This window comes from Ahaetulla prasina, chromosome 5, assembly GCF_028640845.1.
Source record: "Ahaetulla prasina isolate Xishuangbanna chromosome 5, ASM2864084v1, whole genome shotgun sequence".
Lineage (NCBI taxonomy): Eukaryota > Metazoa > Chordata > Lepidosauria > Squamata > Colubridae > Ahaetulla > Ahaetulla prasina.
Window position 1 is genome coordinate 25,614,393 of NC_080543.1, and position 72,089 is coordinate 25,686,481.

At 39.5% G+C, this 72,089-nt stretch overlaps 1 protein-coding gene across 2 annotated transcripts; it reads left to right on the forward strand.

Moving 5' to 3' along the window:
• Positions 1 to 7,099: 7,099 nt before the first annotated feature.
• Positions 7,100 to 55,429, forward strand: FGF9 (fibroblast growth factor 9). Of its 2 annotated transcripts, none has more exons than XM_058185935.1 (3): positions 7,100 to 8,601; positions 27,165 to 27,268; positions 54,191 to 55,429. In XM_058185935.1, exons 1-3 carry the CDS (start codon positions 8,325 to 8,327, stop codon positions 54,434 to 54,436), a joined length of 627 nt encoding a protein of 208 aa, XP_058041918.1. In that variant the 5' UTR covers positions 7,100 to 8,324; the 3' UTR covers positions 54,437 to 55,429. The 2 variants fall into 2 exon arrangements, with proteins under 2 accessions (XP_058041918.1, XP_058041917.1); XM_058185934.1 differs by lacking the exon at positions 7,100 to 8,601 and adding an exon at positions 12,836 to 13,581.
• Positions 55,430 to 72,089: the final 16,660 nt, after the last annotated feature.

A 72,089-nucleotide genomic window follows, 5' to 3' on the forward strand; every position in this document is an offset into this window, starting at 1 on the left:
AATGAGATCCATAGCCCTAGCTGGCCCTTTTGTAGCTGCAAGGGCTTTGGTTGAACCATGCAGCAGACCTTCCAGAACAAGCCGATGCTCCCATTGAAACATAATTGGGTCCATTAATTGCCTGAGGTGGAACAATCTAATAATTTTCTGTAGTTCAGTGCTATGACACACTGAAACAAAAGCTAACTTTGTGAGTTTGGTTCACATAACATAGTCACTAAAATGTGGTTGTCCACTTGGTATGCGATGCAAGCGTATAGCGTAAACCGTGAACACAGATGGAAGTCAGTCTCTGGAATGAGAAGACATGGTTCTGTCAGTGGGTCTGGGGAACCCAGAGTGGGATGGAGCCCATTAAATGGCTGGTATGAACGTGTGTTATCACCGGGGTGTAGGGGTTAATGTTTTCTTATTTTTCTTATTATTTTCCTTTCTTTTATATTGTGCTTTTATGTCTTTGTAAGCCGCCTTGAGTCGCCATATGGAAGTTAGCGGCAATATAAATTTTCTAAATAAATGAATAAATTTGGATGTTCCTACTCATGAAAACATGAGGATGGTGATCTAATGAATGTTAAAAGCAGGTTTGCAGGCCAAAGTTTATAAAGTATGAGATGAATGTTTCAGATAAGGTGCATTTCTCTATGGGTCAAGAGCAGGATGAAATTAGCCACAAACCCAGGAAATCTTCACAGTTGAATGTGAACAAGGGATTCAGTTAGGGTTCAGCATCTGGCACAAATCCAAAAGTAAAACGATAAAAGATTTCAGATTTCATTCACTTATTAAATTTACTTATTAAATTTGCGTGCTGTCCAACACCCAACAACTCTGATTATTGCAGCCATGAATTTTTCTTGGCAGAATTATGGAGGTATCTTGCCGTTGCTGTCTTTGAAATGCTTTTTTCATCTTCATGGTTTAGATGACAGGCAGGCCTACAATTTCCAGGCAGTTCTTTATCCCAACGTATCTACTTTTTGATTCATTATGTGCCTCTATTTGTTGTTCACTTTTAGTGACCACATAGCTAGATCTTCTCCAGGCCCATCTGTTCCTTTCAGATCTTCCAAGAATGCATTCACTGCCACTATAATTGAGTCTATGCACCTTACTGTTGTCGTGTCCCTTTATTCTTTTCCTTCTAGTTTCTCAGCATTAGATCCTTCTCTAGAGAGCTGGGTTTTCATGATGTGTCTGAAGTAAATAATTTGAACTTGATCATTTGTTTTTCAAGTGAGAACTCTGGGCTGATTTGTTCAATGATCCATTTGTTTGTTTTCTTAATTGTCCATAATATTCTCAGGAATCTTGTCCAACAACAAAGTTCAAAAAACATTAATACTGTTCCTATCTTGCTTTTTCAAAACCCAACTTCCACTTCCATAGAGGTGTCTGTGGACTGGGGAGCAGGTGGGGGAGGTAGAAATGATGCAGTATATTGCATTTGTGCCCTGTGCATTGTAATGTCCACTGCATGTACAAAAGAGATTCAGACTGAATCGGTCCTAGTTTGATATAGTGTTTAAGGTGCTGGAGATCATAGTTCTAACGTTCCCTTAGATATGAAAGCTGGTTGGGTCATTTGGGCAAATTCCCAATCCACCTTATATGGTTATTGTGGGGAAAATAGGAGATAGGAGCCTTATATATGCCACTTTGAGCTATACCAGGGGTCTGCAAACTTGGCTCTTTTAAGACTTGTGGACTTCAACTCCCAGAGTTCCTCAGCCAGCTTTGCTAACCAAAAGGAATAAATGCAGGATTCTAACCAAAATTCAAGTTGTGAGATGGACAAGGACATATCCATAGGAAAGAGACTTCTATAAAGCTATGTGCATATTTAGTATGTTGCAAAATTAATGCCAGAAAAATTATAAAATTGTTAGACGATTCCTTTCTTCCTGTTACTTAATGCCCATAAAGTAGTTGAACAATTTTCTGTTTTTCTCCTTTGCTCTGAAATACCTTATTAAAAGAAACACACCTGGCACCAAACCTGTATTAGAATAGTACTCATGATGTATTTAAGCAGATGTATTTATACAAATCAAGGGAGAATCTGGAAAATGACACTTTTAATATTTACTAGACAACCTGTATCCTGTTGGGTCATCATTTTAGAGATATTTTCTTATCTAAACAAAGAAACAGATTGACCAAGGGCAGGCAAAAAAAGTGGCGGGAGCAGGAACAATTTCCAACTTCCTTCGGCTTCCCCATTGCGTTTCCTTGTAAGAACATGGCAGGGAGCATTGGAAATTTCCCTTCCCTTCCCTGACAACAAAGTTTTAGTTGTATATAGATTTATAAAATCTTTCTCCGAGCAGCCTTTTATTTTTATAAATCTTAAAAGAGTAGTATGCATTTAACATAATCAAAACAATTTATACAACAATAGACAGTAAAATAGAAAAGCAAAATTATTAACTGCAAGAGCCCTGTAACAATTTAGATAAGGGGATGATTTTTAGTCCATTACTACCCTTAGTCAAAGATAATTCCTATGAGTTTCAGTAGGATTTAATTTCAGGAAAGTAAATACCGGTAGTAGGATATGGATGTTGAGCAGAGAATGGACCATTCCAGATAACTCCAGAACATTTTCTTTCTTTCCAGGTGGAATTCTCTGGACCATGCCATTCCAAGGGGGCCTATTCCACAAGTAAATACTCTGAAAGGGGTGCCATATGACAGGTTCTGAGCATAACATTCTTAATGAAGCAACGTGAAGCCTGTGAGGCTTGGATCACCCTTCATAATAACTTGAACTACTACAGTTTTTAAGGGTTTGCTTCAGGGGTGAAATGTAAAATAGGTGACTACCAATTCTGTGGGCATGGCTTAGTGGAGGAGGTAATGTGACTGGGTGGGCGTGGCCAACTTTTTTTTTTACTTTTAAAAGCATTTTTTTCTACAACTTCAGCCGAAGAGGTTATAAAAAATGCTTTTAAAAGCCTGTGATGATCAGGCAACTCTGCTGGGATTGCCAGAGGGAAAAAAAGCTTTTAAAGGGTTCTGACAATCCCAGCGGAGTTGCCTGATCGCCAGAACCTTTTAAAAGCATTTTTTCTACAACCTCTTCGGCCGAAGAGGTTGTAAAAAAATGCTTTTAAAAGGTTCTGGCAATCAGGCAACTCAACTGGGATCGCCAGAGGAGCCTTTTAAAACCTTTTTTTTTTACAACCTCTTTGGCTGAAGAGGTTGTAGAAAAAATGCTTTTAAAGGATTCTGACGATCTGAGCTGAGCCACGCAATCTTCAGAGGCTTTTTTTTTTACTTTTAAAAGCATTTTTTCTACAACTTCAGCCGAAGAGGTTATAAAAAATGCTTTTAAAAGCCTGTGATGATCAGGCAACTCTGCTGGGATTGCCAGAGGGAAAAAAGCTTTTAAAGGGTTCTGACAATCCCAGCTGAGTTGCCTGATCGCCAGAACCTTTTAAAAGCATTTTTTCTACAACTTCAGCCGAAGAGGTTATAAAAAATGCTTTTAAAAGGTTCTGGCAATCAGGCAACTCAACTGGGATCGCCAGAGGAGCCTTTTAAAACCTTTTTTTTTTTAAAAACCTCTTTGGCTGAAGAGGTTGTAGAAAAAATGCTTTTAAAGGATTCTGACGATCTGAGCTGAGCCACGCAATCTTCAGAGGCTTTTTTTTTTACTTTTAAAAGCATCTTAGTGGCCGAAGAAAAAATGCTTTTAAAAGTAAAAAACCCACAAAACTCTGATGATCGCACAACTCGGCTGGGGCGGGGAGGCAGGGATTTTTGCTACTTGTTCTCCGAACCACCCGCCACCATGACTACCGGATCGGGTAATCCGGTCTGAACGGGGAGCATTTCACCCCGGTTTGCTTCTAGAAACTGCCAAAATACCTTCTCTCCCTCTAGAATAGTGTGGTCTGAAGTGAAACGGGTTTTTTCTGAATCAATGAATTTTGCACATTTCAAGAAGGAACTGTAATTGTATATCATGTATTGTTTTTAATTATGTCTTTATCGGTTTTTAAACACCTCCTTAGTCTGATATATTAAACGATTTAGATGTCTTCAGTGGGATTAAAAAAAAGAAGGAAAGTCAATATAAAGTGCCTAGTTTAACATGATTCTTGGAATCAGGATGGCAAAACAAGATCTCCTGGGCATAATCTTATGGAACAAAGCAGAAGAGAGATTTGATTAATTCCTACAGAATTACCTGATGCTCTGCCTTTGTTCAGGTGAACGCAACCGTAGAAATAACCGCAGGAAGCATCGTCAGTCCAACCCACTGCCTACAGGCAGGAAAATGAAGCAGTATCTTGACAGATGCCTATGTAGCCACTTCTTTCTAATTTCTGGTTATGGAGATTTCATTTGAAAGAGCATGTTGTTTTTCATAGTTAAAGCAGAACAGAGAGATACTGAAGCATGGGATTAAAAAGAAGAAATCTTCATTTTTCTGGATTTCTTTGAAAATGAAATAGACTGTACTTGAATTTAGAATTGTGGTTCCAAAGCACTCTATTAAAAACATGATTAAAGATACTGAATACAGAATTTCATGAAGAATTTGACTGAACTGCTACCTAAGAGTCAGACTAGCCAAAGTCTTAGAACTTTCCAATGGTTTCCCATTCCTGTCCTTGCTTAGCTTTTTGAGACCAGAGTAACCTTGCAGCATCTTGCAGTCCTCAAAAAACACAGTTGCAAGCTATTGTAGCTGAATTTGTTTCACAATAACATCACTGATGGGTTTTGAACATCATTCTTTGGATATTGTGTGGACACAATCATCATGCTGTATAGATTGTGGCTTAAAGTTAAGTATGAATACAATTAACTGAAATTTAATCAACAAACCCTTAGTTTAGCATGTCTTGTTGCATCTTAAAATGTATTATTTCATAAGCTTAGATGGAAAACATATTGCATTAGGCTGATGCGTATGTAATCCCAGTTTAAGAGGATGTTCATTTATATACATAGTTGTGCAGGGCAATGGTGATTTTATTTGGTATTTGTGAGGAACTGAAACAATAAATATACAGACAATGCCTCTCATATTTCAAGTTTCAAGTTAGTTTCAAGGCAACTTAAAATGTCTGACATCCATCTTGCTATCAAATTAAAGGTGGCATTCTGCTAATGCTTGGAGGACAATTCCATGCTGGCTGCAAATTACAGTCCTAGCAAAGTGTGATTTTTAAATTACATGGCTGAAAACTGTACCCTGACACGAAAAAGCAATCCTGTGGCTGAACTTTTTGATGTTTGATAAGGGGCACTTATGACATGAAGGAGGGTCTTCTTTACAATTGAACCCAGAATGTTTTCAAGAGTTCCAACTGTGTCTCTTGTATTGACCTTTTGCTCAAACCCATTTGGTTGCATTCAGGCATTCAACCAGCCATTTAAACACCACCACCATCCAGGTTCTATAGAGCACTGCATACCAGAACAATTAGACACAAGGACAGTTTCTCCCCCCCCCCCAATGCCATCACTCTGCTAAACAAATAATTCCCTCAACACTGTCAAACTATTTACTAAGTCTGCACTACTATTAATCTTCTCATCATTCCCATCACCCATCTCCTTCCACTTATGACTGTATGGCTGTAACTTTGTTGCTGGTATCCTTATGATTTATATTGACTGTTTCCTAATACGATTTGATTGCATATTTGTACCCTATGACTATCATTGTTGTACATTATGATTCTTGATGAACGTATCTTTTCTTTTATGTATACTGAGAATATATGCACCAAAGACAAATTCCTTGTGTGTCCAATCACACTTGGAGAATAGAATAGAATAGAATAGAATAGAATAGAATAGAATAGAATTTTGTATTGGCCAAGTGTGATTGGACACACAAGGAATTTGTCTTGGTGCATTTGCTCTCAGTGTACATAAAAGAAAAGATTAATAAAAAAAATCTATTCTATTCTATTCTATACCACGTGGAAAACTGTATCCCAGCCTTCCGGGCAGGGGGAAGATCTCACGGCGGGGTTTCCTCATTAGCTTTGCGCCCCGGCAAATAATAATAAAAAAAAAGACCGCGAGCACGTGGTGACTTCTCAAGGCCACCTCACCTCGCGGCGCCGGTGCGGCTGGGCAACGAGGCTTTTCCTCGCTTTCCCTCCCGCGTGGGTTTCTTCAGCAGCCTGCTGTATTGCTGCAGAAGCGACGGGAGCCCGCGTGAATTCGGAGCTGCTGGAGTGGGGATGGCTAAAGAGGCTAGAAAAATGACCCGAAGCAGAAGAGTTAGGGCAGAAGAACTTCAAAGACACTCAAAGGAGGACAACCCCACCTCAGGTGCCCTCAGAAAAACGCTCCCTCCGCTTTCGGGGGGAGATTCTTCTGAGGAAGCGTCCCTAAGTTTCTCAGCCTGATCACTTCAGATTCCCCCCCCCCCCGTGTTCTGGTGGTTGGACTTCCGGGTAGCAAAAAAAAAAAAAAAGGCCTCCGAGCCTCGTTAGGTCTCGCTGTTTTTTTTTTGGGAGGGGGAGCCCCAAAGGTCTGTTCCGTGCGCGAATTCTGGAGACGCCTGGAAGTTGCTTCCCAGGGAAGTTGTGAACGCGGACTTGCCGCTGGAAGGAAGGAAGGAAAATAAATAAATAAAAAGCGCCTGCGTTTGCAGAGCGCGCCCGTTTCTCCCACCATAAAAACTTCGTCCCAAGTAAACGCGTTTTAAGCTCAAGCTGCCAGCTTTTGGGTTTTAAAAATACCACTTAGCCTCCTGGGAAAACTGGAGCCGGGCTGAATGCAGAACATCAAGCTTTGATTTGGGGGCGGGGGCGGGGGGAAGGCTCTCCCTTTCACATCCTCGGCGAATTCAGGGACCAAACCACCTAACCAAAAGCAAAAATAAAAAGAACCTAAAAAAATCCCAACCAGATTTACTTTGATCTAAGGCCGTGCTGCTCTTCCTCCCTCCCTCTTTCTTCCTCTTCCCCTCCCCCCCACCCTTGTGTGAGCTCCTGACTCAATTGCGGCTTCAAAGTTTCTGGTCCGCATCGTTTTCTGCCCTACTGCATACCCACGGACCCAGGAGTGTCGCAGACCAGTAAAAAAAAAAAAGTGTGTGTGTGCGTGCGCGCGTGTTGGTCCTGGTGAGAGCGGCGATTCAATTGCCTGGAGCAGGCTGGGTGTGGGGGTAGCTTCTATTGCAGCAGGTAATGTTGAGCGCTAGGACCTGGGAGAGCCCCTCCGCCGCCCGCAAGCTGGACTACCTTAAACCCAGCCCAATGCCTCTTCCTGCGCCACTTTTCCCTGCGTGCTTGGATGGGAAGAGCTACAGACGAGAGCCGCAGCAGCTCGGGGGCTGGAGTACAACATCGCCCGGCCAGCTCTGCCGAAGCTACTACACCTGTTCCGAGGCAACTCGAGGAAAAGATCCCCCGCACTTGGACGGAGCTGCCTTTCCTCTTGCCTGGGGTGGTTCGAGGCTGGAACGTCGGCCGGGCTGAACCGAGGAGCATCAGCGTAGGATTCTGGATAATAGATCTGGACGTCCAAAAGTTTTTTAAAATATTATTATTTTAAGAAATCCCGTTCTCCTTTCGGGGGGAGGATTTACCTCGGCCAGCAAATGTGAATGTCCCCCCCTTATTCTTCTCCCCCCCTTTCCCCTCCTTTTTAGAATTCATGCTGATAGATGCAGTCTGGTATAGACTAAAAAGAGCGCATGTCTTTGGGGAAGCAGAACCCATAGAAAAAGAGCCTGGCGTCGGCCGGGCATCTGAGATGCCATATATCGATAATGTATGTCCCCACTGCCCTCTGTAACGCCTAAGGCGCCGAAGTTGCTATGGTCATTCCGCTCCTAAACCCAATGGAGAAACTACGGATTTTTATTCTTTTTACGGCTGAATGGGCAGAAGACCTCACCGCCTGCTAAGAGCCCCAGGAGCATAGACCTCGTCCGCTGTTTCTAGACCCAGAACTCGAGGGGGCTGAGAGCTATGTCCCGGTGCGGAGCGAGCGCGCTGCTTTTTTCAGACTGAGTGGTGATTTGACCTTGAACCCGAGGCCAGCCCAAACAGCGGGCTACTTTATTCTGGTGTCCTATTTTTATTTTTATTTTTATTTTGGAATCCGTGCGATTATTGATGGATTAAAACAGAAATCTTTTTCCTCCCTCCCCACCTTTCCTCAATGTAACTGCAAGTGGAAGGGGGAAGAACGGAGTGGAAACACATTCTTTTAATATATATATATATATATTAAAGGAAGAAAAAAATATATCTTTAGGTTGGGCACCAGCAATTACAATTTGCCTGCCAGGGGAAAAAAAGCGCTTACCTTCCCCCCTCCTCCTCCCCTCCCCGCTCCTGATGGCTCCTTTAGGTGAAGTTGGGAACTATCTCGGGGTCCAAGACGCGGGCCCCTTTGGGAACGTGCCCGTGTTGCCGGCGGACAGCCCGGTTTTGTTAAGCGACCACCTGGGGCAGTCCGAAGCAGGTGGACTCCCCCGGGGGCCTGCGGTAACGGACTTGGATCACTTAAAAGGCATCCTGAGGCGGAGGCAGCTCTATTGCAGGACTGGATTTCATTTAGAGATTTTCCCCAATGGTACGATCCAAGGAACCAGGCAAGACCACAGCAGATTTGGTAGGTATATGGGCGGTTAACCCCCTGGTGGTCATGGGAGGGCTATGCCAGAAGTCATCTTGACCCCTTTCCTGCGCAAGGTGGGTGGGTGGCTGGGGAAGCGGGAGTGGGCGCTGCTGGTGGATGGCACTGTGGTGAAACCTCAAGAATTTGCAGACCCCTTGCAGGTGTCCAAGTAAGAGCGGGTGGGGGAAGCAGTATAGCGTGGTAAAAACCACAGATGCGGCCGGCGCTCGCTCTCCTTCCTTTCCTGAGGAGTAAATGCAAGCGTTAATAACGGAGAGGGAAGGGTCCTCTCTCTCCGCAGAGGTGCTGCCCGTCTTTCAGTGACTCAGTTTCCAATCAGGGCAGAAATTCTCTTGCCTGTTTAGCCCGGGCGTCTCTTTTAAGTAAGCAGACGTGCAGAGAATTGGTCTTTTCACTTTCATAATTCTGTAAAGTATTTTCACGATCTATACCCCCCCCTTTCCTATATGTTCCCACCCACCTGCTTAAACTGCAGCAGAACGTCTCGAAGAGCCGTTTTCGGCCGTTTCGTCCCTGCTCTAGTTCTTCGCTGCTGAAGGGACACCCCCCCCTTTTTTTTTGAGAGAGAGAGAGAGGCTTTCCGCACACTGCCAGCCCCGCTGTCTGTCGATACCGGCATAATGAACCAAGACGTTTTGGTCCCGAAATAATTAGCCTTTCCTTATCTTGGCGTTTCTGTTGCACGGGTGGATGTCCGCAAGCTTAGATATCCCAGTGTCAAACGAAAGACCCGAGCTAGCTAGCAGCTGAACACAGACTTCGCTTAAAGTTTTTTTTTAAGCCCTCTCTCAAGAAATCTGTGACTCAGCATAGACAGCCGGCGAACTTGTTCAGCCTTCCCCAACTCGCTGGAATCGCAAATGCCTTTGTACCCAAAATTTGGGAATGATGGGAGTTGTAGTTCCTATCTCTTGTTGCAGGGAGGATGCCATGCCAGGCATTCAATGGGACCGTCCGCGCGTTTTGTTTTATATCGCTGGGTTTTAAGTCGAGGGTTTGATTTAATTGTACGAACTGAACTTTGGGAAATGGAGAGAATGAAGCAATCTCACTTTAGAGAGCCGGTGCTCCAAGTGCTGTTGGTAAGACTTGACTTGCGGGGAAATCCACCTGAGTGCACTTGGCCCAGATCATACAAGATAAAAAGTTCAGTGAGGATTTCCCTTCCCTTTCCCCGGTCATGCTTTGAAACCAGTTGTTAGTGAACAAAATCTCCATTTCGTGTCTTTTACTGCTTTCAAGAGCCATTTGGAAATGCCGCAGTTCTGTAACGAAAGGATGTCCTTCGATGGGGAAACTTGAACCAGATCTTGTTATAACCCCCCCCACCACCTTCTTTTATTCTTGCCTGAATTGTGTTTCCTTAGCTCCGAGGACACACACCCACTTTTCAGCCCCCCACCCCCACCCCGACGCAGTTTTCGAAGAGAATCGGACTTGCGAAGCTCCTAGGAACCCTTTTCCTTAATAAAAGGTGGTTTGAAGTGTAGACGCGGGGGCGTGCGTGTGACATTGAAAGGAATCTTAACAGGCGGTAGCAATTCCCGGAGGGAAGAAAGTTGGGCGATTTAAGCAGGAATTTGTTTTTTAAGCCTGCTCCGTCTTCCGCACGCCCCTTTTGCTCCGAAATGGCTTTTGCGTGGCCTTTCTGCAGCTGTTGAGATCTGGTGCAGGGTGTGAGCATGCATGGCTGTATGTATGTATGTATATATAATGTATGCATGCCCGCGCTCAAAGAGCGGGCTGGAGGCGTCGCGGTACATTTTTCGGGCGCGAGGCCGAAAGTCGGAAGCGGCGGTGTGTTGAAAGGCGAGGTCTGCAATCGGGTCTAAAGCTCAGCACCGGTCCGCGGGCTCAGCCGGCAGCAGGTGTACGGTGGCCGAGCTGAAGCTGCTGCTCCCTCGCGCATTTGCGCGGCGGCAACAGCAACAGCAGCTCGAAGATATTGCCGCGGGGTCCTAAACTCCTCGGTCTCTATTTCTCCACTCGCTTGAGGTGGCCCTGAATTGAATAGCCCCCTTTACAGGAGGACAGCTCTTTAAAAAAATAAAATAAAGAAACCATCCAAGGGGCACTGGCTATGCCAGTGGTTCATCATTTGCAGTTAAATTTAAGATCCTTCCTTTGATTTAAATGGCTATCCATCTCACCTGCTACAACTAGGGGCTCTTAAAAGTGGAGAAGACCTTTGTTGATTTTGAAGTCTAAGAAAAGTGAGAGTTAAGTATGCTTCCGATGGGAAGCATCCAGAAAATCCCAGCAGAGCAGATCAGATGGCTAAAGACGGTGGCAAATCACTTCTGCATTGTTATCGGGAAATGCTATGGGCTATCCAGGTAGAGTTGACTTTGACTCAAGGCAAATTTAATTAGGGGACTGTTTGTTACACAGAATGGGGAAATTATGCCAGCTAATATTCTGCTTTATAATTCAGAAATACTGGGTTGTTGTCTTTGCTTCTTTTAATGTAACAAAAATTCAGCTGTTTTTTTTCACCTGAAAAGAATAGCTTTGGAGTGGTGCAGAAGAAAATCTGGAAGATTATGTAAAGTTATAAGGGCTGGATGTGGTGATATCCTCTTTTCTAGCGAGATGTTTGCAGAGTTGTCAAAAAAAAAAAAAAGCCAAGGGGCTTCCACCACCATACGATCCAACCCCTTCCTTATCACAAAACACCCTGGAAAAAATGGTGGTGCTTAGATTGCAGTACATAGCTCTGAACACCACCCTGAATATTTTTTACACCCCCTGCCAAGCTCCTTGTTTTCTACTGGTATTGGAATTCAAAACCAGTAAGTTTGGGCTGGGTAATTGTGGTTGCAGAAGTCCAAAATGTATAGAAAGTGCCAGTGTGGTCAATGTCTATTAGTAATAAGGAATAAATATGGGTTTTGCTTCATCACAGCAAATCATGCAGTGAAAATTATATGGCTGCAAACCCCCTATGACGACCCATTTAGGGCAAATTCCACTGGATTCAGTACCTATTTACATATAACTTGTTGCTCTATCAGTAACTGAATATATCCAACTTCCTGAGTTGATAGGCCATATTTTCAGCATGCACATTGTGTGAAGCAAACCCACAGGTGCTATTTCTGAAGCTGTGCAGGCTGCAAGCTGACTTACAGTTATGTCCAGCTGTTGCAAAGGAATCCTGATTGTAGAGGAACTAGATTAACAGAGCGATAAACATGAAAGAAAGAAAAGCTGCGTGCACAATTCAGATTCCTGGAATGGCACCTGCAGAGCACAGGTGACTCCAAAAGAATAAAAACCACCTGTGGTATACATTATATGTTTTAGAGTGGGGAAAATCTAGGATTGAGCCTCCCTGAATATCCCTGGCAAGACATCAAGCTTTATATATCTTGACTTCTTTTATACCTAGTTTGGTTTCTAGATTGTACAGAGACCAGGGCAGTTATGCAGTTATATACAAGCTGTAGAATATGCTTTTTAAAAAGCTTGCCTTTTTATTAAGATCAGTAACAGGAATTCATTCAGTACCATAAAAATGGAGTTTGTAATTCCATCCCTAATTTATACTTGCACCCACTCTTCTCAAATTAGCTATAGCTGACAGGAGATTTCTATTCAATCCAGAAGAATACTGTTCTAGTATGTTTGGGGACTGCAGTTAGTAGTGCAACTAAGATATTCATAATAGCTTTTGAAAAACTCTTTCCCAGTGCCTTCCAGATGTGCAAATTCCAAATTTCCATCATATCTAGAAGACATTGGGTTTGGAAAAGCTGTACTACAGTCTATCAATGGTTGTATATAGTTTTCAGGTTATTTACCCATTTATTTAGGCTATCACCAGAAGTGTAAGTGCAAAAATTCAGGCTATTAGTGGTTACTAGCCAAGAAATATAGAAAACTCTGCCGTCTTCTATGATTTTTGCATTTGATTTAAAGTCCATTGTAGCTTCATGCCAAAGAATCTAACATATAGATTCACTATGGTGTTTACACCCTCCTTACATTAGTAAATGTGTTCAGCGATGTAAAAAAAAACCCTATGTGCCAGTTTTATCCTGCTATAAAGTTTACACCTTTTCTGCAACATTTTTAGTCTTGTGGACTTGAAAACCCTGTAACGCGATTCTGGGTGACCAAGCCCGTTTTTTTTTTTTTAAACCTGTCACTATACAAAAGTATCGCAGTCTCCCAAAATTTGCCCACCATGATCCCTAGAAGTGTGGTGGCAAGACGTGCCTATTGCGTTGGCCATACTCTCTACTACTACACGCATCCCTCGTGGTTTTCTCGTACTGCCCCTCCCCTTTCCGCAGTTAGCTGCTGGCAAAAGCAGGAGAGAGAGAGAGAGAGAGAGAGAGAAAGAAAATAAATTGACTAAACCGCAAAGTAACCATCCACGGTTTTAGTTGTCCAATAAATTCAGCCCGAGTAATTAAAGGCCGCGGAACCGAGACAAGAACGCACGCGCCATGGGGAGCCCGCGCGCTCTATCCAGTGAGCTCTGTCTACGCAATAGCGGGCAGGGGAAAACCCGGCAGCTGCGTGACAGGACGGCTCGCGCCTCCCGGACAAAGGTTGGCGGCTGGGCCAATTCTGACGTAGGGAAACCATGGGGCAAGGTTATGCCCAAGCGCCGTCCCGCGTGGGCGCGCATCTCCGTGAAGTGCGGAACGTCCTCTGGCGAGGTCCTTCAACCGCCTGGCAAGGCTGCAGTGCACCCACTAAAAAACGAGGGAGCTGGGCCACAGGAATCCGGGAAAGCCGCCAAGGGTGTGTGCGGGTGTGTGTGGCAAAGAAAGAAAGCACTAACTCTTGGAGCCCCCGCCCCACTGGTCGTCCGGAATTGTGCAGCGCAAAGACGGGAGCCTTGTTCTCACGGCTCCAAACGGCTTTCAGGGTCAATCAACCCCGGTTTTTTGGTTTTTTTGCAGTCCGTCCCGCAGGGACGTAAAAGCCCAACTACTGCAGGTGTGTGCTACCGTCCCCTCCCCTCCCATTCATTATTCCCCCACCTCGTGAGCGGACTAGGAAATCCAGTTGCAGAGAAATCTCTCGGAAAATGGAGAACGGGGACCCGCAGTCACACTTTTGGGGACAGTGTGCAGAGGGAGCCCTTCTCTTGCCCGGGCTTTCCGTTGCCCTCCCTGGTTTGAGGCCTTTGAAGATCAAGGTGTTGCCGGAGGGAGAGAGAGAGAGACGCGCGAGCCTCTTCCCTCGGAGGGCTGACCTCGCCTCGCGGCCCGCTTTTATTTCCCCTCGCTGCCTGCGACTGCTAAACAGAGCTTGCTGCTGATTCAGGAGCTATTTTTGGCTTTTCTCGCCCTTTCTTTTCCTTCCACCGTGCAACCGCAGAGCCGAAACTGAAATTCAGCCGCCAGGCTTGTTTTAGTTTGTGCTCCCATGTAGTAAACTGATGGTTAGTAGGTGTATGTATCTGCCTTCCTTGTTTATTGTTTCTTGTTTTCTCCCTGCCCCTAATGGGCTTGTACAAAAGATGCGGTTTGAAGCTTCCAGGTCTTGCCCCTTCAGATCCGCCTTGTTATTCTACTGTTCAGAAAGGAGTAGAAAATGTAATGATAGCAAAAATGTTCAGGACTTTTGTGGGGGGGGGGGGTAGGTAAAAGTTGTTTGACATTGGAACATCTGGTTGGGAAGCTGCCCTTCACACAATTGGAAAGATTTAAATGGAGATTGTGATGTTTATTTACCAGGGAAGAGGGTACTGAGGAGCCCTGGGCAGATCATGCCTTAAACAAGGGGTTACTTGGTGTAGGTGTATCCGGGATTATGGTTCTGCAGTTGGTTTTGTACAGCATGCTAGGCTAAGGTAGAGTTAGACAGTATGTGGTTTTGTATGGAAGCCAGGTGATTCTCTTAACATGTTGGGTGAAGCAGAACATCTGATTAAGCTATAATACGGATTATTATTTGGGCAAAGAATTTTTTCTTATGTGACCTCTTGAGAAGGGTCTAATGGTAAAAAAGATAGAAGAAAAGAACAGGACCATCAGCAGCAAGGTGTTATTGTGGTGATGAGTTCAATGTTGGAAAAGCAGGTTAGGGACAGATCCTCATGAAAATATATCTGTAGTCACTAAGTAACATCTTGATGGTCTGTAATCAGTCAAAGCTAATGTGACCTTAGGAAATGTGTTTAATTCAAATTTACATTTTAGTACATTGTGTAAATACAACCTGTGGGGCAAGTTAAGCAATACAGAATGCTTGGGGACCATCTATTCATTTATTAAGACAATTTCCCAAATAAGTCCCAACTTCCATAGTTTAATGGAAGTCCAGATCTATCCATTCAACTATATTCCATATCTGAAGGGCTTAATTAAACATGTAAAGGATATCTGACTAACTGACTCTTTAGACAGGAATTTAGCAGCTGAGGATGCAATTTATTCAAAAGAACAGAACCAATAGAAAGAGAGGAGAAGTTATGTTAGAAGTATCTATACCTGCTCAAAAATCTTCAAGAATCTTGAGGGGGGAAAAAGAAGCTTTGAAAATGGAATAGAATTCTAGGAGGTGATGTGACTGGATCCATGCAAGGATTTGGGGACATGGCTTATCATTTACTTCTTCAAAGGTATTTTTTCAACATGGTAATATCCCTGGAATTTTCAGTTGGTTTTTCATTGAGGCAAACCTTAAAACTTCTTGAATAGTAGTAGATAGACTGTTGGAATGCTATAGACATAATTTATCTTATTTTGACAATATATCTTCTGACATTCTAATTAGCAAGTTTTTGAAAAGTTGGTTGGAGTGCTTGGCATTTAATTAGATATGACCATTAAATAGCTAACTGTTAGGTTGTTCCATCTCCACCCCACAGCCCCATCCCAGGACTGTTTCATTGCTAGATTTGACGATGTGTTAGATTATGCAGGACCTATTGGGAATGTATGACTTCTGACAGAATTTGGGAATAATACCTATGAATGTGGCCTTATTGAGTGGTATAGTTTTTTTACCCATGAACTGTCAGGTAGATTGATTGGATAGGCACGCTAGCTGACAAAATTGGCGTCTCCTGAGAAATGCTGATCAATGGCAGAACTCAGTTTTGTAAGAGTTGTGCTTTTCTGGCAGTACAATAAGTAAGTTAGTAGAAACTGACATAACATTTGCTGATAAACTTGAAATATTAAATAAAAGTTGGCTGAATAGAATGAAATTTAGCAGAGAAAAATGTAAAATGATCTTAAGAAAAATAAATGACATCTACATGTATAAGATAGGAGTGTTCTGGCTTGGTAATGATTCTGTTGAAATAGGAATAATAGCTTATTGAGAACTAAATATAAGTCAATGTGATGTGGCTGCCAAAAGGACAAATGCAATTTTAAGGTGCAGAACTATAGCTTCTAAATTACACAAAATAATGGTCTAGTTTATTCTGCGTTCTGCTTACCATATTATAAAAATGATTCAGACAACAGGGAGAATTAGAAGTTAAATTCTCTGAAGACAGGTGGAAGGAACAGGAAATGTTTAGCCCTGAGAAAGGGCTATGGTAGGAGCATGTGGGAGCACTTGGTAAATACCTGAAAAGATATTGCCTAGAACAGTGTTGGCGAACCTTTGGCGTTCTTGCGTGCCGGCACACTTGCCGGATGTGGCACGTGAAACCTTCCCGCGGCAAATGCGCATCCTTGCCGGCTCCTCTTCTGCGTTCCTGTGCCTAAACACATGCTGGTCCACGCGTATGCGCAAGCCGGCACCCAAACACCCAACGAACAGCTGGCCTTTGCACATGCACGCGATGGCAACCCTGAAGGTTAGGTGCCAGCCTGTGCATGCGCGATGGACCACCACTCTTCTGGGGTCCGCCGCCCCAGTGCACATTTAGGCACAGAAACGCAGAAGAGGAGCTGGCGAGGCTGTGCATTCGCTGTGGGAAGGTTTCGCGTGCTGCTTCTGGCACGCGTGCCATAGGTTCTTTGAATTAGTGTTGACTCCTGGCAACTGCAGTCCCTGCAGTTTTCTTTCCAAGATTTTTCAAAAGTGGTTTGCCATTGGCTCCTTCCAGGGTTTAGAGCAAATTCAAATTCACGTGACGTATCGGGACTTTTTTCCCCTTCACTAAACTGGGCGTGGGCAGCATGTGATGTATCCAGCCCATGGGCCTGGAGTTTGACAGCCCTGGTTTAGAGTGTGCGACTGGCCTATGGTCACCCAATGGACTTCATGCCTAAGATGGGACTAGAAGTCAATTTCCCAGTTTCGAGCCTGATATCTTAACCTCTGTACCAAACTACGTAGCTCTTCAGATAACTCTTCATTCTGTTGTCTTTTCAGTACTTGAGTGCAGGTAGGCTGTCTTTAGGCCCAATAGTCCTTTTGGTATTTTTGGATCTCTCAAATAGCTGGAATACAGGATAGTTTATCTGTTACCCAAAATGGCTACCATAATGTCCTGGCTACTGACAACTTTTCCACTTACCTAAAGGATGCTTTTGCAATTGCTTTATCTTGCCTATTTAAGTCCCTCAAATACTTTCTACTATTCAAGTTAACTTTTTTTTTCCCCTGGGAAAGTGTGCATAGATACAAACTAAGCTGTGGGCCATGGCAAACTACCATTTTTAATTTTCCAAGTACAGGTAGTCCTGGATTTAATAACCATTCAGTTACTGACTGTTCAAAATTATAACAGCACTGAAATGAGTGACTTATGACCAGTTTTCATACTTACAACCATTCCCGTGATCAAAATTCAGGCACTTGGTAATTTGCATTGTCCTCGGATTGTATTATCACCATTTGTAATCTTCCCAGCCGGCTTCCAACAAGTAAAGTCACTGGGGAAAGCCAAATTCACTTAATAACTGCATGAAGCAACTGGTGATTTGCCTAACTGGCAAAAAAGGGCAAAACTCAGTTTTTGCTTAGCAACAGAAACAAAAACGTATTTTGCTTAGCAACAGAAATGCTGGGTTCAGCTGTGGTTCTAAGTTGAGGACTACCTGTATATCTTGCAAAGATCCCAAGGAATTGACATAAGATTTTATGCTATATCAGTTTTTGGCACCCATGACATTTATCAACAGACTATGTGTCAAACAGAGGTGGGTTTCAGCAGGTTCTGACCAGTTCTGGAGAACTGTTAGCGGAAATTTTGAGTAGTTCGGAGTACCGGTAGTAAAAATTCTGACTGGCCCCGCCCCCTTCTATTCTCTGCCTCCCAAGTCCCAGCTGATTGGGAGGAAATGGGGATTTTACAGTATCCTTCCCCTGGAGTGGGGTGAGAATAGAGATTTTACAGCAGGGGTCTCCAACTTTGGCAACTTTAAACTTGTGGACTTCAACTCCCAGAGTTCCTCAGCCAGCAAAGCTGGCTGAGGAGTTCTGGGAGTTGAAGTCCATAAGTCTTAAAGTTGCCAAAGTTGGAGACCACTGTTTTACAGTACCTTTCCCCTGCCATGCCCACCAAGCCACACCCACCAAGCCATGCCATGTCCACCAAGCCACACCCACAGAATCGGTAGTAAAAAAATTTGAAACCCACCTCTGGTGTCAAACTGCAGAAGTTGGGTATTCCCTCTGTATTACAAATTATTTCCTAACTTCTCATAATAAATGTATGAAACAGTAAACACTACATATGTTGCCCTGAGTTTGTTGAAGGAAAAAATGAGATGGAAATTAAATCACATGTCTTGATTCTTAGATGTTCTTGCAATATATAAGCTTTCCTGTCACATACACACCTGCCTGTTTTAATGATGGGCATTTTTAAAAAAATGAAACATTTGGCAGGTGTGTGGATTTTCCCTTTTCTATAGAGTTATAGATTCCTTAAATAAAAGATGCCTGTTAACTTTTATTATTTATGCTGTTCAGGAAGCAGAGCCAACACTTTGAAATGGGAAGGCATTTGGCAAATACATTTCCCATTACCTTCAGGGAGTTTTCTTCACATTCCTCTCCAGGCAAAAACAATTTCTGAATGGAAGATAATTAATCCTTTTAGATGGAAAGACAGTAAATTAAAAAACAAAGCAAAAACATACATGTTTCTGGGGAGAGTCTGAAGAGTCCCTGTTTTTCCCCCCCATTCTTCTGTAATCTGTGACCTTCCATGCATAGCTTGTGACTCCAGCTCACATTGGTGATGATGCAGCAGTCAGTTCTTTGCAAAGACCAGGAAAAGCTGCAGTTGTAACACAGTTCGTATTTTCAGAAAGACTGCAGATGAAATGCAGTAACTGCATATTCTACATTCAACTACATTGCCAGCTGTTTTATAGAATCTGATGGGACAATTGCAATGGGCAGGATATTTGCAGGTCAACAGATAGAAGATACCTGTATTATTAGGCTGGCCCTCAAACCTACATAGTCCTAGTGGCCTGATATATTAATTCCCTTGAAACTGGATGTTTTCATTAGTTCTGTGGGTGCATCTGGCTGATGCAAATATTGCTTTTGAATAAGTGAGGCAAAATGAATAGATTAAAGGGAAGCTAATTATGAATCTAGGGGATGCGGTGGCTCAGTGGCTAAGATTCTGAGCTTGTCGATGAGAAGTTCAGTAGTTCGACTCCTTAGTGCCGCGTAAGGGGGTGAACTCCCGTTACCTATCCCAGCTTCCCGTTAACTATCCCAGCTTCTGCCGTTACCTATCCCAGCTTCTGCCAACCTAGCAGTTCGAAAGCACGTAAAAAATGTAAATAGAAAAATAGGGACCACCTTTGGTGGGAAGGTAATAGCGTTCTGTGCGCCTCTGGTGTTTAGTCGTGCCAGCCACATGACCACAGAGACATCTTAGGACATCTTAGCGCTGGCTTTTTGGCTTTGAAATGGAGATGAGCACTGCCCCCTAGAGTTGGAAACGACTAGTACGCATGTGCGAGGCGAACCTTTACCTTTACCTTAATTATGAATCTAATAAATACCTTCAGATACTGTTACATAATGTAGTATTGGTTATAAGAGGACTTTAGATAACCTCCCCTTTTCAGGACATTCTTTCCCATCTTGTATGTATGGGAAGACACAATTTATCTTGATTTCTTTTTTGTGTGGAGTTGGGGGGAGGGATTTAATTTCTAGCTTCTCTAATACCTGCAGCAACTAATATAGGGGTTTGCTCTCAAATTGTGCTTTTGCATTTCCTTGGTCAGTTGCAGGGAATACAGATCTGATTAGAATGATTTGGTGAGTTCCTTACTTTTTCAGGCTGCAGCAGTTCACACTGCTTTGAGGGTAGTGCAAGCTGAAACAGTTTGGTATGAAAGTATAATCTCTTTTAGGGGTCCAGCTATGTAGCAAACCATAATGGGGTTTGTTTGGTATTGGCATAGCGTGGTACGTGCTTGTCAGTTTTTATTTATTAGATTTCGTTGCTGCCCATTTTGCCTTGTGATTTTTAAAGAATGATTTATGACTTGGTATTTTACAGATCCCCCTATTAAGTTGATAAGAGTATCCAGCATATGTCTTCCAAGCCAGCGGTTTGCAAAAATTCTATGTTCATAATTTGTGATTTAAGCATTGACAGTCTTTGTTATAGAAAGTACAATGCCACAGCTTTACCCTGGATATCTCTCATTGCCACGTCCTACTTCTTGATGTACTGATTGTTACCTCATTGTATTTCTGAGTCTGAAATTTCTCCTTGGTACTTAAAATTCTCCTTGGAACTTGGAAGTATTTCAGTTTTCAGCAATTCTTTCAAGAGTGCAGTTAAGATAGTTTTACATGCTAAGAAACATACGTGTGAAACTTAGCCCACTTCTGAGACTAATTCTTTTGGCCTTGAGTTCTGTTTTACTTTGGAGATTTTTTTCTTTATAAAAAGAATTTTTATAAATAAGTAATGCTTGGTTTAATACTGCTAAGTTGAACTATAGCCCTATAACCTTCTACCTTGTCTCCATTTTTTTTAACCTAAATCCTAAACTATGATTAATTATAATTATAGGTAGGGAAAATAGGTTCTGCATTCAGTATGAAATTGTTTAAAATTAATCATAGTTAACTGTAGTGTGCCATGATCCATTGCAAACTATTAATCTAAAACAAATCTTTAAAAATCTTTTACCATAAATATTGCTGATCTCATTGCTAACCCTTATTCTCTCAGTAAAGATGCCAAGGAATTGTAGTTTGTTTTTAATGTGGAAAAAGTAAGAAAAGCAAATGATAAATCCCCTGGGGTGTTTTTCAACCCATCAAGCATCACCTACCTACTAGTAGCAAAAACAACCACCAGTTAACTTCATTAATGTCTCTTGTGGGAATGGGTAGTGTAGCTAAATTCTTTGAACCAGCTGCATTAACTCATTTAATACATCATAGGTATAGAGGTGCCTCTCACCTGTTATCTCTTAGGCATGTTAATTTTGAATGTGGGTCTAAGCATCTTCTGGAAAAATACTAAATCCATTTCTCAAAACAGCTCAACTGAAGGATTGCAGTCATGGAGAAGATCCACAGGGTGAAGTGGGAAAGGACAGGAGTTTTCCTGAAGGTTCTGCTCAATATAGACCAGGGGTGTCAAACTTATTTATTTATTTATTATTTATTTATTATTTAAACTTATATACCGCCCTATCTCCCAAAGGACTCAGGGCGGTTTACAGGCATATAAAAACATCAATATACAAATTAAAATAATCATTAAAAGACTTATTCTAATGCCAATAATTAATAATACCAATTATTAAAAATAGAAATATATAAATATTAAAATCAATTTAAAACCCCTCTAAATTTAAAAGTCTAAGCCAGTCCTGCACAGATGAATAAATGAGTCTTGAGCTCGCGACGGAAGGTTCGAAGATCTGGAAGTTGACGGAGTCCTGGGGGGAGTTCGTTCCAGAGGGTGGGAGCCCCCACAGAGAAGGCCCTTCCCCTGGGCGTCGCCAGACGACACTGCCTAGCTGACGGCACCCTGAGGAGTCCCTCTCTGTGAGAGCGCACGGGTCGGTGAGAGGTATCTGGTCGCAGTAGGCGGTCCCGTAGATAACCCGGCCCTATGCCATGGAGCGCTTTAAAGGTGGTCACCAAAACCTTGAAGCGCACCCGGAAGGCCACAGGTAGCCAGTGCAGCCTGCGCAGGATGGGTGTTATGCGGGAGCCACGAGGGGCTCCATCTATCACCCGCGCAGCCGCATTCTGGACTAACTGTAGCCTCCGGATGCCCTTCAAGGGAAGCCCCATGTAGAGAGCGTTGCAGTAATCCAGGCGAGACGTCACGAGAGCGTCGTCACGGCAGCATCACGTGACGTATTGGGACTTCCCCCCCCTTTCACTAAACCAGGCAGGGGTGGGGCTAGCACGTGACACATCTGGGCTGTGGGCTGTAAATTTGACACTCCTGGTATAGACTTTCCTCTTTCCTAATGTCCTGGAAGTCAATTTTTTTCTGAAAATGCTTTAGCACTCTTTCAAAAGAATGCAATAGACCCATGTTAGAAGAACTTGGCTCACATGCTAATGTGATACTTTTGGCTCAACATGAAACAGGAGGGAGCAGCCAGGAATATGAGAGTTACATCCTCAGCTAGTTCTAACGTGGAATAACCAAAATGTCACAAAGTGTAGCTGCTTCTCATCCACCCCCTCAAAACCACAGATGATATGGCCATGTGAAAACTTTGTCAGCAGAAACATCAGAAAACCTATAATATCCCTATTGAGGATAGAACCATAATTATATAGATCAGGGGTCTTCAACCTTTGCAACTTTAAGCCTGGAGGACTTCAAGTCACAGGGGTCTCCAAACTTTGCAACTTTAAGCCTGGAGGACTTCAAGTCCTCCAGGCTTAAAGTTACAAAGTTTGGAGACCCCTGATATAGATAGCAATAGCACTTAAACGTATACCACTTTACAGTGCTTTACAGCCCTCTCAAAGCGGTTACAGAGTCAGAATATTGTCCCCAACAATCTGGGTCCTCACTTCACCCACCTCGGAAGGATGGAAGGCTGAATCAGTTTTGAATAGCTGAGCTCATTTCTTTCCTGTTTGAACTAACTTGTGCAGCATTGAACTCACATGTTCTCAAAAACACCCCCACCCACCCCAAAAAAACCCAATTAAACCCATGTAATAAGAAAACTTATTACATTAAGATTTGGCAAATGCTTTGGAAGATGCTGGTCAGGCATTAGGTGGCAGATGTCTTCTGAAAACAACTGTGCTATGCAGCCAAAACCACAATGGCCTTGGGTGTCAGTGTCCAGTGATTGGAGAGAAGAGTCACACCCAAAACAGCCTAAAATAGCCAGTGAGACTGGGAAATCCCAGTTTAAGATTAAGATTAAGAGTTCTAGATTGTATTCATTGTATAGTAAGAATAGAGAAAACACAATTTCAGAACTGGAATGGGTGAAGATGATTTTAAGTAGCCTCAGTTATGGGCTGGGAGGTGAGATGATGGTCTGGGATGGCTGAAGATGACCTTAAGGTACAGGTAGAAACATATAAGGAGAGGCATTCTTTCAGATTTTTTGACATCAAGCTCTGAAGGCATCACTTCTATTGATAGGTACTACCTTGGCAACAATTGCAAAGTAAAGAACATAGGGGGTAAAGAACATAGGTATTTAATACAAACAAAGTAGTACTTCTATGGATGCAATTGTAATTTTAAATCTATAGTGGTTTAGTGACTTGCATATAAATAGCATTATAGGTTTATTATTTTGTTAATAACATGTTAATTCCTCCAGTGCTAGAGGGAATTCTGAGATACTTAGGATTGGGTGCTGGTATGGGGTATCCCAAAGTATTAACTGCATTGCTTAGTAATGGAAGTTCCAGTTCCAATTGAGATCATAAATTGAGGACTACCTGTTAAGGTGGCACAGCAGGATTTGAGGGAGATTTAAACATTAAGGGTGATGTCATCTTTATTCCAGTATTAGAAGAACTGCTAGGAGAAACAGCCTTCTATGGGACTTAACCATAAAGTAAGTTACAGTGGGATAGATTGCATTGCACAGTGTTTAGTTCTGCTGTTGTGGAGAGTAGAACAGATGCACAACAGTTTTATTTCAAGGAAGCCTTAATTCAGACCTCAATTGCAGATTCTGTATTGAAGAAAAGCTTGGATTAAATTTTATTTCCAATTCTGGGCAGAGTAAACATAAATCAGAATGTAGACTTCCTGATTTTAAAGATCTACCAGTTATGCTTATAAATGGCCTAGTGTATCATAGGAACCCAGCTATTCTGGTTATATTTAATAAATGGTAATTAAACAGATCACAGCTTAGCGTGTTTTGTTGATGAAAAATACGTTTGGTCACCTTTTTGCTGATGAAAAATATGTTTGGTCACCTACCTTTTAAATGTCTCAAGAGAATTGCAGTAAACTGCATACATTCAACAGCAGAATGAAAACAATTGAATGCAGCTTTGAAAGAATGTTGCATTATATCCAACAGGAAATGGCCATATGCAGCTGGCATGATGATTCGTAAATAAATATCTTTTACATTCTGATACACAGATCGTATGTATTACAGGTCAGTAATTCAGGGCTATTCTTCATAGCCAAATTAAAGTGCTATCTAGCACTTTAGTGCTACACTCATGCCGACAGAAATTTACAATGGTATAACTTTTGCTATCCCATTGGTAGTCCCTAGCCAGGGTGGATAAAAATTGATGATTAAAAAAAATCAGATTTTTTAAAATTTAAATCGGATTTTTTAAAATTAAATTTATTTTAATAAAATGCTTTGGGCGTAAAAATCTATCTAAAGATAATTTCCTTTTTAATATACATTAATAATTTAGTTTATTCAGCATGAAATGGATCTTAGTTATGTAGCATGAGGCCGTATATTCTGCAATATTGGGACTGGTGAGTCAACAGCGGGTTCAGAGGAGAAGCTGCTGTGGGACAGAGATGACAGTTGCTCTTTAAAAAATTATGATTTAAATCAAATTGATTTAAATCAAGCTTTTTAACTAGTGATTTAAATCATGATTTAAATTGACTTGATTTAAATCAAATCCACCCTGTCACTAGCTTAGCAAACATTGCTATCTATATACCATTGTTGTTGTTGTTAGTTGCAAAGTCGTGTCCGAGCCATCGCGATCCCATGGACAACATTCATCCAGGCCTTCCTATCCTCTACCATCCTCTGAAGTCCATTTAAGCTCATGCCTACTGCTTCAGTGACTCAATCCAGCCACCTCATTCTCTGTCGTCCCATTCTTCTTTTGCCCTCAATCTTTCCCAGCATTAGGCTCTTCCCCAGTGAGTCCTTCCTTCTCATTAAGTAGCCAAAGTATTTCAGTTTCATCTTTAGGATCTGCCTTCTAAAGAACAGTCAGGGTTGATCTCCTCTAGGACTAACTGGTTTGATCGCCTTGCAGTCCAAGGGACTCGCAAGAGTTTTCTCCAGCACCAGAGTTCAATACCATAATTCTCTATAAAAAGCCGCGGTGGCACAGTGGTTAGAGTGCACTGTTGCAGGCTACTTCTGCTGACTGACGGCTGCCTGCAATTTGGCAGTTCAGATCTCACCAGGGTCAAGTTGACTCAGTCCTCCATCCTTCCGAGGTGGGTAAAATGAGGACCCAGGCTATAGGCTGACTCTGTAAACCCCTTAGAGAGGGCTGTAAAAGCACTGTGAAGCGGTATATAAGTCTAAGTGCTATTGCTATAGAGGACATGGTGTGGTTGGGGGTTAGGATTCTCTTGGCTTCATTTTCCTTCCATTCCACCCAATATCACCAATTGGGTGATATTCTGTAATTCTAATATGACAGGTTGGGCAAGAGGTAAATTTTGACAGAATGGCTAAGCTAGCAAGTTTAATCATTGTTAAAATTCATTCTGTAAAGGTTTTTTATGAGTATATTCAATGGGAATAGTGCTTTCCTGGAATAGTTCAAAAATAGTCCAATCAACAACTGAGTTCTATTTTGAAGCATCAGAAAGAGAGTTGGGTTTGTCTGTCCTGGTTCCCTGCTTAGCCCTCCCTGCCACTTTTGATGGTCAGCTGCTGTTCAGAACAATCCATGCAAAATTATGCAAAAAACATAATTGATCTCATAGCTTTTGTCATTAAAGTCATGGCTTCATAAGGCTTAGCATTAGAACGTCAATTGGACATTCAGAACAAGCTGACTGCATTTTTATCTGGGCCCTTTCCCTATCTTTGCTTTTTGCATATTTTTTGCATAATTTTGCATGGATTTTTCAATTGGTTATTTTGGTTTGTTTATTATTTGATAAAATTGTTATTTTACCAGTAATAATTTTAAATATCTGGAGTCCAGTAGGCCGTTGTCATCCAAGTTGTAAATCTTTGCAGTGATGAATAATATATAATGCAAAGCTCAATAATAGTTGCATAGAACTTTACATGACAAGTTACAGAACTTCACCTGTCAATTTTTTCTTTGTTGCTGGATTTATGATGCTAAGATAGGTTATTGCATCCTGCAATAACTTTTTATGAAAGATGTGCAGTTATTATTATTTTACAAAATCTAGTGTGTGCTTTTCTATTAGTCATATTTTCCTTATACATTAGTAGAGATTAAGACTTTATTCCCTCCATTAAAATTCTCTCTCCTTTCTCATTCCACTCAACCCTTGCCTATTCTCATATACCTTTGCTATAACCATTTTTTTGAAGTTTTCAACATTTCAATCATATTAAAAATGGATGTTAGACATTTTGGGTTAAATTCTGCCATGTGTTTAACCAGATTCTGAATAATTTTTCATAGCTGTCACATAAATATTGTCGTGCTTTTGCCCTTTAAAGTAGCCCTCAAGTGTTGTTTTTAACCAATCTGTAGGTTCTGGCATGTGAACAGTCCGCTGAGTCATTGGATCTGCTTAGGCACTTCATTAGAAGGACTTATAAAAATACCTTTGAACAAGTAACTTTTTTTGAAGGTCTCATCTTTTGGTTTGACGTTCATATGAAGCCTGAGTTGCATAATTTCAGAAAATAAGGACGAGTCAGGTAGCAGATTTTACTAATGGACCTAAACTTTCATCAGCTGCAGCTCACTTTTATCAGAATGCATAGGGTGGCTAGATTGATGAAGAATTTAAATTGGGATAAAGTGGGGCAGAGAAAGATAGATTGGCTATGCAGATGCAGGTAACATGTCAGATTTCAAATACCTTATCAATTAACAGTTATATGTACTAAAACCTCTTGTCTTTATTCTTGTATAATGATTTGTTCTTCTTCCCCAATAATTTGAGGAAAAGCTCAACACTGTTTGCCTGATGCATTACAACAGGGGTGTCAAACACATGGCAGCGTCACTTGCTGTATCAGGACTTTTCCCCCTTTTGCTAAACCAGGCGTGGGCATGGCCAGTGTGTGATGCATGCAGCCCTTGGGCTGGGAGTTTGACAGCCCTGCATTAGAACTACCTGAAGCTCTAATAACTGCTGATGTGTTGACTTTCTTCTTTTTGGCAGAAAAATGGCTGCAATTTTAACAATACGTCTGAGTCTGAGTCAATTAAAAGTCAACACAAGTATATTAAAACAGGAGAATGAAAGCTATGTTAATACGCTTGCTTTTTATATTTTGCAGGTATCCTGGAATTTATCAGTATAGCAGTTGGCCTGGTCAGCATTCGAGGGGTAGACAGTGGACTTTATTTGGGAATGAATGAAAAAGGAGAATTATATGGCTCGGTAAGTATTTTGCAGTTAAAAATTTGTCTTTACCTAGTCAATTTTGATTATTTTGTGTCTAATGGGGTTCTTTTAAAATACATTACTCAACCATATCATCAGCAATTATGTAACATCATTTAGGAAGCTACCCAAATCTATCAATGCTTATTTTTCCAATTTTATTTAATTCAATTTTGGTGAATCTTTGATTTCATTTAAAGAAAGGCGCACATTTTTGTATGCATTTCTTCTGTGCTCAGAATTTGATTTTTGAGCACTATTAATGTAATCTGCTTTATGTGTAGATAATCTACAGTTAAATTCACAGTCTAAGACTGCTGGAAATTTAACAATTCAAGTACTACCTAAGACGACGACTTCTTCCTCTTCCTCTTCCTCTTCTTCTTCTTCTTCTTCTTCTTCTGCTTCTGCTTCTGCTTCTGCTTCTTTGTCTTCTTCTTCTTAATAGTTATTAATTATTAACTATTAACTAATTTTTATTATTATTATTATTATTTAAAATTAGGCTTGGGGTGGAAGAACTGAATTATAAAAGTGCACCTTTAAAGAAATATTTGAATTTTGGTTTAAATCTTTGTTGAGGCATAAACTGTTCTAGTTAACTTTGGTTCTTTCTATCACTTAATATTTCTGTTGTGACAACTTTGTATGGATAAAATTTAGGCTGCTTTGAACTTTGGAGGAAATGCGGTATATAAATTTAATAGATACATTAATAAATAAGAAATTACTAGTAAGTATTGCTATTAGTAATCAATAAATTTGATAATCAGGTTGTATTTGCACTGTCATGAGCTGCTGTTTGTGTTATTTCATCTACAGCAGGGGTGTCAAACGCAAGGCCTGGGGGCTGGATCTGTCCCGCGGGGTGTTTAGATCTGGCCCACAGGGCCGCCCTGGAAACAGTGAAGGACCGGTCTGCAGTGCCTCTGCCAGTGAAAACGGAGCTCAGGAGGGCCGCAGAGGGTTGCAGGAGGCCGTCACAGCCGAAAATGTAGCTTGGGAGCCCATTTTCACTGGCAGAGCACTTGGGCTACCACAGGCATCCCTGATATGAGCTGGCCGCACCCTCCTAGCCACGTCCCCCCCCAGCTCCCCCCCGAGGTTAAACACAGTCCTGATGCGGCCCTCAATGAAATTGAGTTTGACACTCCTGATCTACAATGTTATACTGACATATCACTTGGATAGCATCACATAGCAGCTATCTTTCTTAGGTGTAGATAAAAACATCTATAAATCAAAATTAATTCCTGGTGATTGTCTGAAAATATTCCTGTAATTCTCAAAAATAATAAGGAGCTGTTTTGAGCTGTTTTTCCAATTTCCCAATATTGCCTATAGATTTGCTAATGATTGATATATCAGGAAAACCAGACTCAACCTTGTTTGCTTTTTCAAGAACAGCCGAGGAATACAATAAATGTTTAATTCCGGTGTTTGTTGGCAAAGCTTTTATATGGCATATAAATAAACAGTGGTAGGATTTGATATAGCAGAATACTTAGAAATTCTAAGGCATTCCAATCCCTATGGAACCATTATAGGTTGAATGGCATCTTGATAGCTATACTGGAGCATGTTGCATTTGGGGGACACAGTAGATGGAAACTGCATCCCCAGAATCCCATCAGGACCATAATCTTAACTTCAAAAGCCTTACATAAGCAGTTGCTTAATATTTTTGTTAGCGTTATCTGTCTTCCTTTCAAGCTTCATAACCAGAGAAAGCGAAGTGATGTCACTGGCATGCAGCCATAATAAATGATCCTTGGGGGGAAATGCTCTTTTATTCAGAAAAACAGGTCCCACTTCATCTTGTATCTTTTTCTTCCTCAGCTTTAGAAAGATAGTAAATATTTATAGTTGAAGATGAACTGTCAGTGCATATTACATATCAGAAAGGCACAATGGGAAGGAAAAAAAAGCAGAATGCTGAAGCGAATTACTTATTACTGGTGTGGGTGAGATACCTCTCTCTCTACTCCCTCCTCCCCCTCCCCCCTCTCTCTCACACACACAAAGACTGCAAGCTATTAGCCCCAGAATATAGCTTTGTGCCATGATATTTCTGAAGATAAATGGGCTTTTGAAAGAACTTTTTCGTCATCATACCAAAGCACTTAAGCAGTTATTAAATGTAGGCAGCAGGCCATGTAAAAAGGGCAGGACATACAGTTCAATTTCCCACAATGGGCAAAATCATAATTGATCATGCTCTATCTAGAACAATGTTTCTCAAATAGGGAAACACAATTATAGAACACAAGTATAGGTGGCAGGGAACCAAATGTAAGTTGGGAGAAATTGGAAGGGACATTGGAAAAGTAGCTGGTTGAATTGAAGGTCTTCCATAGACCAACTGTGTAATAGCATGGATTGTGTTCCAGTTATTCTGGAGACCAGTATGAAAGATGTATTGTTTCAGCTCCACATTTGTGCTCCTCATGTCCAGTTGAAACCAAAAATTGGGCTGAAAGATCTGAGGTCTGATTTTCCACAATAACTGAAAACCATATCTGAGGAAATCTGTGGTGTAGTCCTCTTACCATTATAAATGATTATGGCAAGAGACATATGGCATTCGCTTTTCTACTAGTAAAAATAAAACCGTGTTAGCAATCTTATGGACTAGTGACAGTACTTATTTGTTTCCCTCCAAATAGAAGATTTAAAAAATGGTCCCCGGTAGTTAAGGCAGGGGTGAAATGCTACCGGATCGGACGGGATTGCATGATCCGGTAGCGACGGCAGCTGCTGGTTCGGAGGACCGGTAGCAAAAATCCCTGGCCCCGCCTCCCCACCTCTGCTGAGCCGCACCATCTGCAGAGGGTTTTTTTTTTTACTTTTAAAAGCCGGTTTTGCTTCAGCCGAAACAGGCCTTTAAAAGTAAAAAAAAAGCCTTTGAGGATCCCGCCCCTCAGATGACATCGGCAGCCTTTAAATTAAAAAAAAATAAAAAATTAAAGGCTACTTTGGGGATCTCACCTGAGTTCCTCATCAGCAGAACCTTAAAAAACATGTTTTCTGTAGAAAACATGTAGAAAACCTCTTTTTAAAAGAGTCTAAGCCACTTACCTGATTACTGATCAACCTCATGGCTTTTCTCACAGCCGGAAGGCTCCAGTTTCGCTTTCAGCACCAGACAGAACTAATCTAAACTTAGCTAATCTATTTCACCACTGAGTGATTAATGCTGTCTGGCTGAGGAACTCTGGGAATTGAAGTCCACAATAAAATAAAATAAAATAAAATAATAAAATAAAATATTTGTGCAGTTTTCTGAGATTTGGTGTGTTTCTGTAGTGTTTCACTCTAACTACACAAACACACAAAATCTCAGAAAACTGTATGTGGTATTTTGTGTGTGTGTAAAGTGTGAAAGTTGGTTTTTGAGCTTTTTGTGGCTGTGTGAAGTGCAGCTGCTTTTACATTGCGTGTGAGTCAGTTGTGTTGTGTTGTGTGTGTGTAAAGTGTGAAAGTTGGTTTTTGAGCTTTTTGTGGCTGTGTGAAGTGTGAAGTGCAGTTGCTTTTACATTGTGTGTGTCAGTTGTGTTGTGTTGCGTTGTGTGTGTGTGTAAAGTGTGAAAGTTGGTTTTTGGTACCTCTTATTGTTTTTCTATACTTTGTTTATTATTTTTATTATTGTTATTGGCCACGCCCACCCAGTCATCTGACCACCAAGCCACGCCCACCAATTAAGCCACGCCCACAGAACCGGTAGGGAAAATTTTTAGATTTCACCCCTGAGTTAAGGGCTTTGAATTTGTTCTATGTAGATCTCATTTTCAGATAGATATTATGCCCATCATACTTTCGAATAAAGATTGCTGATTTTGTCTTGGAATGTGATTATTAAGTTGTCATATCTACATTATGGGGCCAAGGCTTGGATTCTCTGCCTTAATTCTACTTGTGTTGTAGATAAGATGTTGTGTCAGTAGTATAAACTGCTAGTTTAGTGGGATGTAAGTACATTGTTAAAGTTTGGCTCGTGGAGTTAAAATGGAAAATGTGGGACTAGAATGAACATTTGCCTCATGCCTTTCTGAATAGGAATTAGTACAGGCAGGCAGGGGAAAAACTGCTTTGTGCTGCCATGATATTATGTAATTGTGTTATTGAAAGTAGTACTGTAGTATTCAGTCAATTGAGGAGGACTAAATCAATTGAAGACTACTCTCAATATCTGTACAGGTAGTCCTCGATTTACAACAGTTCATTTAGTGACCATTCAAACAAAGTTACAACAGCGCTGGAAAAAGTGACTTATGACCATTTTTTCAGAATTACGACCTTGCAAGCATCCCCATGGTCATGTGATCAAAATTCGGATAGTTGGCAACTGCTTCATATTTATGACGGTTGCAGTGTCATGTGATCCCCTTCTGCAACCTTCTGACAAGCAAAGTCAATGGGGAAGCCAGATTCACTTAACAACTGCAGTGATTCACTTAACAAGAAAGGTTGTGAAAAGGGGGCTAAACTCACATAACAAATGTCTCATTTAACTACAGAAATTTTGGGCTCAATTTTGGTCGTCAGTCAAGGATTATCTGTATTCCTCCCTCAATTTAATGTGGCCTTTCCTAACCTAGAGTCATTCGAATGAGTGGAATTCAGTTCTCAAAAATCCTATCCAGGACAGGAACATTTACAGGCATAAATAAAAGACAATAAATTTGTAAGAACTGATTCTACATTCCCCCACGTTTCTTCATATAATAGTATACCGTTATTTATTTCTGTATTTGCAAATTTTATCAATACATCTGAATTTTTGGGACCTTTCAGAATGTGAAACAATCAAAAGAGAACCCCCATTGTTCAAGTGCTTTTAAAAAATGGTGTAATTTGAATTGGGGAAATAAAATGTAAGTAAATGGAAGAAATGTTAAATAGGGCCAAATCTCCATTCCTCTTTTTGTAGACCCAATATCCCTTCTAAATAGTTGATGATTTGAGGGGAGAATTTTAAGAATTAGCAGAAAAAAAATCTTACACTTAGATATTTTTAGCTTTCTTTTTAAAAAGGAAAAAAAATGGTCTATGGAAAAAGTATCAAACTGAGGTTCTATTACAGCATTATTTATTTATTAAATTTATTTGCTGTCCGTCTCCTTTTGAAGCAACTCTGGGTGACTTGCAGCCGCATTCCAAGAGTCCTTCTAAGACAAAACAATGACACTGAGAAATGCAACTGTACTTACGTAATATAGTCATTGTTTTACATTAGAAATTGCCTTACAATATATAACATATGAAAAATGTGGAAAGTAGCATATCATTTGCTAATTGTGTAACAAGATTGAAAACAACTATTGGCTTCTCTGAAGTATTTTAGTTCTGAAATCCAAGTTTGCACAGAAACAAGCTAGCACTCAAATTAAAAAAGACAATGTTACTTAATAGCTACTGCAATATAAAACAAATCTTTAAATGTATCAAAACCAAATGCTTGAAACTGGTTTATTTCACTAATGCAATTGGCTTGGTAAGTAACTGGTTTTGAATCTGAGTGGTATCTTTCCTTCCTGAGTTAATTTTGCAATAGGTACCTATGGACATTTTAATGCCGTGTTGAAGTACATAAGGTTTTTGTTGTTGTTGAAGATGAAATGTACACAAAGCTTAATGAAATACTTAGCAATGGTGTGTTTGGGCCAGATGCTGTGGAAATTCCTATTTCCACTGGTGGGGCTTGCATAGGAAAAAATGCCTGGGGCATTGTCCCCCAAGGCTTGAAATGCTAACAGAAAATGGGCTTTATTTCTAAACTGCAGTGCGATGAAAAGTGGCTGTAGTGTAATTCCATTAGTTTCAATGAAATGTATCATTTAATATTCATGATCCTTTAGGGTCTTGTTGACACTGGCATAATTAATACCTACATTTTAACAGCTGCCAACAGTGGCACAAATACTTTGGTTATGGTCCGGAGTCGGTGTATATTTTCTTACACTCCTGGGTTCTTGAAGCATGTGCCAACAAATAGTGCTCAAAGTAGTGGCTTATTTTAACTACCATACTGGTACAGAGTTAAAAAGCTGGGGGCGGCTGTGGTATACTGGGTGCCATAGCTGTAGAAGTGTGGCTGGATGCTGACACTGCAGTACTGACACTTGCCAAATGACACATGTATCCATTAGCAAATATAGCCTGTGCTGAAATAGTTTAGTGTTGTAAATTCCCTCTTCCAGGGTGATAGCCATGCTAGACTTTTAAAGACCTACAGACATTCAGAGAATGTGGTTACTAAAATCATGTAAAATGTAGGGAGCCATGGAGATGACCTTGGGGAAAAAGATTCGGAAACCACTGCAAAAAGAAAATGTGCAGAAGCTTGCCCTGAGCTTTGAGAAAAGAGAATGTATTAGGAAAAGACCCACACTGACTGCTCCCTGATTCCGAGAGGTATAAGAGGGAGGGATGGAACAACATAATCAGTCTTGCAAGTATCCGTTGCTATAGCCTTTTCCAGTAAAGTAGAATTTTATGATACCATATTTATGAATTAAAAGTTTTTGATATTTTGGGCAAATATGTTTGATGACATACTGATTTTTTGGGCGGAAGACCCTTCCTGACACACAACCCATGCTAGAAGGATTTTTAAAAGACTCCAAACGTAAGCTTTTGCTACATTGGAGAAATGTGTGTTTGTTCTACAACGAATGGATGATTTCATTTACAGGATTTCTGCTGAATACATACAAATGGGCCATTTAGAACTACAAGCCATACTTTCACAGCAATTACTCAAAATGTGAAGGATCTATACCTTTTATGGTTTTCCTAAAAGTTCATTAATTTGCAGACTGCATAAGACTCATCTACTAAAAGATAGGACATACATCCATGTGGTCTACTCAAAAGCAAACAGCATTTCAGAAATAGAAAGATCTTTTCTCATTACAGCTCCTACTCAGATGTCTAAACATCACTTTCCAATTCATGATGCGAGCTAATGCTTTAGAAATGGTGGCTGAAGTAGTTCTTCAAGCACAGAATGAGGGCAGGATGGATCTCTTGTCATACGCATTTTATTCTAAATTGCTTCTATTAGCTGAATGCAATTATATGAAGGCAGCATTCCAGCAATGGAGACACTTCCTGGAAAGGGCAGAACACCTAGTACAAGTATGCATAGACCATGTGAATTTGGAAGTTCTGCAAAACCTAGAACTTGGAAGAACAGGTGGGCACAATTTTTCTCCCAGTTCAATTCCCTTATCTTATTTTCCCTGGGTCACAGATTAGGCCAGAGATCTTCAAATTTAGCAGCTTTAAGACTTGTGGACTTCAACTCCCAGAATTGGAGCATAGCTGGCTGGAGAATTCTGGGAGTTGAAGTCCACAAGTCTTAAAGCTGCCAAGTTTGAAGACCTCTGGATTTGGCTAATAAATGCCCCGTCACATAAACCAGAATATGATAATCTTCCCCTGCTGTAACTTTGCCATTGGCCAGGAGTAAGGCCCTCCTGAAAAATTGGCACAGAGAGGCAGAATGTTGATCTTCCAGATCAAATGAAAGCACAGCAACCACAGGATGCTTACTCCAGGTCTTGGATGGATAATATCCAGGAGCCCTGCAAGATAGTTTTTCACCCTACATGTCTGAAAGAGTGGTATTTCTCAATAGCCACTTGTAGGTTCCCCTTTCATTAAGGAGAGAAAGGTTTATAACACTGTCATGATAACAGAACTGCTGGACATTGGAATGTGTTTAAAACTGCATTGGGTTCTCAGATAGTTCTCATGGTCAAGTGTGATAGTGATGACAGAGATTACATTTCATCTTGTCATGTTTGATGCTAAGCAAATTCTATTCATGGAAAACTCATTGACTTGCTTCTCACTCTTGAGTTCTTGTTTATGACCTGGGATTACACTTCAGTGGGTTTTACGCCCCGCCCTGCCCCATACTTCTTGTAAGATTATAGTGGCATTCTTGGGGTTGTAGATTTGTTTACAAAAATGGCTCATTTCATTCCTTTGCAAGGGGTCCCATCAGCTTAGGAAAAAGCACACTTTTTTTGAACATGTTTTTAGGTACAGAAATCTAGTCAATCATGAACTCAAATTGCAGACCTCAATTTACCTCCAACTTTTAGAAGGCCCTTTTCCAGTTATTAGACATTAAAATCCATTTGTCATCTTCTTGACGTTCAACCTTTAATGGCCAAGCTGAACATTAGAAACAGATTCAGGAACAATATAGTGCTGTGTCTCTTGTCTAATAGACAATTGGACTGCACTGCAGAATTTGCTTACAGCAACTTAATACCTTATAGTTTGCACTTCTATAAATTTAGTACCTTATAGTTTGCACATGGAACTTATAGTTTGTACTTCTATATTTTGTTCTCCAGAACCCCAACATCTGCAGTTCTTCACACTTCATGCTTTCTGCATCAGAGCTTTTCTTAAAAGGAAAAGCTGGTTTTGGCAAAGGCTTTGAACAATCAAATTGCAGGCATGCGCAGGCAAGAAGGTACCAAAATTGCAGAGGGAATTTGACCTGGATTTCAACTAATTTCTTGTCTTTAGTATGACCCTCAAAAATTTTATTGGTCCCATCCTAATAGTTCAATAAATTAATTAATGGCCTTTTATCTGCAGTTGCCTGCATCAATGAAGGTTCAGCCCATCTTCCATTGTACTTAGCTTAATCTGTAAGAAAACTTACCCTTCCAATTTTGATGGATAGAAAAGAGATATATGAAGTGGAAGCTATTTTGTGTTCTAGTTGCAAGGAAAATAATTGAAATATCTGATTCACTGGAGGGCCATCCAGAATTGGAGAGATCATAGGAAAACATGACCGACATTCATGCCTATGCTTGTAGACCAATTTCATCTATAATTCTCAGGAAACCTTCATCCCTACAAAGACAAAAGACCTACAAAGAAGGGGGTCAAACTATTTTCCAAAGCACCAAAAGGCAAGACAAGAAACAATGGTTGCAAACTAACCAAGGAGAAAAGCAACCTAGAACTAAGGAGAAATTTCCCAATGGTGAGAACAGTTAACCAATGGAATAACTTGCTTTCCAGAAGTTGTGGATGCTCCATCACTGAAGGCTTTCAAAAATAGATTGGACAACAATTTTTCTGAAATGATGTAGGGTCTCCTGCTCGAGCAGGGGGTTGGACTAGAAGACCTCTGAGGTCCCTTCCAACTAAATCCCCATGATTTGCCAATGCTACAAAATGACTGCGAGTCTCGGGATGAAGCAGCCTCTTGTTTGCCAGCAAAATATACTCCCTAGAGCAGATGAGTATGTAGCTGAGGGGAAAAAATGTTTCCTAGCTCCCATCTTCCTCTGGGTTTTAGGACTTGCTGGATAGATTGGGGAAGCCATCAGAAGGAGGTGCAGTTCAGACAACAGAACAGAGGGAGGTTCCCAGTTCTTCCACCTCTGTATTGCAGGACTACTCTAGTTATCTTGGGGAGCTGCTGAATGAGGAATGTCTATGTGTATGTGTGTGTGCATTTGAAATTTGTTCCCATAGTTTTGTTCTGGGGTTTTTATTCCATATGGACAAGAAGATTGAATGTAATGGAGGAGGTGATGTGGAGAAGCCATAGAGATAACCTTGGGAAGGAAAAAACCAGAAACAATTACAAAAGCAAAAAGTGCAAAAGGGCATTTTGATTCCAGGGGAAAGAAAAAATATTAGGAAAAGACTGGGGCTGCCTTCTCTTTGACTCATTGGGTATAACAGGGAAGGAAAGGAAAAAATTGGACTTGCAAGATTTTATTTCCACCACCAAGCTCAATCAAGAATAGTTCTAATCAGTGGTGGGTTTCAAATTTTTTTACTACCGGTTGTCCCTGGCTTAGGGACCCAGTGGCCTAATGGATAAGGGGGTGTTCCTTGCAACCCTGACGCTGGTTCTGTGGGGGTGGCTTGGTGGGGGTGGCATGGCTTGGGCATGGCTTGGTGGGCGTAGTTATTGCAAAATCCTCATTTCCACCCAATCAGCTGGGACTTGGGAAGCAGAAAATAGATGGGGGCGGGGCCAATCAGAATTTTTACTACCGGTTTTCCTAACTACTCAAAATTTCCTCTCCCGTTCTCCAGAACTGGTCAGAACCTGCTGAAACCCACCTCTGGTTCTAGTCTTCTGGAGTTCAATCCCTAACTTCATATTTTGTAGTATTGGAGTCTTTTTCAAGACACTATATCTTGATATTCTTGATACTTTTATCAAGAATATCTCAGAAACCACCAGCAGACTACTGCAACCATATGGAATCAGTCTACACACATGCCAACTAAAAGCCCTTCAAAACCTTCTAAACAAAGCAAAAGACCCAACCCCAAATAGAAGTAATCTACAACATACAATATAATGTCTTCAACAACCACTATTTAGGACAAACAGGCAGAAGATTATCAGAACTCATCCATGAATACCAACTAGCAGTCAGAAAACTATTTAATTTCACAATTTAGACAGACTTAATCATAGTTTCAACTGGGAAATTGTGACCATCCTAGACCAAGCCAAGTCCAAAAAAGCCAGGGAATTTCTAGAAGCCTGGTACTCTTGACAAATTAGCCATCAATAGACACATAGTCATTAACAACATCTATAGACTATGCAAAAGAGACAACCAACCATCCAAAAAGGGAACAAAAAGACCCAAGCACCCCTTCTCCAGCAATCAGCACCTAGATCAGCATAGATTAACTCCAAAATTAACATCAAAGCAACTCTTATTATCCAGTGTTCGGTTATTGGGGAAAACAATACCCAAATCAAGAAATTACCAAAGAAGCTAACAGTAAACAACAGCTCAACCAAAGAATCTCTTAAGAACCCCCATCAACACTGAAAGGACAAGCCACTAGAATACCTTATAAACTGACAACAATCCACATTCCTTATTAGCACTGATGATGTTACCTAGTTTGGGTAATTAAATGTCTGCAAGAAAACAAACAAGCTCAGAGAGCACCAAGACCCCTGGAGTCTTTTATATTCTGGACAGCCTCAAAGGACATATATAAAAAGAGACATCCAAGCATCTCAATTTGTTTTCGTTGATATTGATAATAAAAAGTCAAAAACACCCTGGATTTCTTAAAGCCCATCATGCACTATCTGCGAGTCTGTATTCTTATGAATGAACAGGAATGCTCAGATCATTCCAGGGAAAGGATTATCCAACCTTTGCTTGAAAACCTCCACCAAAGGAGCATCTATGACCCCAGGAAGCAGGCTTTTCTTCCACTGCTTAACATGTAGAACACTCAAGAAGAAATTCAATTATTTATAAGTAAGACTAATTTCACCATTCTCTGTTCTCCATTTTCAATATAACATTCCTTTTGAATCCTCTTTTTTTGGATGTAGAATAATATTGTATTGTATATTGTATAATTATTTCAAAATCTCCAGCCAGCATGGTCAGGTATAGAGTTAAAAATTAAAAATAAATGATCTTGAAAATACCTCTTGTCTAATTTCTTATATTTTCAAGCAAAAACATATTTCTATATTTTAGTTGTACTATAATGCTCAGACAATTTAAAAGGGATGTACCATTCAAAGCAATTAAGCATGAGGCTGGTGAATACACAATACAACTAAGCTGCGTTTTGTGTATCTTCAGTAGTGTTGTATTTTTAATAGGCAAGACATGCAAGAGGACCTCAGATGACTGCAGATTATTGGCACGTTTATAAAAGAAGAAAAATACTGGCCTCAAACTAGAATATTACGCAGGATGACTATGTTCAGTGGTCTAAAGCTGGCTAAACTTCAACCTCTGAAATTATAGTTAAGGATAGTTTTGATGTAACAAATAATTGCAATTCTGTTTTCAATAAAAATGAAAATATATGACCTATCATATTAGAGAAGGAGGGTGGACTTCAGTAGAGTTCCTATAATAAAACATTTTAGCTTAATTTGGCAGTAGCTATAAGGTTATTGGTTATGTTGAATCTACTGGATACATGGAAAAATCAGAGAGTACCCAGAAAGGTAGACAGTCAAATCTTTCTTTCACAGGCTGGTTACATTTATTTTAATTAAATTCAACAGTGTCCATTGGGTTTATATCCTAGCAAGCATGCATACATTTGGAAGCAGGAATGATTAGGAGCCCTTTTGTGTAATAAGGACTTAATCCTTTTATTCTCTATTTTAAGAACAGAATTCCAAATCCCAGGACTTGGATTGTCTTTGGGAAGCTTTCCCCCATGTGTTCCGACCGATTTCATTTGTTCACTGTATTATGAAACCTGGATTTCAGTATATTATGAAGCCTTAACAGGACAGAAAAGTGATGATCAGGTCGTTAGCTTTGATCGCAATGTTTTTAAGTCTGTCTTGTAGAGTTTTAGCAGCACCATATTTTAATATCATATTTTAACATAGTAACTTGGATTGTGTTTACACACTATAATGTATTTATAGCCTGCAGTACTGTATTTATAGGTAATATATCACAAGGTGTTTTGTTTTTTTTGTCAGAGTCGGAGGTTCAGAAAAGATGCTATGAAGCCAAATGAGTTACCAAGCAATAACAAGTCTCTTTGATCTCAGAGCATCAACTTTTATTACCAGATATTTGTCAAATTCATATTTTTAGATATTGAACTATATTAAAGGCAACGTGAGATGAAATGGTCACTCCCCATCCCCAAATTTCACTCCCCCACCTCTTAGGTGGGGTGCACTTTTATTAACCCTGGGCTTTTTTGTCCTAGCAGAACCAGGAAATCAACCTTCCTGAATATGTGACTTTTGCATTCTGTCTTATCTTGACCTGAATTAAATTGTTCATGTATAAATTCTGTCACGGGTGCCTAATAAGTTACTGGAAACATTTTTATTGTGCTGTAATACAGTTGCTGAGAAACTGATCTGTGAAAAGGCCATATCTTGTTCAGATCACTCTTTTGCCACTAACTTAAGGATTACTTAGATGAATTGCCCTTCACATGTCAGGATGGTAGGCAGTGGTGAAATCCAATTTTTTTTTACTACTGGTTCTGTGGGCATGGCTTGGTGGGCGTGGCAAGGGAAGGATACTGCAAAATCTCCATTCCCACCCCACTCCAGGGGAAGGACACTGCAAAATTCCCATTCCCTCCCCACTCCTGGGGGAAGGATATTCCAATCTCTATGCAAAGGATATTCCAATCCCTATGCAAAATTCCCATTCCCTCCCCACTCCTGGGGGAAGGATATTGCAAAATCTCCATTCCCACCTCACTCTGGGGCCAGCCAGAGGTGGTATTTGCTGGTTCTCCGAACTACTCAAAATTTCTGCTACCGGTTCTCCACAACGTGTTAGAACCAGCTGGATTTCACCCCTGATGGTAGGGATTGGAATAACACATGCTATCTACATCATTGGTAGCTCCACATATATATAATTTATGGGACAAAGGCTCTAAAAATAAATCTGCTTGACTTAGTTTTGCTTATAAGTTACAAACCTGACCATTCTCAAATACCAACAGTGTGACAGTCAGAGAGTACCTTGATGGTAGACGGTATAAACAAAGCCAGAACTTAACTTCCTCACCAAGCATTTGGGGTAAATGAGAGAAATTAGAATAGCATTAGATTTATTTTTATTTGATTTTCCCCACTTTTCTGATCCTTTTCTTGCATTTCATATGATTATTAAATAAGATTTTCTATTTGATTCATAAATACTGGATCTAAGTTGAAGAGCTTGCTTTGGACTTCGAGAAAATCCTGAAGGCTATTTAATTAGGAATTGCAGGGTGGGATCAGATGTGTGTGTATATTATTTATATGGCCATTGATCTCAACAAAAAAATGACATTTTCTCCTACCATTTCTTCCATTCTAGCTTTGAGAAATAGTGCAGTAATTGCAATATATGTTGCTATTCAGCGCCTGAGCGCTAAAAAGTTCTGGGCTCAGGAAAGTCTAATGTGATTTCTAGCAAGATGGCCTATTCTCTGATATCTTCACTCACCAGGTCAGTTGAAAATTGAATGCATACAAGTTATTAAATAATTGACAGAAAACATCATCCAAGTTGAAATTAACTGTACAGAAGATGAATATGCATGTGAGAGACATGCAGCAAAGCACTGGTATCTTTAAATGTAGTTATTCCTGAATTGTGAAATAAAGCAGGTAATTGTTTCCAGCCTGGTTTTTAGTTCTATGGATATTGGTTTTTTCGTGTTGTTGCATGAATAGAGATGATTGTTAAACTAAAATTTGCAGAAAGCAACTCTAGCTCACTATAATTATGACTTAAAAATAGTATTTTCCTCCCTGGTATTAGAAATGCTGGGAATTCTGTATCAGTTATAGATAGCCATTGTAGTCCCAGCATACCTGAAGGTTGGTTGATGAGGGGATTTTGCTTTAAAATGGTTTTACAAGGTAAATAAGGCAGAAAATTATGATGAGCCATGCTCATTAGTTGGTGGCTACTTTTCCTGCCTATCGCTAATGGATGACAGATTAAACATAGCAAGCAACCTACCAGTCACTGCCCTGAAATCACCCTGACTTAAATTGTGTGTAGGTAGCAACATTAACTGGCCTGATTGTTGATAATATAGGCTGTGAGGCAGTCCTTTTTTATATATAGATTACTTTCCTGCTGAGTCAAGGATGGGAGGAAAACAAATGAACAAGACTATAAAGGATGTGTTCTCTGTGAACTCCAGACTTGAAAATGTAGAGATATGATGTCTAAACCATTTTAATATAAGAATAAAGCTGCAAATAATTAAGACAATTCAGATCAATCTTGGGTTAGTTTTAAACTGACTTGACAGGAAGTGGAAAACAGAAAGCCTGGGGGGTCTGCAAGAGTTCTTGGTATATTGTCTATTTAAATATGGGAGATGCATGGAGGAAAAACTAGAACATTACACATGGTTCTTTTACTTGCTTTTTCTTTGCACCAAGGTCTTAAAAGGCATTAAGAGAATCTGCAGCCCAAAAGAAGGTGCTATGGGTCAAAACGAATGCCGCATCACTAGATAGTAAAGAGTACCTTATTTGAAGAAGTAGCTATTTTAAATATAGCTGTTGGAAATGCTCAACTGTAAAAACAGTTCTAATATTTTTCCCAGAACCTTATTTTTGCTTCCAGGCAATGCATCAACAGTCATTCTTAAATTGGAGGTGACTTTCTGTTTGATGATAACTAAAATTAGGTGTACAGTCTTGATTTACTGGCCAAGATTAAAATTGGTAGAGGATATGAAGCTACCAACATCGCAGGCCTGTGTTATCTATCCACATTTCTGCTTAGCTCTTGTGCATAATTTACTAAATAGGTATGGATTTTTCTTAGGGGAAGGCAATTCTGAAAATTAATTGTTGACAGTTACTAGATTAGGCAGCATTAAATTTCAAGAAGCCTTAAACAAGTCACAAATCTAAGACCGTTCCATACTGTCATGCATTTGAAGAAGGAAAAGCTTTGTCTCAGGCCAACAATTGTAATACTCTCTGCATGAAACTGATTTTAAAAGATAATTTGTTATAAAATGCAGATGAGAAGATACCGATCACATGTAATTTTAAGGACTATATTATGTCTTCCTGTGCCAGTATTCTTCAAGTTTGTTTAATGATAGTCTGGAATTATGTTGGCTTTCAGCCAACTCACTTAGACAAGAGGGAGCTGAAATAAAATAGAGACGGAAGTGATGGTAAGGCAGTAATGTAAGGTGTGTGGGGTGCCTGAGGCAAGTAGGGGAGGCCCTGGAGGGCCTGGTGCAGGACGCAAGTGCTTGGATTTCAGCATGGAGGATTTTCAGCTCCTAAATGTAGCCTCCCAAGTTCTCCCCCAGCCCCCATGAGGAGCCCACTTTCCTTATCTGTTACTCTGCTTAGACCTGTGAGATCACTTTAATGATCACAGCCAGGAATACTGAGAGAAGTCACATGGGCACCTCAACTTAAAGATTTCTTCAATCAGCAACTGAGATCCAATCCCAATTGTGGGCTACCTGTATTGGCTTCACTGCCTGCCTTTTTAAGCCTTACCAGATAGACCAGAGAGAAAATATGATCAGATAAACTAATTCTACTTTATTATAAAGCTATAATAACAGAATCTTGTATGTCTGAAAATACATTTCTCCTATTGTCTCCTTTATAGCTCAACAAACTGGGGAGAGTCCTTTCTGAACCTCTTTCCTTTTCTCCATTCAATATCCAGCTATGGGCTATCTGTCCATTTCTAAACATAATCTTTTCACCCCATCTCCCAGATACCATTAGAGCCTATTTCCAGATATATCCAAAACAGAAAATGTAATTTATACGCTTCCTTATTTTCCTTATTTTGGATGCATTTTTGCTCAAAGTATGTATGAAAAGCCAATATGAATTTTTTAAACACATATTTGTGCAATAAAGCATCTTCTGCATGCAAACTTTGGAAAATAAGCATGAGCATTATTTTTATCAATACAGGTGATCTTCATTTAAGTACTGCTGGTTCAGTGGCTGTTCAAAGTTATGACAGTACTGAATGAGGGATAGTTACCCCTCACACTTAGGGCCATTGCGGTGTCTCATGAGCATGTGATTAGAGATTGTGACGTTTCTTGCTGACTTCCCACAAGCAAAGTCAGTGAGGAAGCCGGCAGGAAATTGGAAGTCACAATCACATAAAGACCTTGCATAAACAATACATATGGTCCTTGCTTAATGATTGTTGGAACTGTGGAGCCTAAACAGCATGATCATACGGTTTTTTGACTAATAACCATATTGCTTAAAGATTGGAGTTTTCGGTCCCAATTAATATTGTTACTACATGTATACAGACTGGTATTTATATGAGCACTTTCTAACACAAAGCTTTTCATTTGAAAATTGCATTAACATTTTGGAGAATTGTATCAAGTTGTATCAAACAATATCAAATTGTTATTCAATTCCGATAATGGTTGAAAATTTAAATAGTTTTAAAACTTTAACATTTTATATAGTTTTCTTGATAAGATTTCATAAGTAGTTTGTTACTATATTCTTCCTATGGTTAAGAGAGAGAGTGGCTTAAAGTCACCCAACTGACTTTGTGTCTAAAGTGGGTCTAGAAGTCACTCTCCCAATTTCTAGCCTTTTGCCTTTAACCACTACCTTGGAATTATACTCTTATTAAAATATAATGCAGGTTAATTTACCTTCCATATCTGTAGTTATTTTTCACTTAAGAATTAATTAAACAAAAAATAATTATTTTAAAATTTATTTATCTTAATATATATTTAAAAACACAAGGAAAGAAACAAAACAAAATAATAAAGAAATAGAAAAGAGATTTATAAGCAGAGACTTGTAAGAATAAATAAAAATGTTAATGTTAGATTACTGCTACATATTTATAGTATCTTTTGTCAATTTAGAACTTCACACTATTAAAATTAAGTTGATATACACTGATTAATAATAGCTATATAGTATGAATTATATATCAACATGAAAAATTCCAAACATTTCTGTTTATTTATATCCTATGACTCTCATTATGTGTTGTACCTTAGAATTCTTGATGAACGTATCTTTTCTTTTATGTAAACTGAGAGCATATGCACACCGCCCTGAGTCCTTCGGGAGAAGGGCGGTATAGAAGTTTGATAAATAAATATGCACCAAGACAAATTCCTTGTGTGTCCAATCACACTATTCATAGGAAATTCTCTCCTTATTTAGTAAATCTAGCAAGATACTTCTGTACAAATCTTCTTTACATTGGATAGCTGGGTAGGTATTATCCCTCTCAGTAGATGAGGCAGAGTTGATAGGAACAAGATAAAATGCCTTCCCTGGTTAATACTAGAGTTATATCCAATTATATTATATTATATCCAATTAATATAGTTATCACATACTTATGCTCATATATATTATATAGTTATTTTCATGTTTATGCTTATATATACTGTTGTGACATAAAAAAATAAAAATACAGTTAGAAGATAGCCCTCTCTTCTTTATTTACAAATTTTTCATGGTCATGTTGAAAACAAGTAGTATACATGCTATCTCTCAGAGAAGTTTAAGTGTATTATTCAAGTTTTACTGTATTTTTGAAATTGTACAACTTCTTGGCCTTGACGTGAATATTCCAACAAGTGGAAAAGACTAGATAGATATATTACAAATAAATACATTGAAATCAATGATGGGATTCAGCCAGTTCGCACCACTTCGGGAGAACCAGTTGTTAACTTTCTGAGCAGTTTGGTGAACTGGTTGTTGGAAGAAATCATTAGGGCAGAGAACCGGTTGTTAAATTATTTGAATCCCACCGCTGATTGAAATATTAAAATAGTTGCTAGATTATGAAATTATTCTAAAGTTCTATAACTGCAACCTGTAAAATCTGCAGTTCTGTGGTGTCTATAGTATCTACTTTCTCTTTTCATACATTTTTCAAAAGATTTGCTGAATCATTCTGGGTGAGAAAAGAACAGCCTCAGTAAATATATGACCTTAAAAGTAGGTTATTTTAATATTCTAGTGACTACAGTTAGATATGACAGAATGCTGACAGAGTTATTTGCAGATGACACAGAGCTGGAAGAGATAGTGCCCAAGGAGCTGCTGATCCAGTTCTACAGAGGAATTATTGAGTCTGTCATTTGCACCTCTATAACTGTCTGGTTTGGTTCTGCAACCCAACAAGAAAGACACAGACTTCAGAGGATAATTAGAACTGCAGAAAAAATAATTGCTACCAACCTGCCTTCCATTGAGGACCTGTATACTGCACGAATCAAGAAGAGGGCTGTGAAAATATTTGCAGATCCCTCGCATCCTGGACATAAACTGTTTCAACTCCTACCCTCAAAACGACGCTATAGAGCACTGCAACTAGACACAAGAACAGTTTTTCCCCGAAGGCCATCACTCTGCTAAACAAATAATTCCCTCAACACTGTCAAACTATTTACTAAATCTGCACTACTATTAATCTTCTCATTGTTCCCATCACCAATCTCTTTCCACTTATGACTGTATGACTGTAACTTTGTTGCTGGTAATCCTTATGATTTATATTGATATTGATTGTTCCTGATTGCTTATTTGTACCCCATGCTTATCATTAAGTGTTGTATCATTAAGTGTTAAATTGTACCCTATGACCATCATTTGTGTTGTAAATGTTGTACCTTGATGAAGGTATCTTTTCTTTTATGTACACTGAGAGCATATGCACCAAGACAAATTCCTTGTATGTCCAATCACAGTTGGCCAATAAAAAAAAATCTATTCTATTCTATTCTATTTTGAGGGGGGGAATCTAAAGATCTAGATAAACTTCACTCATGCACTGATATGAACAGGATGGAATTTAACAATAGAAATGTAAAGTTTTGCATCAGGCAGAAAAATGTAAGGCACAAGTCTCAGATGGGGGAGATCTGGCTTGGCGGTACAGGTAGTCCTGATCTTACAGCCACAATTGGGGTCATAATTTGTCATAAGTCATTGCGGTGGTAAAGTGAGTCAAACCTGATTTAGCAACAATTGTTATGGTGGTCATTAAGTGAATCACAAGGTTGTTAAGCAAATCCCAGTTTCCCTAATGGATTTTTTTTGCCAGGTTTGTTTTTTTTTGGCCAAAAATCAACTGGCAAATTATGATCATGTGATCTCAGGCCACTCGCAGGTTGTAACCGTGAGCTGATTGCCAAGCACCTGAGTTGTGATCATGTGATCCCTGGCTTAATATTCTCTTCCACCAATGGAAGAGAATATTCTCTTCCTAATGGGAAAACACTCATTAATCATGCTTCTTAATATGGAGTGCCAGTTGTGCAATGCCTAGGAAAAAGGGTGTGGGCTTTAGCTGCACAGGGGAAGCCACCAATTCACCATTCCTATAGATGTCCTTTTGTTCAGATGCAAAAAGAATAGAATAGAATAGAATAGAATAGAATTCTTTATTGGCCAAGTGTCACTGGACACAGGGATTTTGTCTTTGGTGCATAGGCTCTCAGTGTACATAAGGAGAATAAAATACATCCATGAAGAATAAAAAGGTACAACACTTAGTGATATGGAGCATGGCTTGGTTATCCTTCTTCTAGGACGGGTGTCAAACTTGATTTCATTGAGGACATCATCAGGTTTGTGTTTGATCTTTGGGGGGATGGGGGGAGCATGGTCAGGTGGGTGTGGCCAGCTCAGTGTCACTCGTGTCGGGGGACCTTGTGGTGGCCCAAGCGCTCTGCCAGAGTAAACGGACTCCCAAGCTCCATTTTCAGCTGCAAGGGCTTCCTGCAACCCTCTGTCAACAAAAACAAAGCTCAGGAGGTGTTGTGTCTTGCCCGTTCTCACTGCAGCCGGGGTCTGCTTATCTGCTTCCGAACGCTGAAGAATGTCCTCCCGGCCCCAGCCCTGGCTCCATGCCCAAGCAGGCTGCAGAGGAGGGAGCACCCCCCGGCCCCAGCCCTGGCTCCATGCCCAGGCAAACGGAGCAGCTAGACCCCTCCCCCTCCTCCACAGCATGTGAGCCTGAGGAAAGTTTATTTCCAACAGCTGCTGATTGGAGTGACCCTCGCATCAGAAGACTGGATAGGTGGAGGCAACAGAAGGAAGGAAGGGGCAGGCCTTAATGAGTGCTGAGTCATGGAGCCACACCCCATGGCCTATATAAAGGATCTGCTTTCTGGCAGTCTCTGAGTCAGGCAAAGTCGAACTTATCTTGCTGAAGTCACTTTCTGGTCTCCTGCCTGCTCTGAGGACTTTGCTAGGACTTTGGGCAGAGCTGCAGAGGCAAGCCTGATTCGGATTTCCCTGACCCGGCCGTCAGCGGAGGAGTGGGACACGACAGGAGGGCTGTTCCATTTTTGCTGGCAAAGGCACTGAAGGCCTGTCCTTTGTTGTTTCCAGGCAGCCTCCCGGGCCAAATCTAAGCACCTCTTGGCCCGGATTCAGTGTGTGGGCTTTTTGATATACCTTTGATGCATATGTACATATACTTAGTAACTAATTGTGCTGGACTTTCTCTTTTATTCCTACTCAAAGACAACTTTCAGAGATACCTTTTAATTGACCTACTTTTAATTGGAGATACTAGTTATTGATATGTGGTTATGTATTTTTGATATATATATATATATTTATATATGTAGATCTTGGCATATTCAGGTCTTTTCCCGTGTAAGGTTGCGAGTATCTTGGTGACGTTTCGACGAGGTCTCACTCATCATCTTCAGGCTGGTGCTTTCGGCTTCGTGCTTGTGCGAGCAAAGCGTGATGCCAGGATGCTGCATCACAGTCATCTGCTCAAGACATCACATCACAGAACTCCAGAGACCACAACACCAAAGCTCAAGACATTACAACCCAACCTACTACCCAGGATGTTACAGCACAAGACTCAGGAGGTCACGTTCCCAGAACTCAGGACATTTCCAGGAAGCCTATTACCACTACAGGAGGTCATATTCCCAGAACTCAGGACATTTCCAGGAAGCCCATTACCACTACAGGAGGTCACATTCCCAGAACTCAGGATGTTTCCACACAGCCCATTAACCAGGTCATTACAACACAAAAGACTAGGACCACACCGACACAGGATGCTACGAAACAGCTGACCAATCTGCAAACACCCACTCCATCTATCAATCGAGATGCAACCACACAGCCAACCAACCCGCTCACAGCAACACTCCCCACCTCCCCACCAGTATTTATAGAGAGACGGCAGCTCCGACCACGCTTTGCTCGCACAAGCACGAAGCTGAAAGCACCAGCCTGAAGATGATGAGTGAGACCTCGTCAAAATGTCACCAAGATACTCTCAACCTTACACGGGGAAAGACCCGAATATGATGGTTTTTAAAACAGGAAGAAGTTTAAAAGAGGAATAGTTCTTGTGATAGATTTTCTTCCAGTTTAGATGCTAATGGCATTAATGGGATGAAAGGTTTTCTTAGATTGTATTAGTTCATTTAATTAAAAATAGGATCAGCCACTCTCAGGCTATTTATTCTGCTGAGTGATTCTGTATTTGTGAACTAAAGTCTTTGACTTGATTATATGGTTCTCTAGCTCATAAAACCCAGAGGCTATCATATGTCTTTAAAGAAAGATGTTGTCTTACTGCATAATCTAAATAGAATGCATTAATTTCTATTATATAGCATATTGATTAATACACTTTTAGGAATAGCCATATTCTGGCCATTCATAGTATTAAAAGAATTGAATTCAATTGTCAACATGTGGGAGATGTTGTCCTTGAGCTGACTGAAGCAAAATGTTGTGTCCATAGAGAAATACCCTCATCCAATGTCTACCATCCAATTTCCCACCACTGTAATGCTTCTGCAGTATAGGGAGAATTAGGGAGGGGCACAGTGCTGCAGCTCATTGGTGATAATGCAAGTAGGGATTCTTTGGAACAAAACATTTGGCTGCAAATATTTTTTTTAAATATTGTACCCTGTGTGATTATTGTATAATTCTAATATTGTTTGCAGTGGTGGAATTCAATTTTTTTTACTACCGGTTCTGTTGGCATGGTGTGGCTTGGTGGGCGTGGCTTGGTGGGTGTGGCAGGAATACTGCAAAATCTCATTCCCACCTCACTCCAGAGGAAGGATACTGCAAAATCCCCATTCCCTTCCCACTCCTGGGGGAAGGATATTGCAAAATCTCCATTCCCACCCCACTCTGGGGGAAACCAGAGGTGGTATTTGCTGGTTCTCTGAACTACTCAAAATTTCCGCTACTGGTTCTCCAGAACCTGTCAGAACCTGCTGAATAGCACCCCTGATTGTTTGGGAGCTGACAAAATGTTAAAAAGATGGAAAGCGAAACATGGAATTTTTTTTTTTAATTTGAATTTATATCCCGCCCTTCTCCGAAGACTCAGGGCGGCTTACACTATGTTAAGCAATAGTCTTCATCCATTTGTATATTATATACAAAGTCAACTTTTATTGCCCCCAACAATCTGGGTCCTCATTTTACCTACCTTATAAAGGATGGAAGGCTGAGTCAACCTTGGGCCTGGCGGGACTTGAACCTGCAGTAATTGCAAGCAGCTGTGTTAATAACAGACAGACTTAGTCTGCTGAGCCACCAGAGCCACTATTCAAAGCTATTTTTCCCTTAAGCTTTAATTTTGTAATTTTGTAAACCTTTATTATGGGTATATCCCATATTTATTATGACATACCAGTATATAAACTAACCTAGGCATGTCGGACCTGTGGGCCATATGCAGCTCAAGATAGTTGGTAATGTGGCTCCATAATAATAATAAAAAATAAAAAAATAAATTATTGTTATCTATATACAGTAACTACTATACATTTTATATGTGGCCCAAGACAATTCTTGTTCCCTCAGTGTGGCCCAGGCAAGTCAAAAAATTGGATAATCATGAACTAACCTCTTCATATGATGCTATGTCATATCATAGACCATCCTGTTGTTTATTCTGTTAAAATTCTTTGTAGAAATAATCAAATTCTCTTTTCAAAATGGAAGCCTGCTACTATCCTTTGGTGTTTATAATTAATTTTAAGTTTTTCAGAAGAACAAAAAAATTATCTTAGAGATGCAACTTATTTTCAAATCATGGCATCAAATATGTATGGAAAAATGAATAACTGACGCAAGAATAGACTGAGAGGCATTTAATATCATGCCTCTTTTTAATATCAGAAAACATTCTGCAGTGTAAAGCTATATGATCTAATTTGCTTGAAGAAAATAAGAATAAAAAAACCATTAAGTTTCTTGCCAATGCATTTAACTTCCACACAGCATCTGCATTTACAATTGAAAGAACTCAAAGTAATTTTAAAAATTGTTCAAAGAAACGTTAAGACAACAAGTGCTGTATTTAAAGACTATTCAGCAAATAAAAAAAAGAGATTGATTACAAAGCTGCTTGCATTCTTCTTCTTAGATAAGCTGTGGGAGGCTATTAGAACACATTCAACTCTTACCTATTGTAGAATTCAGTAAAATTGAAGTTGCACAATGAGGTTGAAACATCAGAGTTGGTTCTTTTTCTCTATTAAAAAAATGGTTGAAGTAGATGTAATAATCTTTATGGGTAAAGTGCTTATCCATCTAAGCCTTTATAAGGATCTTCCCCCTCCATACTGATTAATATGTATGTTTGTTTATAATATATGATATAAAGGCTGTTTTGAGAAATTCATGAGGATTGATTAATGATTAAGTGATTATATGAACAACTACTTTGGTAGTTAAATATTGCAGGAACAATGGAAAATTATTTATAGTATTTGTAAATTTAACATAAAGGTAAAACATCCTAAACTCAAACTCAGCTAATGGTGATTACATGGATATCACAATGAAGGGTGTGTTTTTTTTTGGTATAGTGTGGAAGAGGTTTACCATGTCCTTTGTCTGTGTATTTTTTTTAATTTTCCAGTTGAGCCTACAGCTTTGTGATTTCCTTGTGGTTTTCAATCCAAGTAATAACCAAGCCTACCTCTCTTTAGTTTCTTTCAAGATCAGCCAAGCTCCCTAGGAAGCCAGAGGGGGGTACAGTGGAAAAAAGACATGGGATGGCAAATCCTCCCTAAAAAAAACCTACTTTAAACTTAAGAGCACTATAAAAATCAATGTGAAAAAGTTTGTGTACACCATAAGGTCATATCTGGAACTGAGAACATCTGCCTTTCATTGGGTCTTTGAAGGACATTTCCCACCACTGAAAGGGCACTTTAAAACCATAATAAGAATAATTATTCTGGCCAAATACTGTTCAATAAAACCCTCTTCCTTCAATGAGTAACCTTCAGGAAATTAATATGCAGAGTTTGAGAAGAATGATACCTTCCACTTGGTTGTAGTACTGAAATCTCTAGTCCTCTTGATACATAATCTTTGTGTGTGGTGGAAATGATGTAGTCATTCTCATTAAATATGTTCAGCTTGTAACTATCACTGCCTTGAATTCATTATGGGAAATATAAGTGGATGTTTCCCTTGCAGATAAGCCCATATGTTCACCATCTGCAATGCAATATAAACATTTTTATTCATCACTTTATGTATAAAATTTCTACATTGCTTTTCCTTTATTCAAAATTCAAAGCAGAGGTTTCTTGACCAGCTTGAAGGAGTATATATAGATACTGAAATAATTACAACTATCAGAAATTACCTTGAAAGGTATACAGTTGCTATAAATGAAACTGACCTGAAAAGAAAATATATGGATTATAACTGTGTTGCACTGTACATTTCATATAGAAATGTATTGGAAACCACTTGATATTTTTTTGATGGGATGTAGTGTAGTAATGCTGTAAATAAATAAGAAAGAAATGCTTATTCCGCGGGCACAATCGTATCTGCTGCAGCATTTCTAATTTTTTAAATTAAAAATAGTAGATCAAATCCTGTGATACTGGGCAACTGAGTTTTATTTTAAAAAGTTTTTCATTGTATGCAGCCAATATAGTGTCAGATAATGTGTCATCTGGCAAAGCATGGTCTTGCATTTAAGAAGTTGTATGTGGAGCATATAATTAGCATTTGAGCTAAAGAGTAACTTTAATTTTGTTTTCTTCTTTTCACTTCATTAACCTTTCTTCCCATTACATTCTTAATTCCTTGATAGTAGAGCTACATGTTATTCTTAAAAGCTAACACTTAATGAATGTAAAAAATGTTTTCTTATTCTTTCATTGTCATTCAATGGATTTTTAAAATGTCTATTTTAAGCCAACTTTAGGGAGCAAGAATCTTGAAGGTATATACCCTCTCTTAAAGAGTAAATATGTCTCAGTAAATGTGTTGGTTTAAGAGCCCTGTTGTTGTTAGTTGTGAAGTCATGTCCGACCCATCGCGACCCCATGGGCAACGTTCCTCCAGGTCTTCCTGTCCTCTACCATCTTCTGGAGTCCATTTAAACTCATGCCTACTGCTTCAGTGACTCCATCCAGCCACCTCGTTCTCTGTCGTGGCCCTACAACTTGCTGTTTTACAAACTACTAGATTATATGCTTACACATAAACAGAGAAACCCACCCTGTTATAATATTGAATCATAATATTATGCTATTACTTTATTCCGAAGGGTGTGGTGGCTCAGCAGTTAAGGATGCTGAGTTGTCAGCTGGAAAGCTGATAGCCTGGGTTCAAGACCAGAGTGCTGTGCAATGGGTGAGCTCCCGTTACTTGCCCCAGTTCCTGTCTATCTAGCAGTTTAAAAGCATGCAAATATGGTATCTATTTTTCTACTCGCATGCAAATGCGAGTAGAAAAATAGATACCATATTAGTGGGAAGGTAACATCGTTCCATATGTCTCAGTATGGCCACATGACCATGGAAATATCTTTGGACAACACTGGCAGAAATATATTCTAAGCATTTTTTAATATATGTCTTTATAATTGTAGCAACACTGTTCAAATTTGACAATCCAATTTTTTTTAAAGCAAAAGATGGTTTTATTGTTAAATGTTTAGGATTTAGAAATTAATGAAGACCTAGTTAATTATGCATCCTAATACTTTAGCCTTCCCACTCAGGTGGCTTTTAGATATGATTTTTCCTGGGAGTTTGCTGAATGAGAAATGCTGTAATCCAATAGATTTAAAGGGCAGTAGGCTGAGAAAGAATATAGTAATAATGTAGAGCTATGAGCTGGTCAAAGATTCAGATGCTTAAGAAATAAATGAATTAGAAACCAATAGGAGGCATAAAATATTTAGGTTAGTTACTCGCAGCCCAACTCAACTTCACAAGGTTGTTGTTATGGGGAAAATAGGAGGAAAAAGGATTATTGAGTGTGTTCATCACTTTGAGTTAAAAATAATAAAAGGAAAAATAAAACTTTTATTCATCTTTGTTCCAAATGCGACACCCTTGTGGGAAAATAATCCACTCATGACTTTTCTCTCTCTCTTATATTTACAGGATAAATTAACCCAGGAGTGTGTGTTCAGAGAGCAATTTGAAGAGAACTGGTATAACACATACTCATCAAACCTATATAAGCATGTGGACACTGGAAGACGATATTATGTTGCATTAAATAGAGATGGAACTCCCAGAGAAGGGACCAGGACTAAACGGCATCAGAAATTCACACATTTTTTACCTAGGCCAGTGGACCCTGAGAAAGTCCCTGAACTATATAAGGATATTTTAAGCCAAAGTTGACAAAGACATTTCCTTCACTTGAGCCCTTAAAAACCAACAACCACTATAAAGGTTTCATGCGGTGGGTTCTTAATTGATTAGCTGTGTCATCACATCAGCTCCACTGTTGCCAAACTATGTCGCATGCATAATATATGATGGAGGCTTGGATGAAACTTGCTGATGGTGTTCTGCACTTAAAAGGTTTGTCTTCTGGAAGAGAGCCTATGCCCATCGCTTGATTTATTGAGTGAGAAAGAAAGAGTGAGAATGTTTGAGAATGAAAGCAGAAGCTGAAGAACGAAGAAGGAAGGTGGGAAAGGCCTGATGCATGCTGGGAAACACGCTTTTAAATTTTTTGGTCTGTTGTATACTTCATCCTAGATCAGCATAGCTGCCATACTTTGACTCATGAAGAATTTTGGCTGGTGGCCTGCTCAAGTGTACGCTGCATTTTTTTTTAAAGTAAAGGCATGGAGGGTATGGTCTGTCTAAAATCCACACAGGAAAAAAAAAGAGACTTATTTTCAGTTTGACTGCTCAGTTGAGAGTCACCCCTTAATGAATTTCAAGTAAAGACCTCTTAGTATACAGGATTTTTTTAAAAAAAAAGTTAAATTTATTTATAGAAATCCAAAGGCAACATTTTATTTATTTTATATATTTATTTATTATATAGAGTTTATTTTTAATGACATATGTACAGGCCAGATAGGCAGATTGGAAGCTATAGGCTCTGGAAAACATTTCGACAGCAAAGACCGCTACGACCGTGAGATTAAATTCATACAAGTCAAACATAAAGATGCATGGAGGCAAGGAGGAATCTAGGGATCCTAATGTACTAAAGGCAACAATATTTTTTGTGCCCATATTATTGTAAAATTATGCACACCACTCATGACTCTTGAGTGCTTACTCTTCTGACTGCTTGTTTCATAGCTTAAAATCTCCCCCTTTCCTCTCCCTCTCTTACTGAGGATTAAAGATAAAACTGGGTCTTCAAAACTTTAATTCTGTGTCTGTAGTATTTCCTCTTTGATAGGCAACTTATCAAACTTAAATTTACAAACTTCCCAATTGTGGAATATAAAACACAAGGAAATAAAACAAAGGGTTGATATATGATATATTCTACTTGTTAAACCTACTGCAGATAATACCAAAGCTACATCATAAATATGTATGGGTTGGTTTTTTTTAACTTAAGCAGAATATCAGAAACATTCTAATGTCTATTAGGATATTTTTGTACCAATTAAGGTTCTCTCACACAAGTAGTAACAAAGGCCAGAGACAAGGCTCTCACTCTTATAAACTTGTTTAATTGTGCACTTGATTATCTACTCTGAAATTACACAAGTTCCATGGGGGTTATTATCTTTCATGGGAAAAATGCTTTCATTGTGGTCTATCATAATACATATAGGACTCTTGCAGATGACAAGAGTACATTTCTATTGAGAATTACAGTGTGGGTGAAAGTACTATACTTAAATTATGTTTCAAATGTTCTTAAAGCATATTGTGCTGGCTGCACTGCATAATGTGTATCAGTGAGGATTGTGTAACATAATGAGTGCAAGCATATCTTTTGTTAGTAGCTATAATTTGGGCTTACCCATAGAGGAGAGGCTTTGTCATAAAGCCCTAAGATCAACAGAGGCCGCAGAAACCTTGACAATGACTGCAGTTCATGCACTTACATGTACATACCATTTCAATAAAAGTTGGCAGAGGAAATGTAGAGAGTTTAGACTACAGTAATACAGTCAGCTCAACATGGTTCTGGTTATAGCCCGGATTCTATGTAAAATGGAGTGCTCTTTTGTTCTCTGTAGCAGGATTTGCACATAACACCATGCCATACAATAAAGATTAGTAAATAACATGCATAATGTATAATACGCAGAACAGCCCCACTAAATAAAGAAAATGTCTTTTTGAGGGGCAGAAAACCTCAGTCTAAAATTAATAGTGTTACTGAGTTACAAGAAGACCTGGCTTCTGTTCATTATACTTTGTCATATACCAGAATCTTGCCTTTTTTTGTGGTTTGGTATGGTCTTTTTTTTTTTGGTAATCAGAAAAAAAAATAGAGAGAACAAGCCAGGAGTTGGAAAACAAATCATTATTATATATTTTTCAGCTGCAAAACTGATGTTTAATGAAACATGGTTAAAAATTCTGGATTAGAATTAGATGCAAAAGTAGTATACATAAGGAATGTGTGCTTTGCATTATATCCAAGCCTGAAGGAATTGTAAGAGGATACTAGCATATGCATCGATTGTGCTGCAGTGCAAAAATAATTTCCTAGAAAGTGAAGAGTTGCTCATTGTGAACTCAAAATCCATCTTGACCTCTGTTAAAACCAGGATAGTTCTTCTACTGGAAGCTACTAGGAGCCCTTGTAGTGCAGTGGTTTGAATGCAATATTGCAGGCTAACTATGACCACAGTCTGGAGTTCAATCCTGCCGAGCTCAAGGTTGACTCAGCCTTCCATTCCATACCAAGGTTGGTAAAATGAGGACCCAATTGTTGGGGGCAATATGCTGACATTGTAAACTGCTCAGAGAGTGCTGTAAAGTACTGTGAAGCGGTATATAAGTCTAAGTGCTATTTCTATTGCTATTGAGGCAATCTCAGAACCATATATTTATACCCTGACTTTCCACAAGAAGGTCTTCTCAAACAACAAGCAGTTTCAGGTCTGAAGTAGCAATCAGGAATAAATCTTGATGTATGTGCTTATGAATATACTGAAAAAATAGTTAAAATATTCAAGATGAATTAAATATTCTTTTAATTGGTTGTATGGTGCCCTTTGGAAAGAAAGATGACAAGAAAATGCAGTGAATTCATAAGATCAGTTTTAGGTCAGAACAATTTCTTATTTTCTGCTTGTTCTGCTGAAGTATTAAACCATCTCTACCCTTGAAGTCAATGAGTTAAATGTTTTCCTGCCATTTCTAAAATAATCAATAGTGCAAGGCTGTCATTATGAAGACACAGACATATATACTATGGGAAATGGAAAACAAATATGGGACTATTTTAGGAATAAGCTTGTGTCAAATGTATCCATAGTGTTAGCTAATCTACAACACCTAGACTTCAGTAATTTCTAGATGTGATAAGATGCAGCTATTCATGATTAGTTTGTTGGAGAGCTGTCCCATATAATTATCAGCTTTTTTAGTGTGAATGCCATAAGCAGCATCCACCAGGGAGAAGGTCATCAAAAAAGTCAAGATGAGGTCATGACAGCACAGTAGAAACTCTACCCCTTTGTGTATACCTGTGAATTTGCATGTGTCTCTTGTAATGCCTTGATGCCATCTTGCCTTTTTTTAAACCACCTCCACCTTTCCCAAGACATTGCTGAATGTCCATAATATGTACATTATTCATTGCTGGTTTAGCACCAAAAAATGTTCATTGTATAAGGTCAATGAGAGCTCTCCATGATATTAAAATGAAAAAGCTATTATCAATCTATTTTCAGTTCATATTATAACCAAACGTAAGACTTTCTGAATTTAGTTTGAATTGCTAAGAAAATTAGACTAGGATCGATCCTTTCAAACCGACACCTAGATTGACCCCAAGAAACACCGACCAAGCATATAATTACAGAACAATTAAACCTATAAACTCTATAAATACAGCTCGAGTGGTATCTTGAATACTGAACTGAGAACCAACCCTTTGAAATCCAGCATGACTTATTCTTTAATAAGTATGACCAGGATTGAACTGTTAATTTTTGCTCAGAGTCAATTATTTAAGAAGTTTATTCTATTTTGTAATAACTTTTTTTTTTATCACCACTTGTCAGTTATCTTTTTTGCTTCACATTGAAATAATGAATCAGTTGCATCTTTATCTATAAAGTAGGCACATGAAATACAGTATTAAGTAACAAGGTCGAAGCTCATTGGCAGCACATGAGCAATCCATCTACAGCTTTATAAAATTGCCTGCCAGAAACTGCAGACATAGGTGGCATGTCAAGCACCTGATAAGCCTTAAATGCTGGTCTGTATTCAACTTGATGTTTCACAAGTTGTACAGACCTCTTGTTTTAATGGTCAAACCACTTTCACTGAAAAAAAATGATAAAAGAGTTTTTAAGATGACTTTAAATATAAATTACTTTTCAACTGTATCCTTAAAATTTAGACGGTAAATTGATCATCTTACGAGGGATAAAGGACAGTATGTTCAACATCTAGTAGCAGAAAGATGTACACATGTATATCTATATGGATAAAAGTATGTATATGTATATCTATCTATATGTATGATAGATATAGGTATGTGTGTATGTATGTATGTCTACCTGTGTAGTTGCATAAAGATGGATTCAAGGAGCAATAAGCATCCAGATTTGCACTATGTCCACAAAAATATTAAGGACACCCATAAGCAAGGTCAGCTTTGCCACAACTGACCAGAATCAATAAGTCCATATTTTTAGCCTTAATGTGGAATTTGCTGGGGGGTGGGAGGGGTTGATCACAGACAGATCATTAATATTACTTAATGTGTTTTAATTTATTTTTTTGTATTTTTTAAAGAAAGGACTAAAAATAAGCAAGAAAAAATGTTATGACTTTGTGGCAGTTGATACAATAAACTATAACCAATATATTCAAATAACCCATAGTGTTGTGTTGGATATTTGAATATTTAGAGATCCAGAATTATAGATATTTTCTTGGACATGGATATTTCGACTCACAGCAGCAGACTTCAGAGCTTTTTGTACCATATGAAAAACAAGTAAAACCAATGGCACCAATGACTAACCAGTTCTATTCAGCAAGACACTGTTTTTCACGCATCACGCTTATCCATTCATTCCTCAAAGCAGAATACAATAATTTCAAAATAGGGCTTAAGATAAATTTTGTCTTCCTCCCCATAAGGCATCAGCAATTAAATACTGTATCAAGGGTTGCACCCTTTACTGACCCTTGGTGTTTTTATATTACCGGTAATTGTGTGGCCTTACAGATGATGGCTTATTCCAAAGAGGACTTGACAAGGCTACATCTGGCACTTATGCATTTGGAAAAGGCAAAGAAAGTGTCTTCTATTAGAGTTCTCCAAATATGGCAGAAAAAATCATGGTGATATATGTGATTTTTGGGGATCTAAAGTTATTGTTGGCTCCTTTTGACTGCCTGTTGAGCTCTAAAAACAAAGAGATGATGAGGTTTTTCTAAGCAGTTTTTTTAATGGTTCTTTACCCATAGACCACTTCCGCCATTAAACTCATACTCTGAGATCAACTATGGAGGAGTGGTTTTAACTCTCCATCTTTTGCTCATATGGAATGCTCTCCTTCCCTCCCGGAAATCTGGACTACATTCCATCACAACTGCTTGGAGTAAATTTTTTGACTGAATTTCAGAAGTTCTTCGCCATTGTCTCCTTTCTAGGGCAGGAAGTTGAGTGACTGGTCCAAGGTCATCCTACTGTTTTTGTGCCTAAGGCAGGAGTAAGAACTCACCGTGTCCTGTCCCAAAGGTGCTTTTTCAAAAGGCAACTGGATTTTCTTTGTTTTTCCTTGAAGAGGTTTTGCTTCTCATCCAATAAACTTCTGTTCTGACTAAATGGAGGAGAATGGAAGGATTCCATTTTTGAAAAAGCACCCTTGGGACAATCATGACCTAAATGACAGAATCTCCATAGACACCAGTCTCTTGGTTTCTAGCCAGGGATATATTGTGTATAAAGAGCAACCTTTAATCCAGGGGTCTCCAACCTTGGCAACTTCAAGACTTGTGGACTTCAACTCCCAGAGTTTCTCAGCCAGCAAAACTGGCTGAGAAATTCTGGGAGTTGAAGTCCACGAGTCTTAAAGTGTCCAAGGTTGGAGACCCCTGCTTTAATCACACCACCACAGTCAGTATCTTGATTTTACTGTAACCTACTGATTTTAGGGAGACATTTGTAATATGAAGAAACCTTTATTGTTGCTATTCAATTCTATACACAAGTAAACACATAACACTGGCACTTTTTAATAATCCACACAGAAAAAAATGCTAAATCTGTTAATACTACCTGATTACATGAAACTATGAAGACAAAAAAGATTTGCGCTTTGTACATATTTATTGTTAGGATTTACAATTGGCCATCAAATTGTACTCACAGAATTGCCTGTCAATGTGTCATGTGAAACGTCTTAAAATTTTGTGGGGCAATTTTGTTTTCTCCAGATATACTTTGGAATCCATGGAGCTACTGATGATGTCTAACTATGGTTTCTATATGTTATTTATCATATATTAAAGGACCAATCTATCCCCATGGTAATCAGTGAGATTCTCCCATTTTTCATTAACAAATCAGTGTTATGGCAAAAATATTTGGACCATTTCTGCAGAACACAGACAAAGCTAACTGACAGTAAATTCTTCAGCATGCCATTTAAGTAAAAAAATCTATATCCTATTTTTAGAACAGATAAATTCACTTCTTACTTTATCCTCCCTTTTTTGATATTTTTGTTTTAAGGATGCATAGTCCTGTTCTCATTTCAACTGCTAGATTGAGAGCTGCTTTTGTATTCAATGCAGTCTTTATCTAAAGGGTAAAATTGTGTCTTGCATTCAAAACACTCTTTTTGATAAGATAGGCAGATTTCACATTCACATTTACTCTACCTCCATTATAATTATGGATAATAGCATTTAAACCAGAGTTCTAGAGATTCACCTTTTCAGTTATTTAGGACCAAAATCTCCTTGAGTCATCTCCCTGTCACCACTTTGGAGATAAATTCTTGCATATAGAACACCGATGAATCTCAGCTTACAAAATAGACAGGCTTGACTTTAATTCACTCATGAAAGCTAACAAAAGTTTTTGAATATTCTGTAACAACAATTTATTCAGAGCTGTCTTAGTTTTGGATTTCACAAAAACCCATTTTTTAATAGTCATTGAATGTAGTTCAAATTTCTCCTCCCCCTTCTGTCCCATTCATACAAAAGCATCCAATTTGCAATTATAAAATTATTAAGGGACAGTAGCATAATTAAAATACTAAACTAAAAATCATCCAACTGCAATTTAAGGCAATTCAGATCTTAAGAACTACAGCATTGGAGCATTATTATATCATAGAGTACATCTCTTAAACATGAGAAAAAGTCAGCTGGATTGCTTTTTCTAGGTAGGTGAAACTGTAGATGTCATTATTGATCTTTGTCAACATAGTACTTAAACCAGTAAATTCTGTTTAAATCTGATAGCACGGCAGAAACAGAAACTTAAGTCCTGCTGTTTCTAGCAGGTTAGGTAGATCTCAGTAAGTCCTCCATTATCTAAAAAATTACCCAGGTCTGGCCCTTTTAAAGTTTTTAGGTCTCCTTTTCAGAGGCTGTTAAACTAATTTATATTTTAAGTTAGCTACCAGAAGTAAAGAAGACAAGTAGTTTTCCAATAAGATCTACTTAGTACTTTTTTCAAGGAATTAATTTGTAGAGCCCCTTAGAGTTTCTCTCTATGCAAACTTCCTTCTTGTGCTCCTGAACTTAATCATTGTTTCAAAGCTTGGAGTGTTGCGATCTAGCACCCAGAGTTGACAGTGGTGCCAAACTCAAGGAAGTCCATGTAAATCTTGATTCCAGAAAACAGTAATCATGGCTTTTCCTGCCAAAGTATAGTTTTGAATCCCCCTCCCCCCCACACAGTTAAAACTTGGTGATGATATCCCCATAGACTTACACAAATTTTTTGGGTCATGAACCAATGTTTCACTGGCTATAACAATAGTATGAAGACATTCTTCAGCTTCTTATAGGACAACTAAAATTCCTTGCATATTTCAATACTTAAAGCTTTCATCTGTGCCATCAGCATGTAAGAAACTCGTCTTGTACAACTCTTCTGATATTGTAAAAAAATTGGTAATATGACCCAAGCATTCTAGAAAATGCAAGACTTGAAATAATTTCCCTTTGAATAATTCTGCAATTGTCCTTAATCATATCATCAATTTTTCTCACGTAAAAATCACTACCGGTTGTCCCTGTCACAGGCCATCCACTTCATTCTTGATCACATGAATCAGCTCTTCCTAGTTCCTGATTTTTATATTTTTTTTTGCCTCAGTCATGTCAACAGTCATTACCATAAATAATCTGCATTTGGCAATGAATTTAAATTCTGGAGATGTCTTCAGCAGTCAAAAATCATAAAGCATTGCACTGGTAAATTCTCACTGCAGGTTTTCATTTCACAAATAATAAAACTTATTCTCAGAGCAACTTGTCAACAACTGAAAAAATAAAAAGCCAGATACTAAATAATATGCCAGACCTTTTAGCACATCAGTAGTGCATATCAGAGTATCGTGACTTATAACACCGGAGGCATTATGTTTCATTTAACCCTTGGCTGGATGGATAAATGGATAAAATATAGATAGCTAGATTTCACAGAATTTTCTGAACATACACAGAGGAAAGGAGTGGCCACATCTAAGGCCATGCATATATATCCTGAAATGTACTAATAATATCATAAAGTGACATATTATATGTAATATACTGTAATATAATCCTATATACATGTATGAATATCTAGAATTTGTGCATAGCTATGTTCACACAGTTGGATATCCAAGAAGAAGCATAATCTTTTTCATGTATAACGTCCTTATGTGCATAGGGAACAGTCTTTATGTGAGACATGGTGGTGCAGTGGTTAGAATGCAGCATTGCAGGCTAACTCTGCCCATAGCCAGGACTTTCATGCCGACCAGCACAAGGTTGATTCAGCCTTCTGTCCTTCTGAGTCAATAAAACGAGGACCCAGAATATTGGGGACAATATGCTGACATTTGTAAACCGCTCAGAGAGTGTGTAAAGCACTATGGGTCAGTATATTAAGTCTAAGTGCTATTACTACTGTTATGTGCCACTGGTGTAATCTCACTTTTTTCACATTCAAAAAACACTGAACAGTGACTGTTTAATTTGACCAAACAATGGCTGAGAATTTTCAGAACTGCAGATTTAATGTAATATATCTGTATTGATAAAATCAGTTCTATAATTTATCCAACATAAACAAACAGCATCTTTTTATGGATGGAGAAGGAAGCTTGCCATGTCTCAATATTTTGACAAGAATATCAGTTGTTACAGCTAAACCTAGAACCATAATAGTATACAATTTCAATTATTGTTTCATTTAACAAAATTAATCAAACTAGAGGCAGGATTGACCTTTTTTAGAGTTCCAATGGCAGGGTAGAAGCTATAGGCTGACAATTCAGGATCAAAACTAACGAGGCAATTATAGTAAAATTAATAGGAAAAAATACTGCTCCTTATCAATTGCAAGTTCAGTAGTTTGGCAGGAAATCATCAACAAAGGTCAAATAAATAATAATGAAAGACACTTCAAAATGCAGAATGTTGAAATCAGCCTGCCACAAACAGTAGAAATTGTTCCAACATTTAAGAGTTCTAAACAAAGTGTTTTATACTGGAAGCTCTTAGTCTCTACCCAAAGATACTGATCAACAGTGATTACAGAAAATAGACTACTCAAATTACTCCAGGAAGACCATTATTCTAGTCAACGTGGCACTTTGCTTTTTTGCCCTTTAATTCTTGGCACATTTAATTCTTGGCCCATTAAATGTCCACGCTGTTGTGGACATGAAGGCTATATGTCAGCATTAGTCACTGTGGCCACATGAAATTGGTCTTTTTGCTATATTTCAGCTAACCCTTAGTTTTTTTCTCTTCCTTAACAAGGATGAGGTGGGGATAGTATAGAATTAATGGAGATCTGATTCCCTGTATTATAAATATGTAAATTTATGCATTAAAAAAGCTGATTCACAAGTCATTTTGGCAGATCTTGAGTTTTATTTGATGTGCTAATGGCTGTTTTATGCACGTTCTTTAAAAAATATATATATCAGTGCTGCAGTGAGTCAGCAAAAAGTGCAAGAAAATCTTGCAGTAACATCTGTCAGTTTGCAGTGGAGAGGATTTCACATTTGTATGCCAACAACTGTGCCTGTCTGCTGACTCCAAAACAAATTCAGTGAAGCACAATGTTTACTGTTGTACACAGAGTCGAAAAATCAGAAAAAGAGCCATTTTCGGATCTATTCAAGACATTCCCTCTCTTTTTAATGTAGACTGAGTTACTCTAAGTAAACTGTTAAGCTGGAAGCTTATTTTGTCATAATATATTTGGTTTATCTCTGATGTTGTTGAATTTGACCTAATAGGGGGGATCACTGTTATCTTTGAAGAGCAAAATAATTGTTAGTTGCTAGTACAAAATGAGAGATTGGTGGATGTGCACATGTTTTCTTGCACCGGAGGCATCCTGTGTCCAGATAAGTGGACAGATACCAGTGCATTTTTTTTATGCTGATGGAAGGGCCTTGGAAGGAACAGGGAAGCACTGGGCTTTGAATATATAGGACAAACATTATTTGACTTTACATCCTAAGTGATGCAAATGAAACTCTGGATATGGCACAAAATGTACTTTGTTATTCTCCTTGGTTCAGACCTTCTCCTGTCTCCTATTTTGGACAGCTCTGAGGATATTTTTCTATTTCACTGGATTTTTAATTTAGGTAATTGCAGAAGTATCTCCTAGAGTTAATGTTGGGTAAGCCAGATTGTTACTAGAGCTCACCAGCAGATTCAAGGACCAAAGTCACTAAGAAATAGAAAACTTGCCTGTCACCCATGCTAATTATTGCAAAGACCTAGTTGCTTAAGGAACTCCATACATTTATTTAGCATTGAGAATAGTATTTTAGATTGGTTCAGAAGGATTGTGCGCTGTCACATCTGTGTGCTGGGAGAAAAGGAGCATGACTTCTGCTTGTTACAACCACAATACACAAAAACAGACCTGACAGCACAAAAGCAATCTTGTCCCAGACTTGTCTGCTACACCATCAATCCATTGCATAAGAAAGGCAAACTAAGACATGTCACGCTCATCTCAAGATCAAGAATACAAAATAGAAGGTTTGCAGTGACAGGCTGGAGATTACCGTAAGCACAGATCCAATTGCAAAAAAAGGCAAAATTGAAAATCTTGACAAAAAGAAGCCTTGTTCACAATTTTCTGCATTATCATTAATGTTTTGCACAGAAAAAAGCAAATTAAGGTATGTGAGTTAATATGAAAATCTTCAGTTAAAAGAAAATGCAGCTTTTAAGGGAAACTAAAACTGATGTAGTTATATCTTTTTTTACTTTTAAAAAAGACAGGTTTTAATAAACTTCATGCCATGATAAGCGAAATTAGATAAGAGTAGCTAGTGGGAAAAGGCGTTCAAGACAAATGAAAATTCCTTTAAAAATTTGAGACTTTAAAAGCACAATGATAAACAATTCCAGTGAGAGAAAAATGATGGAAGAAGCATCAGCCATTGTGACTCCACAAAAAGCTTAATCAAGACCTGAAAAATGGGCACATATAAGAGATGAAAAGGTAGGTGGAGTGAATGCATAGGGTGCTCTGTAAAGCAAAAAAAAGCAACTCTTGGAATGAGCTGAAGTTGGCAAACATGATATGAAAAACCCTTGTTTAGATGTGCTTAAAATGCAAGGAAAAGTATATCAATTATGGAAACGTTACAGCTCATTTGCATATTCTGCTTGTCCTAATACAAATACAGACACTGTCTGACACACCATATAATTCCTTTGTTGGGGAAATGAACACGCATTGTCCTCAACCTGCTCCCCTCATCAAGCAAAGGAAGCTTCTATCGTCTATTCTTGGTCTACTTCAAGGGTGGTGATTATTTAGCTTCTGCTGGCCCAAGCTGTGTAGGAAGTCCTTCTGCAGCAAATGATTCTAAGATGACCTATTCTTCTGCTTGACACCAAAGATGGCATCCCGCATCACACCTTCTTCTTTAAAAGGTAAAGGTAAAGGTTCCCCGTGCACATACGTGCTAGTCGTTACCGACTCTAGGGGCTCATCTCCGTTTCAAAGCCGAAGAGCCAGCGCTGTCCGAAGATGTCTCCGTGGTCATGTGGCCGGCATGACTCAATGCCAAAGGCACACGGAACGCTGTTACCTTCCCACCAAGTTGGTCCCTATTTTTTCTACTTGCATTTTTACGTGCTTTCATTTTTTTAAAAATAATTTTTATTTCCATTTTCCAACATCATATTTATGTACAAACTATTATCCATCATTAATCATTAATTTTATTTATTACTGATTCAGGCCTGCCCGACTGCCACTTCTTTTCTTCACAACCTCCCTCTCTACCCTCTACTACTTTCCGATCCTTCATCTCCTTCACTTTACTACTTCCTCTCCTCCTTCCCCACTCCTCCCTTCTTCCACCCTATCTAACCTTCTTATTCCCCTCCTCCTTCTCAACTCTTTCCTACCTACTTTCTTCTCTCCTTCTACCCCTCTCTCCTTTTCTTTCTGAAATGGCAGTCGGGCAGCCCCAATATCATTTTAAATTTTAATTTCATATCTTCAAACATTATTGTACATTAATAATCAATCCATGTATCATTTCCCCCCCTTTTCCCCCCCTCCCCCCACCCCAGGACTTCCCAGAGCAAATACCGGGTATTATGACCAACAATCACAAGCTAAAGTATACAAAATATACATAACCTCCCACCCTCAAAAATTTAAAACTTTAAATCCCCTCACAATAAAAATAAAGAGATAGGAAAGAATAATAAAAAAGAAAAGAAGCAGTACCAACTTCACATATTACTTCTTCTTAAAATCCATTTTTAAAATTAATCCATCTTCTCAAATTCAATTTTTTTCCACTTGTATATTCCTTCAAATTTCATAAGTCCATTTCTTAAATTGCAGTCCATCTTCTCGAACTCAAATTTTCATCAGATATATTTCTTCAATTGCCATAATAATAATAATAATAATAATAATAATAATAATAATAATAATAATAATAATAATAATAATAATAATAATAATAATAATAATAATAATAATTTTATTTCCATTTTCCAACATCATATTTATGTACAAACTATTATCCATCATTAATCATTAATTTTATTTATTACTGATTCAGGCCTGCCCGACTGCCACTTCCTTTCTTCACAACCTCCCTCTCTACCCTCTACTACTTTCCATCCTTCATCTCCTTCACTTTACTACTTCTCTCCTCCTTCTCCACTCCTCCTTCTTCCACCCTATCTAACCTTCTTATTCCCTCCTCCTTCTCAACTCTTTCCTACCTACTTTCTTCCTCCTTCTACCCCTCTCTCCTTTTCTTTCTGAAATGGCAGTCGGCAGCCCCAATATCATTTTAAATTTTAATTTCATATCTTCAAACATTACTGTACATTAATAATCAATCCATGTATCATTTCCCCTTTTCCCCCTCCCCCACCCCAGGACTTCCCAGAGCAAATACCGGTATTATGACCAACAATCACAAGCTAAAGTATACAAAATATACATAACCTCCCACCTCAAAAATTTAAAACTTTAAATCCCTCACAATAAAAATAAAGAGATAGGAAAGAATAATAAAAAGAAAAGAAGCAGTACCAACTTCACATATTACTTCTTCTTAAAATCCATTTTTAAAATTAATCCATCTTCTCAAATTCAATTTTTTTCCACTTGTATATTCCTTCAAATTTCATAAGTCCATTTCTTAAATTGCAGTCCATCTTCTCGAACTCAAATTTTCATCAGATATATTTCTTCAATTGCCATAATAATAATAATAATAATAATAATAATAATAATAATAATAATAATAATAATAATTTAATTTTTATACCGCCCTTCTCCCGAAGGACTCAGGGCGGTGAACAGGCAGATAAAATAATACAATACATTTCAATAAAAACACTATTAAAAAAACTTATTCCATAAAGCCTAAAATTAAAATACAATACAAAATATAAAATAAACCCCAATAAAATCCATGTTTAAAAACCCTATTAAGCCAGTCCTGCTCGGAAGAATAGATATGTTTTAAGCTCGCGGCGAAAGGTCCGGAGGTCAGGAAGTTATCGAAGTCCTGGGGGAAGCTCATTCCAGAGGGTAGGTGCCCCCACAGAGAAGGCTCTCCCCCTGGGGGTCGCCAGCCTACACTGTTTGGCTGATGGCACTCTGAGGAGGCCCCCTCTATGGGAGCGTACTGGCCGGTGGGAGGCATGTGGTAACAGAAGGCGGTCCTGAAGATATCCCGGTCCTATGCCATGGAGCGCTTTAAAGGTGGTAACCAACACCTTGAAGTGCACTTGGAAAACCACAGGTAGCCAGTGCAGCCTGCGCAGGATCGGTGTTATATGGGAGCCACGAGTGGCTCCCTCTATCACCCATGCGGCTGCATTCTGAACTAACTGAAGTCTCCTGGTGCACCTCAAGGGGAGCCCCATGTAGAGAGCGTTTGTCGTGTCCCACTCCTCCGCTGACGGCCGGGTCAGGGAAATCCGAATCAGGCTTGCCTCTGCAGCTCTGCCCAAAGTCCTAGCAAAGTCCTCAGAGCAGGCAGGAGACCAGAAAGTGACTTCAGCAAGATAAGTTTGACTTTGCCTGACTCAGAGACTGCCAGAAAGCAGATCCTTTATATAGGCCATGGGGTGTGGCTCCATGACTCAGCACTCATTAAGGCCTGCCCCTCCCTTCCTTCTGTTGCCTCCGCCTATCCAGTCTTCTGATGCGAGGGTCACTCCAATCAGCAGCTGTTGGAAATAAACTTTCCTCAGGCTCACATGCTGTGGAGGAGGGGGAGGGGTCTAGCTGCTCCGTTTGCCTGGGCATGGAGCCAGGGCTGGGGCCGGGGGGTGCTCCCTCCTCTGCAGCCTGCTTGGGCATGGAGCCAGGGCTGGGGCCGGGAGGACATTCTTCAGCATTCGGAAGCAGATAAGCAGACCCCGGCTGCAGTGAGAGCGGGCAAGACACAACAGCGTTACAGTAGTCCAGGCGAGAAGTGACGAGGGCGTGAGTGACCGTGCATAAGGCATCCCGGTCTAGAAAGAGACGCAACTGGCGGACCAGGCGGACCTGGTAAAAAGCTCTCCTGGAGACGGTCGCCAAGTGATCTTCAAAAGACAACTGTCCATCCAGGAGAACCCCCAGATTGCGCACCCTCTTCATTGGGGCCAATGATTCGCCTCCAACAGTCAGCCGCGGTTGCAGCTAACTGTACCGGGATGCCGGCATCCACAGCCACTCAGTCTTGGAGGGGTTGAGCTTAAGCCTGTTTCTCCCCATCCAGACCCGTACGGCCTCCACACACCGAGACAACACTTCAACAGCTACATTGGGGTGGTCAGGGGTGGAAATGTACAGCTGGGTGTCATCCGCGTACAGTTGATAACTCACCCCAAAACCACTGATGACCTCGCCCAGCGGCTTCATGTAGATGTTGAACAGGAGAGGCGAGAGAACCGACCCCTGTGGCACCCCACAAAGGAGGCGCCTCGAGGTCGACCTCTGCCCCCCTGCCAACACCGTCTGCGATCGGTCGGAGAGATAGGATGAGAACCACCGAAACACGGTGCCTCCCACACCCAATCCCCCCAACTGCCGCAGCAGGATACCATGGTCGATGGTATCAAAAGCCGCTGAGAGATCAAGGAGAACCAGGGCAGAGGAATAACCCCTATCCCGGGCCCTCCAGAGGTCATCCACCAATGCGACCAAAGCTGTCTCCGTGCTGTACCCGGGTCGGAAACCGGACTGGAACGGGTCTAGATGGACATATTCATCCAGGTACTGGGGTAATTGGTGTGCCACCACACTCTCAATAACCTTCGCCACAAAGCGAAGGTTGGAGACTGGACGATAGTTACTCAAAACAGCTGGGTCCAGGGAAGGCTTCTTGAGGAGGGGTCTCACCACCGCCTCTTTCAAGGCGGTGGGAACAATACCGTCCCTCAGAGAAGCGTTAACAATCCCCTGTTACCAAATTAATTAATAACATTTAATGTCCATTCTTCTTACAGTCCATTTTAAAAATTAGTCCATCTCCTAAAATTCAAATTCCCCCCCCACTTGTATATTCCTTCAAATTTCAGTCCATTTCTTAAATTACAATCCAGCTTCTCAAACTCAAATTCTCATCACTTATATATTTCTTCAATTGTCATAACATTTAATGTCCGATCTTCCAATACTACTCCATCAATCAAATATCATTTCGAATAAAGTCTCTCAAATACAATATTTCCAGCTTAACTTCATAACTTTTACTGTCTATAAATGTGTCAATTAAAACAAATAATCATTTAAACTACATCCACAATATAACAGTAAACAGTTAAAATCATTACATCCACAACATTATCTAAATTCATAAATTTTACTTTCCATCCTTCACAATTAAATAATATCATCCCATAGGTTTATACCATACAAATAACAAATAACAAAAATCCTATAATTTATATCCTAAACAAATCAATTCCAAAAATTAACCATAATCATCATATTCACATCTTAAACATTCCTCCCCTCTCCTATTCTATTTTCCATCATTTCCAAACCAGTTAACTTAGCATCATAACATAACATAACATAACATAACATAACATCAGAGTTGGAAGGGACCTTGGAGGCCTTCTAGTCCAACCCCCTGCCCAGGCAGGAAACCCTACACCATCTCAGTCAGATGGTTATCCAACATTTTCTTAAAAATTTCCAGTGTTGGAGCATTCACAACTTCTGAAGGCAAGTCGTTCCACTTATTAATTGTTCTAACTGTCAGGAAATTTCTCCTTAGTTCTAAGTTGCTTCTTTCCTTGATCAGTTTCCACCCATTGCTTCTTGTTCTACCCTCAGGTGCTCTGGAGAACAGCCCAACTCCCACTTCTCTGTGGCAGCCCCTGAGATATTGGAACACTGCTATCATGTCTCCCTAGTCCTTCTTTTGTTAAACTAGACATACCCAGTTCCTGCAACCGTTCTTCATATGTTTTATCCTCCAGTCCCTAATCATCTTTGTTGCTCTTCTCTGCACTCTTTCTAGAGTCTCAACATCTTTTTACATCGTGGCGACCAAAACTGGATGCAATATTCCAAGTGTGGCCTTACCAAGGCATTATAAAGTGGTACTAGCACTTCACGTGATCTTGATTCTATCCTCTGTTTATGCAGCCCAGAACTGTGTTGGCTTTTTAACAGCTGCTGCACTGCTGGCTCATATCTAGATGGTTATCCACTAGGACTCCAAGATCCCTCTCACAGGTACTACTATTGAGCAAGGTACCACATATACGGTACTGGTGCATTTTGTTTTTGGCCTAAATGTAGAACCTTACTTTTTCACTGTTGAATTTCATTTTGTTAGATAGCGCCCAATGTTCAAGTCTGTCAAGATCTTTCTGTAACTTGAGCCTATCTTCTGGAGTGTTGGCTATTCCTGCCAGCTTGGTGTCATCTGCAAATTTGATGAGTTCCCCATCTATCCCTCGTCCAAGTCATTGATGAAGATGTTGAAGAGTACTGGGCCTAAAACAGAGCCTTGGGGTACTCACTGCATACTTCCTCCATGTGGATGTAGTTCCGTTGAGGACTACACGTTGAGTGCGGTTGGTCAGCCAATTACGAATCCATCTGGTGGTGGTGCTGTCTAACCCACTTTTTCTACTTTATCTAGTAGTAGGTTATGGTCTACTTTATCAAATGCTT

Coding starts and splice junctions, on each gene's coding strand:
- FGF9 (XM_058185934.1), top strand. CDS start 13,083: ATGGGGAGCCCGCGCGCTCTATCCAGTGAGCTCTGTCTACGCAATAGC. Junction 13,582..27,164: donor TAAAAGCCCAACTACTGCAG/GTGTGTGCTACC, acceptor TATATTTTGCAG/GTATCCTGGAATTTATCAGT. Junction 27,269..54,190: donor AAGGAGAATTATATGGCTCG/GTAAGTATTTTG, acceptor TTATATTTACAG/GATAAATTAACCCAGGAGTG.